General features: G+C 39.3%; 1 protein-coding gene across 1 annotated transcript; it reads left to right on the forward strand.

Annotated features, from left to right (window-relative positions):
- The first annotated feature begins 12,138 nt into the window (after window positions 1-12,138).
- On the forward strand, window positions 12,139-51,270 carry LOC105035168 (probable sodium/metabolite cotransporter BASS5, chloroplastic). The gene is made up of 9 exons (XM_010910617.3): window positions 12,139-12,361; window positions 12,438-12,485; window positions 12,571-12,671; window positions 12,989-13,119; window positions 38,942-39,135; window positions 39,218-39,470; window positions 40,052-40,305; window positions 40,383-40,465; window positions 50,956-51,270. The coding sequence occupies exons 1-9, from the start codon at window positions 12,271-12,273 to the stop codon at window positions 51,049-51,051; spliced, it is 1,251 nt and encodes a 416-aa protein (XP_010908919.1). The 5' UTR covers window positions 12,139-12,270; the 3' UTR covers window positions 51,052-51,270.
- Window positions 51,271-72,089: the final 20,819 nt, after the last annotated feature.

A 72,089-nucleotide genomic window follows, 5' to 3' on the forward strand; every position in this document is an offset into this window, starting at 1 on the left:
GGTGGCGTTGATCCCCGGAGGCGGAGGAGGCAACGACGACCGCCGCCCGAGACGCTCCGGCAAGGTCGGCATGCGTTACTTCCACCATCCCCGCAACAAGTTCTACTGCCCCACCGTCAACGCCGACCGCCTCTGGTCTCTCGGCCCCGACGGCATCAAGGATCCCGTCATGGCTTGTGACGTCTATTCTGCCCTCTTGACCGGTATCACCCCGCCTTGCTGCCCCGAGATTCGTGGACAGAATAGCTTCCCCGACGGTCTCCGTTATTAAACCCCTGTTGTTGAAGGAATTCTTCCTTGGGCTCCCTCTAGAGCGATGGAGATTCTCACCGACCGCCATTCTCCTTCTCTCCTTCCTCCAAACCCTAAGAATTCCCTCGAGGACAGCCTCCCGAGTAGATAACATGGTATAAGGGAAGGAGACAGGGACTGGGGCAAGAGGAGCGGGACTCTCAGATGAAAGAACAACGCCAGAATGAAGTTACGAAGGGGCCGAGGGGTTTAAATAGCCGATGGATCCTGGCGCAGTTATGGCGGCGGGTATTCTTGGGCCAACTGATGTGTGCCGCGTGGCGTGCTTATCCCCTTCACCGTCATCGAGGGTTGACCGCTCGCGAATCCCCGTAGAGCGACGCTTAGGATCGCGTTTCGACGGGAGCTCCGAAAAGACTTTTCAAGTCACCTTCACCGAAAAATAGATTCTGACGTGCGCACATTAAATGGGGGCGGCAGTGCGCAAGGTTCGAAGGGGCGATTCCGGCTGTGCGCATCTCTCTCTACGTACTTTCTTCGCTTGAAATTCAAACTCGGAAGTAGGGGGACTGGTGTTGGGTATAAAATACCTGCAGTCGAATTCAACAGCAGAACGGCTTCGCCCGGACTCCTACGGGAGCCGGGCTCCTCCATCAACAGCAGAACGGCTCCGCCCGGACTCCTACAGGAGCCGGGCTCCTCCATCAACAGTAGAACGGCTCCGCCCGGACTCCTACGGGAGCCGGACTCCTCCATCAACAGCAGAACGGCTCCGCCCGGACTCCTACGGGAGCCGGGCTCCTCCGTCAATAGCAGAACGGCTCCGCCCGGACTCCTACGGGAGCCGGGCTCCTCCATCAACAGCAGAACGGCTCCGCCCGGACTCCTACGGGAGCCGGGCTCCTCCATCAACAGCAGAACGGCTCCGCCCGGACTCCTACGGGAGCCGGACTCCTCCATCAACAGCAGAACGGCTCCGCCCGGACTCCTACGGGAGCCGGGCTCCTCCATCAACAGCAGAACGGCTCCGCCCGGACTCCTACGGGAGTCGGGCTCCTCCATCAACAGCAGAACGGCCCCGCCCGGACTCCAACGGGAGCCGGGCTCCTCCATCAACAGCAGAACGGCTCCGCCCGGACTCCTGCGGGAGCCGGGCTCCTCCATCAACAGCAGAACGGCTCCGCCCGAACTCCTATGGGAGCCGGACTCCACCATCGACAGCAGTTGCAGCTCCGCCCGGGCTCCGCTCTCGATACCAATTGCTGGAGGAGCCGAGCCTTAAGGGAGCCGAGCCTCATCCCTGACGTCAACGACTACAGCCGCAGGCAGACTCCTCCCGGACTCCTACAAAGGCCGAACTCCGACCACTGCCGAGCCTTGATCAACAGATCTGTGTCCCCTGGCAGATAACAATAACTGCCATGATCCTGTTCCACTTCCTGTAGCGGATTCCACGCGGCTCCACCTCCCCCTGCGAGAGATGCGGCACGATCCTCTGACAGGCTGTGTCAACGGCTATGATGCTGCTCCCTGCGGCAGGTGCTGCACGATCCCACTACTCGCTGACAACTGGCAGTAACGGACGCCGCCCCACTACCTGCAGCAGGCCCTATGTGGCGGGATATGATGATGGCCACGTGTCTGCTCCATTATCTTTCGCAATCAATTCCCCTGACCATGGGCGGCCCACTACCAGGTGGTTACAGACGTCGCCATCAGTCCGTTGCTTCCCCCGCCTATAAAAGGGGGGGGACTCAGATACGTTATTCTTTAAGCCCTTTTGCCTTATCTCAAAACTCTGCTAAACTCTTCATTCGAGCACTCCATTCTTGTTGAGGCAGAGAACTGACTTGAGCGTCGAAGGGTCTTGCCGGAGCAACCCCACCTCCGGTTTAGACTTCTCTTGCAGGTCCCGACGGCGACCGCGGCTTCCTCAACTCTAGCTTCTCCGGCGCAGGCGGAATTTTGCACCAACATTTACCAAGGTTGATAGATCCCTTCTTGGTGCGATCTGGTTCCTACAATGAATATGCTACAACCAACATACACCTCAGGATTTTGAATGGCTAGGAGACCAAGTTATGGTGTAGTCAAACTATAACACACTCAAGATGAACTATCGATATACCTCAGGTCAGAGAACTAGACACACAGCTACAGCATCGAGCTAGTCATCGATGAGAAGGTAGATTTCTTTATGACTGCTCGAGGTGGTCACACTCAGTACTCTCATTCTCAATGAATACCTGTACTCTTACTTCGATGTCTCTACATCGTAGACTCAAGACACATCTATCTTAAGGAAGCGATCATACACCAACCTTCCGGATCGATCACCATCCTCGTGATGATCCTATGGTCAGGAGCTATTTATGAGTTAGTTATGTAAATTCATGCATTAAATTTTTAACTCTTAAAAATATAAATTAACATTCCTACTAACTCAAAGGATGTATTACAGACATAATGTACACAATATGATAGTAGAATAACCCTTTTATTTATTTATAGTCAAAATTATAAATTTGTCCTTATATTTGTACTGGAATGTGTCAGCCAATCTGGCATCTAGGGCACACATCTAACACTGGCTTCTCTATCTTCTCATCCTCCGGGGACTAGATAAGTTTAGTTTAAACTTCAAGTTCTTATCCGATAAGAGTTCAAATTTAGATGAACTCTATCCAATCTCCTTGGCCAGCATCTATAAAAGGAGGGGTCCTCTTGGGCGTGAAGAATGTGTAACAACAAAATTCATTGAATCCTTTTGCGTGCCACCCCCTTCCTCCTCTACTTCCTTAATCCACATGCCCAAGCCCTGGTCGGCCACATAAAGGGAAAGAAATCAGAGAGAGAGATCAGAAAGAGAGAGAAAAGAGAAGGAGGAGTTCTCCCATTGCCTCTCTACTTCCTCCGATCCTACGCGAAAGGAGTTCGTGCGTAGATTCATCTTCGAATCCTCTTCTATTATAGTCAAAGAAGAAAATTAGATCCAAACTAGAGAAGCAAAAATTTGAAAAAGAGCTAGCACCTCAATGATCTTTGGCACTTTCGATCTGCTTTAGTCCCATGTAGATATTCGTAGAGGTCAGACGCGTGCATGACTTCAGCAAAATCTAGAGACATCCTCAGATCTAGATCTAGCTGAAGGAGTTTAACGATTCAGATAGGTGATCAGATCACCTAGTTATATTTTGTTTTTGAAATTAGATGTATGATCTTCTTATTTTCATCATATGAACTAGATCCATATGTGTAAGATTAGATCTATGCATGTGTAGATTAAAACAGTTTTAATCTGATCTTTCGCTATGTATTTTTGAAATTATTTTAAAAAATCTGTATACCTGACACCTCGAAACCCAACAATAAGATGTCATACCAAGCAATAGGATATCATATAACATTATCCAAGATGTCATGGGATTCAACAAAAAGTCATATAAGTCATTAAAAAGTAATAATAGTTTTTTTTTCTTTATTTTATGATATCCTAAATAATATATATAACTTTTTGTGTCTTCATATGACATCCTATTAGTTATTATGACTTTCTGTTATTCGTTATGACATCTATCCTATTATTCATTATGACATCCAATTGCTTTTTTATGGCATCCTATTGATTATTATCACTTGCTATTATTCTCTATGACATTCTGTTAGTTATTATGATGTCATGTTATTTTCTATTACATCTTACTAATTGTTATGATGTTCTGTTATTATCTATGATATTCAAGCCAAGCATGAACCAAATAGAGTAAAAGATGGCATTTTGAAAAGAAAGAGAATTTTTGTTAAAGAAAATTTGAAAAAAAAGTTGAGCTGCATTAAATCCCTACGATGTTGGAAACTTGTGTAGCCCCATTGTTAATTGCACTACATGGCCTAATCTGGTGAAATGGTATGTTCCACCTCAGTTTTTCTTCATGAGGGCCATGGATAAAGAATTTCTCTAAAATTAACTCTAACGAGTTATAAAAATGTTAATGCATTGCTATATATATAACACATAATATAATATAATATTATTATAATAGTGAATATTACTATACTTTAGATGGATTCCTTTTTTTGTTATTTTTATCAAAATAATGCATATTTTAAAATAAATTATCAAAATAATGTTGTTTCCAAATTATTTAGCAAAGTACTGCCCCAAACAAAATCGTCTTATCATTAGGTGGCTTTCTATGCTAACTTAGCCATCCAACGCCAGTTGAGGGGATGCATGGACCAAAAAGTCACCTTATGATAGGACGACTATATGGGTTGCCCTATCATAAGGTGACTTTATGAGTCACTTTAGTGTAGGATGACTATATAAGTCGCCTTATGGTAGGGTGATTCACTTATAGGGCCTCAGCAACTTTAAAAATCGGAGAGCATCTTTCCTCGCTCTCTTACCTCCGTAATGAGACCTCTCTCAGCTCCTCTCTCTCTGTCTCTAGGGCTCTAGCCATCGGCTCCTCTTTCTCTCTCTCATGTGGGCGATCTCTCCCTCTCTCTCTCCCTCCCTCTCCCTTTTGTGCATGTGGGCGGACGGATCCCTCAGCTCCTCTCCATCGGTTGATTAGAAGGTAAGATATTTATCTAGCTCAAATGATCCTTTATTTTGTTATTCGCTTGTTATTCTTTTTATTTCATCTTTTTTTCAGAGATACATGGGGAAAGAGAGCACTTAAGGGAGACCAAAGGGGTTTGTTCCAGTTGGGGTTTTCTCTCAAAATATTTGGTGACTGTTGGTTCCTTAAGGTTTTGAGAGCTTAATCTTGCCAGAAACATGATATAATATAGTTTTTGGGTTTGAAGATTTTTGATTGAAAGGATTCTTCTTTGTCGACAAAAATTTTCAATTTATAGGTTCTGTTCTCATGATAATATGAATGATACCAAATCCATCATGTGAGACTTGCACTACAGACTCATGTTTGAAATACTGAAGGTCAGCCTTTCAATCTTAGGACTTGCATTATAGTTTTTGGGTTGGATCTCTTCATTACTGAAGGTCTACATTTCAAACTTAGGGACTCAAGTTTGAAATGTGAGATGATGTTATGGTATAAGGAATCTATAAATAGTGCCTTCCAATTTCATATATTTATACAGTTAGTTCTCATAATATTTTTTAAAAAATGGATCCAAAACTTATCACTGTTATTTTTCATTGGGATGGGAGGATCAGTCGTGATGTTAATGGTGCATATTATGATGGTGGAAGGATCTAGATGGCCATGATGGACCGTAATGCAACATACCAAGAACTTGTGCAGATCTGCTATGCTGTCACTAGATGGAACGTCAATCAATATGGAGTTTTCTTAATATGTAGATTTTTAATTCATATGGTTGGATATATTTGACTGTACCTATTGAAGATGATCAGATTATGTATACCGTCTTGGGTATTCCATCATAGGGGGTACTTTTGATAGTTGAAATGTTTGTCGAGCCGGTAGCGGTAGGAGTTTCGATTGGTGGTCAACAGTATATGAGTGTTTTTCAGCCTATATCTGCTCCACTTGCACAATCAAACATAGGGGGATATCTACTTAATGCATCTCCAATAGCCGATGAAGCTAGGTATGAGTATGGAGGCACCCTTGCATGTACGGTTGGTGGACCAACAGCATCCATAATTGATAGTCCTTAGTACATAGTAGGGGTACAGGCTGCATATCGATATTGAAGTAATGCCATATTTGATGATATGAGGGCCAGTCCTAGTTATGTGGCAGCTACCGTGGAGCATATGGAGTATGAATCTAATGATCTTGTATCACTTAATCAGTCACATGCATGCCATGCTCGGGTTGGAGGATTGGGAACTGTAGCAATCGATACAACTTTATTCGAAAATAAAGCTACTATTAGTTATGACCCTAATCCTACTAATGATGAAGGTAAGGATGATGATATGGAGTCTGATGGTAGTGATAGTAGGCAGTCTAGTATGGAAGAGGACATCCCACCATATGAGGTGCCCCTTATTCCTAAATTTGGGCTGGTTAATGCATTCGATGATGATGAGGCCGCATCCTATGAAGCATTACCAGAATATTCATTCTTTGATGAAAATGAAGAGTTAAGAAAGGGAATGGCATTTAGATCGAAAAAATAAGTCTAACGCACAGTGAAACAGTATGCCATTCACACCCACCATCCTTTCAAAGTCATCGAGTCAGATAGGATTAAATGGAGCATCGTGTGTAAACAGTCTGATACTTGCAGTTGGCATCTCCGTGTATTCCTTCGGATCAAGATGTAGTGATGGAAGATTACAGTATATAAAAGGCCACACATTTAAAATATTTTGATTATGTAATCATGTCATGTGAATGTTTGAAAAAAATTATGAAATTATCCTATTGTTAATGTTTCTTATCATCTTTGATATTTCTTGATCGTAAGATCATCTTTTCATTTTTTGCCTCAGAGATGGTACGTTCAGACTCCAATGTGCATCTGGAGCCGACAGACCCTATCGTACCATATCTTCAGATCTGATACTATAGTGATCGTATATATTCTGGAGAGGACATGGGGCCCCTACGCTGTAGACATAGAGGCTTGATCGCCATGCGCACCTGACGGCCACATGAGAGGATCCGAAAATATCTTCATATCACTGGCTTTTATGGAGTATTTAGAGTATACGATATACAGCTAGATTGGGTCCTCATCATAGTATGGTAGAGCGATGGCGTCAGGAGACTCACACTTTCTACCTACGCATCGACGAGGCAACAATCACATTGCGGATGTTGCTGTTCTTCTCGAATTATGGGTGTATGGGCTTGTCATGTTGGAAAATATGTCCTAAAGCCAATCGTTTGACGATTGTGCTCATTATAAATGTATATGAATTGATCAATAATAAAAGTTATTTGATCTTTTTCATTACAAAGTTACATTTTTTAACGAACTTCTATGTTGTGATGAAGTCTTTAAGATTACTTGGATCGATAAAAGAGGATTTATCGCATAGTCTTTAAACTGGTTCATGACCAAACGATATACTATTATTAGGACTATAGCGATATCAAGTGTAGGTCATTGTGTGTTATATGCATTGATTGTCCTCTTAATCAAATAGTATGGAGACACTGGTATGGCATACAGATGAGATGTAGGAATATATCGTCACTGAACATGACCAACTGTGGAGTACTCTGCTGCCAAGAGTAGCTCACGAAGGGTATAAGTGTCTCTCCGACCTGAGATCACCACGATGACTTGCAAGCAACTCACTCTACTTTGATACCAGACTAACTGAGTTTTAAATTCAATGATGGAAAATTTTTGAGTGCAGTCAAGTACTTATTAAATCGATGCATGAGTCAAGATGGGATTGATCCCTCTGAATTAGGAGTTAATATATCAATGTATTTCAATTTAGCAAAATTTGGGCCCAGATAATCCATGTGATGGATTTGAAAGATTGAAATATAATACGGATGACTTATTTAGGATTGACAGTTAAATCTTGAGTCTCCTTGAGCATTAGGATTAAAAGGATGAATTATATAGTAATCATATGCCAATAGGTTCTTGAATGTTGCTTCGTCATCATTCGACTTATCTGGACGTCGAGTCACCATTGCTAGATGGTTACATCGATTGGTTTAGAAATCTATTTCTATACTATCGACTTAGGTTTGAACCTATAGGATTACACTCAAAAAAAATTTCTGCCTGATCATATGGCTGATCAACGATTAAGAATCGTTCAAGGATTTAATCGTCATTTCGATTGATGATTAATCTTATGCAAAAGTTATAATAAATTTATTCACCAAATGTTAGTAAATTAATAAAAAATTAATTAGTAATTAGATTATTGATTAGCTCAATATGATTGAGCAAAGATGATTAAATAAAATCTAATTGAATTAGATTCAATTAGGTTTGATCTGATTAGGTTATGAGATGACCTAATCGCTAAGGAAGAATTATCTCTGATTTGATCAGGACTTTAATTCAATCAATTCTTAATTTGATTAAAATTTGATTAAAAATTTATGAACCTAATTAGATTAAATTTTATCTATTTTATTTGGGCTAAACCAGATGTGATTTGATTTGGATTCAAATAAGAAAATTAAGAATCCATATTGGAATGGACTCTTCTCCCTTGCGCATCAAAACTTGGATGCCACTTTTCTCCATGCACAAAATTATTTTGCATGAGATTTTTTCATGCCAAAGAGTCCTTCACCCTCTCTTTCTCACGTCCAAATTTGGATAGGATCTGATTTTAAATGATATGTTCAAATTAGATTTAAATAGGATACCATATAGATAATGTTGGACATTATCTACGAGACTTTATGCAACTTATTTTATTCCTTTCATTTGTGTGACACTTTAAGGAAGATTTTCACCATAGGAAATCAGTTAGAGAATTGATTTACCATGGAAAAATATAGAAAGGGGTGTCCCATATTTAATTTGGTGTAAATAGATGAGAGGAGGCGACATCTTGATAGAGTCCATGATCTTTAAGACTCTTCACCCTACCTTATTACACACCAATAAAAAGGGGTTTATTCTTCTCTTTTGTGCGTGTAAGAGATTAGAAGAAGGGCTTTCACGATGAGAAGTCCTTGGGTGTGGGTTCATGACGTGAAAAAAGAAAGAGAGTCCTTTCTCTTGGGGTGTGCGCAAAAACCTAGTTTTTAGGGTTTCTTCCTACGAGTTTGGGAAGAGAGAAAAAATAAGAGAGAAATTATTTTCTTCTCCATCTTTCTTTTATCTCTTTATCTCCTCTAGAAGTTCATCTTCAATCTCTAGAAAGATTCTAGAGATTTGAAGAAAAGATCCAGATTAGTCAAGAAGAATGTCTTTGTGTGAACTAGTATTTCCGAGAAGATCGATCAGATCAGAGATTCGAGTGGACTTTCTGTAGAGGTCGGACGCATGTGCGACTGTAAGCAACCAGTAAAGATCTTCTTCACCATATCTCTAACAGCAACGATCATCGATCTGTGCTCAGATATCGAGTTTTGAACTCAGATAGGTATAGATTTGATCTACTGCTTACATCCATGCATGTAGATTTTATCATGTGATAATTTCAGATTTTATATGTAACATATCATGTTATAGATCCTAGAGTAGGTTGATTTGATAATTAGATCATATGTATGTTAGATTAATTTGATTAATCTAGTTGACTTCCACTGTGTTTTATTTCAAAAATTTTTGAAATATATGTATGAAATCACCTACGTTTTCCAACATGCCATCATCAGAACTGCGTAAATCTTCGGGTCGGATCTATGTGAGGAGTTTTGGGATTAGATTGCCAGAGTCGATGTTGTCGAGATCTTCGCTAAAATTTCACTGGCTTTGCAACACATTCCATACTTATCGGATGATGAGATCGTGCAAAGGCATGCTCGAGCATTCATTCTTTGCCTTATCGATGGCTATCTATTCACTGATAAGTTTGATTCTCATGTGCAGTTGTTGTACTTACCCCTGCTATGTGATCTCCACGCATGTAGATAGTTAAGTTGAGGTAGCGCTACTTTAGCCCTCTTATATCGCGAGCTCTACAAGGCCACCAAACCATATGCATGTGAGATAGCTAGGCCATTGGTGTTGTTGCAGCTTTGGGTATGGGAGTATTTACACATCGGATAGCTAGATAGGGTGCTGCCCAGGATAGGAGCCCACCAGCTGGTGTCGGGAGATGATGCAGTAGGACATGGCCCGTTAGATGAGGATGATGCTAGTTTTGAGAACCCATTTGGTGGGATACAGCACGACCAAGTTGATCCATTAGGATGTAGGTATGTAACCAGTAGCACTGATTCTTTATGATAAATGACTATATAAAATAACATATTAACTTTGTTTTGGACAAGTGGAGGATTCGATTAACTGGTGCTAGCAATCCGATGCCGTATACAGTCATATACTATAGGGATCAGTTTGACCAGCAGTGTAACGATCAGATGGTGTGGATGCCTTATACATCGAAGATATTGGCCGTATTGCCTTAGGTATGTCGATCAGATCAGTATGTATGGAGGATATGCGCACCTCTCATTTGCTTCGATATCATAGAGATCATTATCCAAAGCACGTGATGTGATAGTTTGGCATGCATCAGGGCGTTCCTCCACCATGAGACACTTGTGATAGCCTCCACAGTTTGATTGATGAGGATGGCATCATCATGATTGGGGTCGAGAGCATAAAGAGTATATTGACATATGGGAGCGACGAGAGGATTCGATTGTGGGTTGTTTACTTATGCTCCCTATGATGAATTATTATGATTCATATTTGGAGTGGTATAGAAGTATCACTAGGCGATTCATCTTGTCATTGATAAGTGAGCGGCCTGAGATGAGGTTCCGTCCTTCAGATAGCATGATGGATATTGTGATAAGTATATTTTACTTTTTATCTCATTTTGTTATATTGTTATTGTTATACTTATGAATAATATTTATTTTTCTTTTGATACTGACAGTTTAGAGGATCACATCACTATACCACCGGACAAGAAGCGGCTTCCATTCGATCACTGTTGGGTGCAAGGACTTAGAACTTATCGATATTATGGACGATCTTGTCGACTCTATGTGAGCCGTCTTTGAGGATAGACGACTTCACACTGTGCCATTGATGGATGATCCGAGTACCTCATCATATGCCCAACACACCTCATATCCTAGCTTCTCGGACTTCGACCTTCCTATAGATGATGCATCTATATCATAGAGGATGAGTGAGCCGAAAAATACGTCGCACTGACTTGACGAGCAGCATGTTGATCATACGCATGGGAGGGCCAGAGATAGGGGTAGATTGAGGATTTTTCGAGGTGGACGTCAGGCACATGTTGATAGGCCGAGCATGCCAGCACCTTCCTCTCCACCGGTCGATGCCATGCCTGAGCCATCACAATAGCAGCCAGAGGCGACACGCGTCGCATAAGCAAACACGGAAGAGGCTCTAGTACCTTAGTATATACGTCTTTTGATAGTTGTAATACTTGTACATAATTTTTTTGTTAGCAAATTTTATAATGATCAACTATTGGTTTATATTATTTTGAAATTAATGTTATAATTTTTTTTAATCTAAATGCATATGCTAGAATTTTTGTTGGTTGTGCAAAAAAATAATTATTGAGCTTGATACAGATTATATGGTTTGGGATTGTCTACCATTTTTGAGATATACTGCAATGTTAATTATAACTATGATTGGAAAAGTTTGAATTTGTATCTTAAAAAAGTCAAAAAGTTTTGAACAGATAAAGATGCTTAGAGATGATCAAAATTGTAAATTCATCAGATTGGAGATGCAAACAATATTTTTTGAAAGTTTCAAAAATTAAGATTGAGAGAAAATCAGTTTCGGATTTGAAGAGGCGACTCTTAGATCGTCTCCTTTTGGATGGGACATTGGCACAAACGTTTTGGGTCTGGCATGCAAAAAGAGGTGATCCATGGGATGACCCCCTGTGCCAGGGGTCGTCCCATGGATTGACCCTTGCTATACCTATAAAAACAGGCTTTTTGTGTTGGCCCATGGCATAATAGGAGTCGACTTCTGTGCCAGATCACCACTGTGCCATAGGTTAAAAGAGATATGTTAGGAGTCCAATGGTAGGGTGATCCATAGAGGTGCAATATGGTAAAGCAAGTCAAAGTATTGTCTATCTGTAGTTGATATTAATATTAATGTATCAGTATAGAAAGACGTCTTATGATAAAATAATTTTATTATTTTAAATAATATTTTAAAAAAAAATTATTTTGATCATTTCCTCTAAAACATGGGTATCATTTCGATGTATATATATTTTTTTTGTTCCCTACCGTATGTAGCATCCTGGAAAGCGCTAATGCCTGGGCCTCCCCCGTTCTCCACGAATTCCACCAGTATCTCCCTCCAAGCGCCCGCGCGATATCTCACATTTCCAGTACTGGGGGAAGTCAAAGATACTCCAAGTCGCCAATAATAGCACGATCTCTCCACAGATAGCCGGAGATGAACCCCAACGCCATCGCCTTCAAGTGGGCCCTTCCTTTCTCCGCTGCCTTCCACCGCCCTTCTGCCCTTCTCATCCACCGGCGATCAGGTCTCTCTCTTCTCTCTCTCTCTGTCCCTCTCTATCTCAGTTTCGTTCTCTCTCAAATGAGTAGTTTCGTTTCCAGGTTGCTGCTCTGTACCGTTCCACGCAGCTTCTTCAACCGTTATGTGGTGTAGGTCCTTGCTTTGGCTTTGTTTCCTTTGTTGTTGTCGTCCTTTGCCTTTGATCGCTCTCTCTGATTGCTTTGATCGAAGCAGCGAAGGGTAGTAGGGTCCTTGTGACAAGATGTATTTCGGCCAAGACGACCGATTCTTTCGAGCCTGATCGCACCAGAGAAGATGCGTTTGTTCTGGCCCAGGTCCTCATTTATCCCAAAATAGTTCGAATCATTATTTAGCCAAACAAATATGAGCATAATATTAATTGTAACTTTTAATAAATTAGGAAAAGGATCAAGGATCAATCTTTATCAGCCCCATTGTGCTCAAAAAGGAAAAAAAAATTCTTATTTTTATTCCCATGGTTTCACAAAATTGAAACAGTGGAGTTGGAGCTGATTGCTTGCTCTATGTTGTTTTTGGGAAAAGTACTCTAAATAAAACAAATGGAATGATTCTTTTTTGGTTCACTGTTGTTTTAACTTATTTTGCCTCGTTGCTGCTTGGATTGTTTCAGGAGGTTGAGAGAAAAGATATTGATGTTTTGAAGATTTTGAGGGGAGCAAATTCAATTATACCCCATGTGGTACTTGCAAGTACAGTGTTGGCTCTTGTTTACCCGCCTTCTTTTACATGGTTCACAAACAGGTTATATATCTTCTTTACTTGTTTGGGATGGTAGATAATTGATAATTATCTTTTCCTTGTGATCTATGAAAGAGACAAAAGTAATACCTGTCAAATATTTCGAGCCACAATGGCATTGTTCTGAAAGATACATGATGATATTGTGCCCCATGAAAATATAATACATATATCAAATTCTTATATGAGTTAGGTAAATGAGATAATGAGGAAAAAACTTTAAATGACAATGAAAAAATGAAATATAACTAGAAACGGTTGATTTCGAGATTAAGAGTACATTACATGCTAGATGGATTGGTTATGATTTTCAATGTGATCTAAGCAAAAGGGAGCAACTTAAAAGACATGTATGAATCCAAGTTTAGTTCTGAAGTCAAGAAATGCCCACAATATTAGTACATCAGTTTCCTTGATCCTGACTTCAGCAAAACTAGGAAGAGCATTGTTCTTTAGGAGAAAATAAAAATCAGTACAGTAAACTGATAAAATATATTGTAATCCCCTATATTTTGATATGGTAAGCACTTGCCAATGGTTTCGAAGGTTCCCTTCATGTGTGGGTTTTATTTTGATCGAGGATCTAAAAGAAGATGCAAGTTTAAGGAAACCTAGTCAGTTAATGCAAAGGATTTAAGGAAGGTTGCTATTATCATAGGTACAAACCTGATTATGGCCTTCTTCTTAATAATACGTCTTGAAATGATTACTCTATTATGTAAGAGAATATTGTCATTAGAAAATAAGATTCAAAATATAAAGGTAACTCATGTGCTTAATATAAGAATAGAAAAGATTGAGTTACATGTAGTGCTTCTTGAGAAACTAAACTATGGTCAATTGAGTCACAGGCATGCTAGATTGAGTGAATCAGTTGATGATTTTGATCTTGTCAAGAGATGGGGCTTGATTTTTGCCTCAATAAGAGGACTCTACAATCTATTATAGGATGAGAGAATACAAAGAAAAGAAGCTAAATGGAAAGAAATAACTCACAACTAGAGGAAAAAAAAAAGAAATTAATAGATCAAATAACTAAGTATAGTCAATAGTTATCCATAGTCGAATGGTTGTCATGCTAGAAAACATGGGTGCAAGAAGTTTATGAATGCTTCTATGGGGACTAGATGCAGATAAAGGGTAGTTGTTGAAGTTTTGGAGGTGTCCCTTAATCATAGCTAAGCTTGCTTTAAACTTGTCAATTGTCATAGACTAATCTATAGTAACTACCTCAAAATCATTGAAGTCCATGTTACTATCTAAATTACAATTGGTTCTTGGAATTGCTCTATTGCTTATGTAGTAAGCATCAGCCTATCATAAAAGTAAGCAAGAAATAACATCGTCAATTTAATCTATGTTACCCAGCCCTCCTAATCTTGATTTTGTAATAAAGTTTTAGAGTAGATTCGCTATCTCAGTATCGGACCCTATACTGGCATCATTTTATTACAACATCCTTAAGTGGTACAGCATGAGACAATGAGGTGTATTGAGTGTTGGTATGGTACGAGAATACATATCGGTTCGGTGTCAGTACGGTATGGTATGTCCGGTATTGTACGGTATGGTGCCGACCGGTATCGCAAATCTTGTTTCAGACACTATCTGCCATATGGCAGTAAATATGAAATTTAGGGCAAAAATATGCCTCCTTTTTTGGAGATTTCAAATGCATTAAATACTTGAAGATCATGGAAGTGTATAATGAGTTAATCTCATGATTATGTTGAAAATGGTTAAAATCTATCATAATGATAGCTGTTATGTAATAGGAATACCCTATAAGGGCCCTCGTTATTGTTCCAATCAAGGGTGGGATGGAGGGCATCTTGATTGTCCTGTCCCCTTCTTGTGGATTAGGACTCTGAAACCATATGGGGAGAGAAGAAAAAAGAAGATAGAATAAAGGAAGGAAAGATGTAGAAAGGGTGAAAGAAAGGAAAAAGTAAAAGGAAGAAAGAAAAGAATGGAGACGAAAAGAAAGAATAGAAGGAAGGAAGGAAGCAAGAAAAGAGAAAGAAGAAGAAAAAGGAAAAAGAAATAAAAGAAGGGATAAGAAAAAGAAATAAAAGAAGGAATAAGAAAAAGAAAGAGAAAGGAAAGGAAAGAAAGGAAGGTAAAAGAAAAGAAAGAAAGGAAGTAAAGAAAGAATAAAAAGAAAGAGAAAAAAAGATGAATGAGAAAGAAAGAAAAAAAGATGAACAAAAAAAAAAGGAAAGGAATGAAGAAGGGAGAGATAGAGAATATTTGTTAGGATGTTTGTCTGAGACCCAAGATTTACCATACTGGTCGGTATCATACTGTACTAGACATGTTGTACCATATCATGCATTCTACTAACCAAGGTTTGCCATACTATCCAGTATGGGATGTACCGCATCATATACCGATACGGTGTACCATACCATACCAATATTATGATAGGATGATACTAGTACAGGGTCCAGTATTGAGACGGCGAATCTTGCTACTAATACTCGTATCTTGAATCTTGCCGTACTGTACCGTATACTGACATTTTAATAGGATGATACTGATATGGAGTCCAGTATCAAAATAATGAATCTTGCTAAGACCACTACTGGGATAGGTAGGGTAGCGGGATGTCCTGTTCTATGGAAAAATTGGGATGCCCTTGTTTGCCTCAGTAGTAACCCTAGTCCCTCTATTTCCTCTACTTTTCTCTTTGCTTTCAAGTCTTTTAACCCCTTAAATTTATATTCTATTTTCCAATGTCCAAAAATATGGCTCCAAGATATGCTTTGCCATGTGATGCTTATTTGAACAGGGACATTTGCTTGTAAAGTTATTGTATTGGTGCACACATAAAGGGATTGATCCCTTCAAATGCTCCAGACACCTGCCAACTGTACAAGGAGGAAATTTTATTGTAGAAGAAAAGCTTGTGGTGAACAAATTGGGTGAAACTTGGAGCTGGCCAAATCTTTCCACTGACTAGGAAGCTTGGGTAACAAGGATGGAAAAACCTAAAGGTGATATGTGGAAGTCGCTTGGGATCCATGAGTTGTTCGACATGTTGAAATATTTTGTTGAGAACAACAACAAGATGACTGCCACGGAACTGGTCTCTGGTGCAAGTTGATAAACGCTTTCTTATTTCCTTGTGGCATGATGAGTCCAACTTTGCTAGATATATACACTCTCATCGATTTGCTTCCAATTGGAGAGCTGCTGTCAAGCCTTAAAGATGATCCCCCAAATATTCAGTATGAAGTTCCAATATTTTGGGAATACATCCATTTTTTGAAGCAGACACAAAGGAGAAAAGATGTGGTGATAGAGTTCGAACACTGCTTTTTTCTTTAGTGTGGCTATGCAAGTTTTTGTTCTATGCTTCATTCAAGATTGCAACTGTTGCTGCCAACTCTCGCGCCTGAGGTCGGATTGCTATGATGGAGTAATGAGGGGGGTGACGCCTGAGCTTCGGCTTGAGAACTTGCAAAGAAGCTTCGCCGAGGTGTTTTCTAGCGAGAATCCTCTGACACTCAAGTTAGGAGATAGAGAACAACGAGAAGGAGAGAATGAAATTCGAGAGCTTACGTTGGGGGTCTCTGCGCTTCTCTATTTATAGAGGAGGTAGAGTTGTACACGTCTTAAAGTCCGGCTGAATTTTGGATATCGTGCGCAAATTAAGCTGGCGAGAGTTATTTTCATTTGGGGCGTGATTCAATCGGAGTTATCCTTCCTTATCTAGAGGTTTTGGAGTTAAAGAGAGTGGATTCTATCAATAGAGAGGGCTACACATTTTAGCCGGAGTCGGCTCAGGCCAACCTGAAGATACCTCGATCGTGGACGAGGTAGTCACCTTAGCCAGTACTAAGGTCCAAGCTGCTGTCCATGTGCCCCTACGGACTTGCTCTAGCTTAAGGTGCGTACTTAACGTCAGGCTGGCTGGATATGGCCTTCGTACTTGATGAAGTTCGGTCTTACGTGTCTTCGATTGGTGCCGAGGATACAATTGGCCGAGACTGAGGTGAAGATCCACAACAGATGCCCCCCATTCTCAAGTCCGAGCTCACATGAGATCAATCGAAGATAGTACAAATCCGAGGTAGAGGTCGATTCTGTTGAGCTGTTGCACGGAGCTCCCTTTAATTGTTGACACGTGTCGAGGATCGGCACTATCAGCAGGTTGATCTTTCCATCGGAATCATTGATTCCCTGGATCCGCCTAAGCTTGATTGTGGCCAATTGGAAGCTGCCACTTGGCGCGCATCAATGGTGGGAGGTGTACTGCCTTCAGGTTGGAGCTATCTGAGCTCCTATAAGTAGGCGCTGTTCACTGAAGGTCACCCCATTCTTATTGTTTTACTGCTCTGAGGGAGAGGAGAGAATCGTTTGGGCAATTTCTGGCTAACTTTGGTGATCATCGCCGATGTCTGTATTCTTCGTCGACTGTAATCAAACTCCATCAGTCGACCCCGAACTCCGACCCTTGAGCTTGCTCAGCCACATCCTTTCTTTAGGTCAGTCTTCCATTCTCTTCTAAGTCTTAGGAATGAATGCGTCGAGTTCGTCTTTGTCCACTTGGACTTCAGACGATAACCTGGAAGGCACGGATCCTGCATTCGACGTTGGTTGTTCCTTAGATGAGTTCGAGGTAAGAGAAATACCGAACTTTGGCCCCTTTCGAGTGGTCTCCATCCTTATCCAAGAGGATTTAGAAATCCTATGCCTTATGTATCAGATCCCTTCAGAATTCAGACTGGAGGTCGCCGGTCCCGAGGACCGAATAGCTCTTCTGTCCTGAGGATGGATTGGGCTCTATGAAGAGTCCTTTAAGGTAGGACTTAGATTACCTCTTCATTTTATAATTGTAGAGTTTATTACCTCGTACCAAATAACCCTGTGTTGCATGGCGCCAAACTCATGGCGCTTGGTCATTGCCTTTATAGTATATTGCCTTCTCCTTGGGGTGGAACTGACAATCCGTCTCTTCAGGGCATGCTTCACTTTGAAGGACAACCCGAAAGGGGTCGGATGGTGGTATGCCTCTCCTCGAAAGGGGTGATGCTATTTTCGAGGTGCTCCTTTATCAGTACATAATTGGAAGGATCGATACTTTTTTGTCTCGATCGGGCAATCTTAGGACTTCAATATGTCATGAGGCTAACCTCAGAGGTCGGCGATTAAGACTTCGGTTCTTTTGATGCTGAGGAGGAGGCATTGAAGCTCATCTTCAGTTGCACCACTCTCTCGCTTCCTAGGCTCCTTTCTGAGGAGATTTTGCATGAAGTTGGGTTGAGCCCGACCAATCCTCTGAGTAAGTAGGTTATATTTTCAAGTATCCATCCTTTGTTTTCTCTTGGCTAACTCCTATATTTTCAGAAATGAGATCCGAGAACATCGAAGCCCTCTGTCGAACTGCAAAAAGGAAGAAGTCGTTAGCCATGGCCCCTGCTCCAAAATGGGAGCGAACTAAAGCTGTGCTTGCCTAGCCTATCATTAATGGTTCGTAGACTCCAGCTCAAGGTCCTCCGAGGAAGGAGGCCTCATCCAAGGCTTAGGTCGTCCAACCCCTCAAATTGGTTGCTCCAGGGGAGTCGGTCCCCTTGTCCTTGGCCTCATCATCACATCGAGGCTTGGCGACTCAAATCTTGGTTTACATGTCCTTGTGATGCGCCAACCTCCCCACTGAAGTATCTCCAAGGTTGCCAGATCGACGGGGGCAGGAAGTCCAGGAATAGAGGTCGGGCTTTGGGGACAATTGTATCGCCTGCGACTTTCTCCGGGCCACGATAACACCAGCTGACATTGAGATCCTTGGTGCAGAAGACCCTGACTTCTGCATCAAGGATTCTTATGGTTCCCTCCTGTGGGTTGGTGTTCTTTTTTTCCTGAGCTTCCTTCTTTCTCTTTTTTTTAACGACTTCTTGCTTTCAGCTCGTTCATTATGTGGACCATTTCGTCGGCATTCTAAAGGAAGTTCGACGAGATTCTAAAGAAGCCAAGGAGCAGGAAGCCGAAGCTGAGGCCAAGGTTTCTCAGGCTTCCAAGAGAGTAGATGAGGCTTTGGCTGCAAAGGCAGTGGTTGAGGAGGAAGTCCGCTCCTTGAAAGCCAAGGTCAAAACCTTGGAAGCCAAGGTTACGAAGGCTTGGAGTGATGCCGGGGCCCGTCTTTCGGAGGATTTGAGCATTGCGGCGGGCCAATGGGAGAAGAAGTTGGTCTCCGAGAAGGTTGCCGCGGTCGAGGCGTTCCGCTTCTTGGACAACTTTCGAGCGATCAAGCTGGAGTTTGTTTCGGAGTCCTACCTACAGGGCCTTGCAGACTACAAGGCGAAAGTCTAAAGTCGTTTCCCTGATCTTGACCTTGGATTGCTGGAGTTGGACGATGAGGTGGAGGGAAGAACTGGTCGAGCTCATCATGGAGGGGGAGGTACGAGCTGAGGACGAGGCCGGTTCGGGATGCAGCAAAGGCCAGGCTGTCGAAGATGCGGCGCCACTCATCCTCTTGCGGTGATTGGGCTTTCGGAGCCAGAAACCCCCGTCGATGTCTAAGACTTTTTTCTTCTTCTTTATACTCGAGTTCGGGTATGTCTGAGTTGTTCTAATGGTCGGCCCATTTTGCACTCTTCGGCCTTGATCGAGGTATTTTTGTGTAGGGCCGACCTGAAGATTGTATGAAGCTTTACTTTGAATGCAAGCCTATTTTTAACATCACATCCTTTCTATTTTTGCTCTCTACTTTCAATGATGAATTCAGTTTCGAAGATCGGACTTTTAAGATTGGCCAGCCGATCCTTGGTTTAAGTAGATTTTCCTCCGAGGATGAAGTAACGTCTATCGACGTCGAATTGTCTTGAGTTCTGTCTGATTGAGTTATATGAGGATGAGGACTGGAAATTGGTAGTTGCAATTATCACTCAGTTCATCCGCGGACAAAAAGCATTCGTTGGCAAGTGTCGGAGAAGTATGGGCTTCGCTCAATTCGTTCGTGGACGAGGTGCACCGTTTGGTGGATGTCGGAGTCACAAGTTATGCTCAGCTTGTCCATGGATGAGGAGCACCGCTTGGTGAATCATTGGAGTCGCGGGTTATGCTTATCTGTGGACAAGGAGCACCGCTTGGTGAATCCTCGGAATCATGGGTTATGCTCAGCTCATCCGTGGACGACAGCATAGTTTGGCGAACTTTGGAGAGACGTTGAGATTTACAAAATAAGAATTTTTATTGCTACTTAATGAAAATTACAATTCAATACGTAGGTTGTCGGCGTTTCAGGTCCGGAGAATTGAGGCTCCCTCTAGTCAGCAAAGTTGATACGCTCTTGGTCGCACCACTTCATTAATGCAGTATGGGCCTTCTCAGTTTGGCGCAAGTTTTCCTACTCTGTCGGGTGAGATACTTTAGTTTTTTGTAGGACGAGGTCTCCTGTCCAGAAGGTTTTACCCTTGACTCTTGAGTTGTAATACCACGCTACCCTCCATTGATAGTTTGCCATTCGAACTTGAGCTCGCTCCTGAATTTCTTCTATCAGGTCCAAATTCACCCTCAGTCCGATCAAGTTTCCTTCTTCGTTGAACTCGAAGTGAAGGTAGGCCAATTTCTAGGGGTATTACAGCCTCAGTTCTGAAGGCCAAATTGAAGGGTGTCTCCCCGATAGGGACCTGTTGCATTGTGCGATAGGCCCAAAGTATATTGTAAAGCTTTTCAACACAGCCTTTTAGCCTGACCTAGCCTCCCCTTCAATTCTTGCAACAGAGTCCGGTTGGTCACTTCAGCTTCATCATTACTCTGAGGATGAGCTAGCGAAGTCAAGTGGTGGGAGATTCCAAGGTCCTTACAGAATCCTGAGAACCTCGAATTGTCGAATTGATGCCCGTTATCTGTAACGATAGCTTGGGGCAGGCCGACCCGAGAAATGATGGATTTCCACGCAAAGTCATGGACTTTAGCCTTGGTGATGGTTGCTAAAGCTTTTGCTTTCACCCACTTCGTGAAGTAGTCAATTGTCATGAGCAAGAACTTTTGTGCAATTGCGACAGGAAAGGATCCGAGGATATCCATTTCCCACTAGGCAAAAGGCCAAGGTATTATGATCGGTGCTAAGGGGGTTGATGGCCGATGTTGGATGTTGAAGTTCCTTTGGCACAGGTCACACTTGCTCGCTAGGTCGGCCATGTCCTACATGCTGGGTAGAAGTAACCTTGTCGAAGCACTTTGTGGGCAAGCATCTTGCCCCCTAGGTGGTTGCCGCAAATTTCTTCATGGACCTCTCGGAGGGTGTATTCTACCTCTAAGGGGTGGAGGCACCGAAGTAGTAGCAACGAGAACGATCTTTTGTATAGCTTCCTCTCATATATCACATACCGAGAAGCGAGGTGCCTTAGCTTCTTGGCTTCTTTCCGGTCAGTAGGTAGAGCTCCATCTTGTAGAAATCAGACGATCGGATCCATCCAGCTTGGCTTGCGATTTGCTTGCATCATCGGGGCCTCAATGTTGGGGTGCTCCAAAGTCTCCATATATGAGCTTTTTTTAAGGTCGGCAATTCCAAAGGTGGCAAGCTTTGACAAGAGATCTGCTTTGATGTTCTCGGACCTCGAGATTTGTTGAACATTTAAGGTGGCAAAGTGGAGGCAAGCTCTTTTATTTTTTGTAGGTACTTCATCATATTGGGCTCCCATGATTCGTACTCTCCCTGCATCTGGCTGACAATGAGTTGGGAGTCACTATAGACCTTCAGGTGTCGAACTTCTATTTCTTTTACTATTTTGAGGCTAGTGAGTAAAGCTTCATACTTGACCTCGTTGTTTGAAGTCAAGAATCCGAAGCGCAGGGCGTACTCGACGACTAGATCATCCGGGTTGGCTAATATCAATCCGGCTCCTGAGCCTGCCATATTGGAGGAGCCATTCACGTAGAGGACCTAGCATTCCTCAGGTGCCTCAACTTCTGGTTTGTCACTCGGCCCTTCTTCTAAGATGGTGCATTCTAAAACAAAATTGGCCAACACTTGAGCTTTGATAGATGGTCTGGGGAGGTATTTTATGTCAAACTCGCGTAGCTCAACGGCCCACTTGGCCAGCTGACCTGAAGTTTTAGGTCGATACAATACTGATTTGATTGGCTGGTCGGTAAGGACGGTGATGGTATGTGCCTGAAAATATAGGCGGAGTCTCTTGGAAGATATTATGAGAGCATAAACCATCTTTTCCAGTTTCGTATATCTGACCTTGGCATCATGGATAACTTGGCTTACATATTACACAGGCTTTTGTACCTTGGCCTCTTGTTGGATGAGGACTGGGCTAATTGCTAAGGGGGAGACCACGAGGTATAGGTATAGAACCTTTTCGATTTCTGACTTGCTTAGAAGGGGCGGCGAGCCAAGGTACCTCTTCAGTTCGTCGAACGCGGTCTGACATTCCTCTATCCACAGAAAGTTCTTTGCTTGCTGGAGGGCCTTGAAAAATGAGACTTTTCACGGTCGACCTTAAGAGGAACTGGCTGAGGGCGACAATCTTTCCTGTCAGGCGCTGTACCTCTTTAATAGTCTTCGGAGGCTTCATCTCTTGAAGTGCTCGAATCTTCTCGGGCTTGGCCTCAATCCCATGTTGCGACACCATGAAGCCGAGAAACTTGCTAGATGTTACTCCAAAAGTGTATTTGCTCAGGTTGAGCTTCATATGAAAGCGTCGCAATGTTGCAAAAATCTTCTCAAGGTTGGTGATGTGCTCTGCAATCCTACTTTTAAAAAGCATGTTGTCCACGTACACTTTCATATTCCTCTTGATTTGCTCCTTGAAGATCTTGGTGACGAGTCTTTGGTAAGTTGCTCCTGCAGTTTTCAATTCGAACGGCATGACTCTATAGCAAAAAAGATCTTGGCCAATAATAAAAGCTGTTTTCTCCTCATCCTCGAGGGTCATGCGAGTTTGGTTGTAGTTAGAGAAGGCATCCATGAAGGAAAGGAGTTGATGGTCTGAGGTCGCATCCACCCATTGATCGATCCGAGGTAGAGGGTAGCTATCCTTGGGGCATGCCTTGTTGAGGTCGGTGTAGTCGATGCATGTGCGCCACTTTCCATTCGTCTTTTTGACCAGCACTACATTGACTGGCTACTCCGGGTAATAAACTTCTCGGACGAAATCGGCCTTTAGAAGCTTGTCAACCTCTTCTTGTATGCCCTTTTGCCGCTCAGGGGCGAAATTGTTTCTTCTGCCTAATTAGGTGATGCTTCGGATCTACATTCAGACAATGAACAATGACCTTCGGATCTGTCTGGCATGTCGGAGGATGATCAGGCAAACACATTTGCATTGGATCAGAGGAATGAGGCAAGGTGCCGGCAGTCTTCACGTAAGTTGGAGCCAAGCTTGACGATCTTGGTTGGATCGGTCTCATCTACCGGAATTGAAATGAGGTCCTTTATTGGCTGACCTTGTTGTTCTGTTAGCTCATCCCGAACATCGAGTTCATTTGCAGGTTGGTGCTCTTCAAGTGTTTCTCCTTGCCATGTAGCATTCCCTGATCAGTTGTTGGTTCCCTCAGAGCTCGTCGATCCCATGGGAAGTTGGAAACTTCACCATTAGATAATAGGTTGACACCACAGCTCGAAGAGAATTCAACCCAGGCCAACCTAATATAGCATTATAAGTAGATGAAAGTTTTACCATTAAGAAATTCACTTCGACGGTAGACTGCTTCGGAGCTCGTCCTGCTATCATAGGAAGAGAAATAGCTTCCTCTATAGGTACTGTGTTATCGGAGAACCCGACTAGAGGAGAGTTCATCTTGGTTAGCTGCTCGGGAGTCAAGCCCATTCGTATACAGACATCATAAAACAAGACATCTACAGAGCTTCCATTATCAATCAAAACACGGTGTACATCATAATTTGAAACATTCAAGGTCACGACAACAGGATTGTCATGCGGACATTTTATCCCTTCTGGACGGCCTTGGAGAAGACGATCTCATCTCCAACCTTTCTTTTCTTCACTCCTTTTTCTTCTGCTTAGCTTAGTTCGGGGAAGGCATGGCCGAATTCCCCCCAGAGATGGTGTGGATTTCCCTCACTATTGGTCGGTCCCTCTAGGGATCTTCGCGACGTGGTGGTTCACCTCGGGGCTCTTCTTAGTTCGGCCGGGCATTAACATAACGCCGCAGTCACCCTCGTCGAATGAGTGTCTTTATCTCCTCGAGGTGCCAACACTCCTCTGTGTCATGGCTGTGGTCCCGATGATATCTGTAATACTTGTATCCCTCACATGTGCTGGCATAGTCATCTTCTTAGGTCTCGAAAGCTTCTCCTGATATTCTATCTCCATCAATATTTGTGCTCGTGGGTATTAAGCAGAGTAAAATTGTGAAACCTTCGTGGTGGAGTCATAGGCCAGCATCATCTGGGAGGGGATCTAGTTGGGTCTCTTCGAGGTGGAGTACGAGATCGACGGGTCCCTTGCTCGGCACGACATCCTACTCATCGGCAATCTTTTCTCCTTCTCTGGTCATTCTTCGCCTGTGACTGCCTTCGAGGCTTCCTCCATGCTGGTCTCAGGCCTCTTCTGCATGGGCATACTTCTCAGCTTGCTCAAGCATCTTGATGAAGTCTTTTGGATACTTCTTTTCAAGCAAGAAGAGTAGGTCATTTTGGAGGAGTCTGGCTTTGAATGCAGTCATAACCACTGCTTGGTCTAGGTTCTGTACCTCTAAGGTTGCAATATTAAAGCGGTTAATATAGACCCGAAGAAACTCATTTTCTCACTGCTTAATGCTGACAAAAAAATCCGAATTCCGATGCTGTCGACGATTGCTGACGAAGTGAGCAATGAATATCCGACTGAGCTAATTGAAAGAGCTGACCGTTTGGCTGAAGACTCGAATACCAGTGATGGATAGCTTTCCTTAGGGTTGAAAGGAATGCTTGGCAAAGAATTGCATCGGTCGCTCTATGCAGGAGCATCAGAGCTTTAAAGTTCTCTAAGTGATCGACAGGATCGGTGGTTCGGTCGTAAGGTTCTAGTTGGGGCATCTTGAACTAAGGTGGTAGTGGCTCATCCATGATTTTCTGGGTGAATGGAGGGTCGGTGTTGAAGCCGAGCTCCATGTCTTGCTGCCGCGAGGTCTGGTTCTGCAATGCGTCGATTCAGCGTTGCATCTCCTGGAGCTTTCTTTCCATCTCGTTTTTTCGAGCAGGGCGATGACGAGGGGAAAAGTTACCCGGTGTGGAGTCCCTCCTTGAGAGTGGGTTCGGTGAATGCCTGTGCCTTCTTCAGGCTGGACTAGCTGGTCGGCTAAGGCGGCTGGCGCCCGACCTTGGATGACATGGAGGTGAAGTCCGCTTTGCTGGTCTAGCCTCGTCCTGCAGAACCTTTGGGATAGAGTGAGGCACGGTGGTCTGTTGCATCCCCTGTACAGCCACAAACAAAGTCTGTACCTATTGAATGAGACTGTTGTACTGCTTATGGGAAACCGTTGGCGCTGATGGCGGAGGAGGATTTTCTTGGATCAGCTTAGGTGCAGCATCCTCCTGTCGGATATTTTTAGTCCGCACTTCATTCGAACGACGGGATGCATTCGATGCTTCTCTTCGTGGCCTCATGGTGAATTTGGTAAACTTTTTCTCATTCTCAGATTAAAACCCCGAATCAAGTTGGGGATCCTTCCTCTAGCGCCAATTGTTGCTGCCAACTCCTGTGCCTGAGGTTGGATTGCTGTGGTGATGGAGTAATGAGGGGGGTGACTCCTGATCTCTGGCTTGAAAACCTGCAAAGAAGTCTTGCCGAAGTGTTTTCCGGTGAGGACTCTCCAACGTTCAAGTTCGGAGATGGAGAATAACGAGAAGGAGAGAATGGAATTTGAGAGCTTATCTTGAGGGTCCCCGCACTCCTCTATTTATAGAGGGGGAGTTAGAGTCGTACACACCCTGGAGTCCGGCTGGTTTTTAGATATCGTGCGCAGATTAAGCTGGCGAGAGTTATTTTCATTTGGGGCATGATTCAATTGGAGATACCCTTCTTATTTGGAGGTTCCGGAATCAACGAGGAGAGTGGATTTTGTCAATGGAGAGGGCTGCACATTTTAGCCGGAGGTTGGCTCGGGCCGACCTAAAGATACCTCGGCCTATTGAGGTCCGAGCTGCCGTCCATGTGCCCTTTTTCTGACTTGCTCTGGTTTAAGGTGCATACTTGACGTCAGGTTGGCCGGATACGGCCTTCGTACTTAATGAAGTCCGGTCTTGCATGTCTTCGGTTAGTGCCGAGGATACAATTGGCTGAAGCCAAGGTGGAGATCTGCAACAGCAACCATATATGCTAAGATTGTAGTTGTATTTGTATCCGGCCATCAATTGGATTTGGCTCCTTTTCTACTTGCTCATCTTTACTGATTATTGAAAAATCTTACCGCAGTAGCGGAGGTCCTCTCTATCTTCTTCAACTGTGGTAATATTCCTACTTCTAGAATTGAGAACTGATGATGAAGACCTTGCGATTCTTATGGGCCAATCATTTACATGTGGCCATGGGACCTTAGCTTTCAGGCTTCCATGAATTTTTATTTTCAGATTTAGACTTCAAAAGACAAGTTGAATATCTTGTCCCATTCTTGGATTTCTCTTTCAGCCTTACTGGGCTTCTGAATTTGAATGAGAATTTGGAGCAGCGATAATGAAATCGAAGAAGGGAATAGCACAGTGTGGAAATCGACACCTACCTCTTCAAAGATTGAGTGAAATGGAACTTCCTCAAGCTAGCTTATGGCTTATGATCTTCATTATGGGTGGTGTGCTATTCCCAAATGCAATTGTGGGGTTGAGTCTTATTTTCCCCAACAATTTGCGGATGGTTTGGACTTACTCAGGCGGTTCCATTGTAACAAATTTGGATGACAATATTGTTCCAACCACTTGACCATTGGAGAGGGATTTACAAGAAGTGGAGATGGCTACTGTCATGTCCATACAACTTCAGACAACGTTTCCATTTCTCACATTTCAACCTTGACCATCCTATCGTGAGAACTACATATCAGGCTGGTCCTCATATTGGACCATGAAGTTTGGCCATGTCAAGTGGCCACAGGTTGCCTTCAAACTTTCAAGGTGACTTCCACCAGTATCTAACCCACCTAGGAGGAAGTATTTGAAATCAAGAATGGAGGCCAAAGAAAAGGAACAAAAACTGCACAATCACGATGGCCGCTTGGGCAAAAGACATACCTACAACCATCGTGATTGACCCAGTTCTTAAGAGTCCTACAAATCAATGAAAAGGGAAAAGGAAAGCTGATACCCCTTCTCCACATCTTTTGATTGATGAGGAAGATGGAAACTCCTCTGGCCTTCCATTAGAGGCTTACTCGACGTTCATCTCCTCTCAAGATATCAAAGGAACTTGTCCAGCTACTTATTTCAGCTTGCGCATCCTTCCTTTTGCATTATACAAAATTTTTTACTGATATACTTCACTTGGGATGCATGAAGCAACGAACTTTCTATGATTGATCATCTGGAATGAATTTATATGAAACAAGACTGATTGACTTCTACAAGAGCCCAGAAGGTGGTACTGAAGAGACAGAAAAGGTGCGTTGTTGAGCCACCAAAACATGTACCAGTGAATGTGGATGATGATGATGATACGAGCCTAGCTTCGCTAGTTTTTAAAGTTAGGTAAATGAATCAGAGCAGTTCATTTGCCAGGTATTGGCTTTGCCAAGCCTGCTCATGGTGAGTAGCCTTGTTCACGTCGCCAAGTGGAGTATTCTGAGGTCTTGCCATCCTCGAAAGCCTCCACAGCATTGGAGTTGGTGAGTGATTCATTTCCTGATATGCCACTTATTCTCTAGTGAATATCTTCCTGTATACATAACCGGACGAAAACATGGGGTTATCAGGGAACAGAGTTACCTGATTTGAGTCTACATCATCTTTGGAACCCTTGGTTGATGAATTAGAAGACAAGCCTATATAACCAGGCTTCTGCCAGACCTCCCTGCAACATTGGTCATGTAAAACTGCCAAATCTGCATGTTTCTGAACTTTGGGTATTTCAGAGATTATAATCTTCTTTTCTTTCATGCTAGAAGCCTTACTTGCAGAATCCGTCATGTTGTTCTTTGCTCTCTTTGGTTCTTCGTTCTTGACCTTCCCTTCGATCAAGTTATGGAGGTTGTTCAGATTCATTGGGTTGTATCGATTGATGGTGCCTTAGGAAAAGGATCACTATCAATCTCGTGCACTGCTTTATCCTTCTTTGCCTCAGAGAATTTCGACAAACATCTCTGGATGGAAAGCAACACAATTATTAGTAGAATGATGGTATGAATTATTCCACTTACAATCTCTCTATCCTTCAAGTCTTATGCAGTAGGTATTCTATTGTTTTTGGGTAGGTAGATCGATTGACCATTTAAAAGATGGTTGAATATTTGATCGGCATTGGTTATATGTAATGTATAATGTCAGCCTGACCCCGACTTATGGAGGAATTTTTTTGCCTCCCATGTATTGCACTGCTGCCGAAACAAAATCAGATTGGGCTCTTGACAAAGCTTCCCAGGCATAAGGCTTCTTGCTTATTGTTTTCTCTGCAACAAACTTGATGTCATTGACCTCATAATCAGTGTCTTTATAATAAGTGTTAGATGATGCATTTCTTCTTTACATTTTTTCATGAAGTAATGCCTCATATCGGGAAGCACTAGTTGACAATCCAGTAAATCTCTGAATTCAACCCCTTGAAAATTCTTTCTTAATTTATAATTAAGTCCAGGTTGTGCAATTTGTACAGCCTCATTTTGGGCATAGTTAAATGACATCTTTGCTAGTATTTTTCTAACCTTACAATAAAGTCTTTAATAGATTCTCTCCATCGTTGATATCACGGTTTTAAATCCTATAGGATGGAGCTGTCCCGATTTTCTTATGGAATGGGATGTAACACCATCCTACTCCATCCCGACATTTGGGACAAGAGATATCCTAAGATATCTCGATCGGGATGTTGGGATACTGATGGGACGGCCCTATCTCGACATATGGGATGGTACCTTGTCCTAGTGTCCCATAGGATGTCCATTCGGGATTTGAATCCTTGGTTGATATAATTTACCTAGGAAAGCTATTTAAATATCAGGTTGACTTTGTGCATGAAATTGCGCTTCCATCTCTTGTCAAGTACAAATTGAATTTTTTTCACCTAAAAAAGTGTAAATTAAATGTTATGGTAAAGTTATATACCATTTAAAATGGGCCTTAGCCAATGAATTGGGAAATAATCTTAACTTCCTGAAATCATCACCGCTAAATTCACCACACGTTGTAGTAAATTGCACAATATGTTCAATGGTTGATTTTTTTCACCACTAGCAAACTTGGTCAAATCAATATTTTTATAGCTCCTAGGATTATGGTTTGCCAAACCAGATTGAACTGGTATGAGCCGAACCAGCACGGAATCGGGTAGGTTCGGCCTGATCCTTTTTTTTTTTTATGGTTCAGTGGGTTCTTTAAATTGATGAGTGGGACCGACTTCTCTTCCCATTCATTTTTCTTTCTGAAGACAATTCCCGCCTTCTCTATGATATAATTAAGGTGTAAAACGAGGAGAAATCATCAAATAGAGGTATGCGAGCTTATCTCCCACTTTTCTTTCTCCTCTCTCTTTTTTTTTGACAATTTCAAAAGTCATGAAAATTGAAAAAACAAAAGAAGATCATGCCAAAATTTTTGACTTTGGTATGATTTCGTTATATTGTAGATTTATAGATGATCTATACAATGACACTGAAATTATTAATTTTTGTTAACTATATAATTTTTTTAAATTAAAAATATATTTTTTAAATAAAAAATTATTAAAAATAAGATTCAAAAATTAATTATAACATTAAAATATTGTTTAGGAGCTTGCAAGTTACTCTAGATGTAAATTTGGTATTCGTTTATCAAAATTTTGATCCATCATACACATAGTAGCCTAGACCTAAATTTGAATGAAATTGAAAAATATGTAGTATTTCATGCATGTCCATTATTTTAGAAAAATATATGTAGCATCTATGATAGAATTCTATATGGATCTAAGATCAAATTAACTTTTCATAATTTTTAGATTTTATAATATTTTTTAATTTAAAAAATATTAAAAAGATATAAAATTAGTTTAGAAAATTAAAAAAATAGCACAAATGAAATTTTATTATTTTTACATAATTACTAAACTATTGTGATTGTTCAACTTTTAGAGATGGATCCATTGAAAAAGGGGTCAGAGTGATATTGATTGTGACCACAAGCAAATGCTCTCGGGTCGGCAATATTAGAAATACAACTATGCAATGAAGAGTTCAAGGATGGAGCGATAATAAGATTGAAGTAATATTTGACTAGTGGTTATCTCAATGTAGCTATGCCGAAAGTGTCCATATGAGATTTTGTTAATTGATAAAGAAGCACTTTGCTGATTTCAAAGCAGCAAAAGAAAGGATTTCGAAGAAGGCGGAAGTGGACCATCGAGTCGCACAGCTATCTTCCTATCATTCTAGGGAGTTAAAGGAAGTGTCCGCTTAACATGAGGCACAGATCCAGGTTGCCATTAATGCGAGTTGGGAAGATCAGTGATAGCTTAAATAGTTGGTCGGACATAGGGCTCAGTTTGGATCATCAGTTTATGGATCAAGGTTGGGATTTATGATCATTATAGGAGAGTCAGAGTTTAGGAGGATCTCCTCAGTTACAAAGCCTACTAATAGAGGCATGAGCTATATTGCTTTTATGTTGGGAGCTTTTTGTAGTAGAAAGAAGTCCTCTGGAGAGATTCTAGTTGGAGCCACTAGCCATGACTTAGATCCATACGCCTTCTCCAGCAAGAATTCCAAGTAACAGAAGATTGATAGTATATTGAAGAAAGATCAGAATGATGTGGCGACCTATTACATCTTGGTTTCATTTCAGCCGCATTTCAATGCATGCGGTAGGCAACACACATGGTCGCTTTACTGTTACATCTATATAGACTATTGATGCAGATGTAGATCCTTTAGGACCGAAGAACACCTATGGTGAGCTTCTTGACAGTAATGAAGAGCTATAAAAATGCATTGCATCATATCAGAATAAGTAATCAGTGTATAGATTAACGATGATGTGTGATGGTTGGATTGATCCTATTAGGTAGAGCATCATCAACTTTTTGATATGTTATAATAGAAAAATTTTTTTTTAGAAGTCCATTGATATTTTAGATGAGGTGCACGATGTCACGTATATCTTCAGATTAGAGGATGTGATCAATCAGATCGAAGAGCAAAATATCATGTAGATTATCACTGATAATGGGCCACAGTATAAGACCATAAGGAAGATCCTAATACAATGGCGACCATATATATTCTGGATACCATGTGCTGCACATTATATCAACTTGATATTGATGGATGATGAGAAGTTTCGTAGGGTGCAGAAGATAGTGGAGTCAGCACAGACTATTACTAGATTCATTTATAGTCACACATAAGTCTTATCATTGATGTGGTGGTATATAGAGGGAGATATTGAGATCAGATGTCATATGATTCACTATAAATTGTATAGCACTTGATAGCCTTATTGACAAGAAAGTATACCTATATCAGATGTTTGTTAGTCTCGAATGGTAAGAGAGTAGATATGCTAGGGTAGGCATTGAGGAAAGCAATGTCTAGAACTTAATGATGAGACAGACATTTTGGCAGCAGGTTGAGAACAGAGTGAAGGCTATCAAGTCTTTATATGAGGTATTTCAGGCCGTGGATAGCGAAAGGTACCCTCAGATGGACTTCTTGTATCACATGATGGAGAGAGCAAACAATCAGATTAAGTTGGTAGATTCGAAACATGCCATAAGTACATCTAAGTTATTGAGCATCGATGGGACTATCAGATGGATAGGGGTTTGCATCTAGCAGGTTAGCAGTAAATCAAGAATGCTTTGAAAATTTGACTGCTCTTGTATTTGTACAAATATACTTAACTAATTCTGAAATTTATCTATAGTTTACTATTTGAAGTCGAGGTCCCAGTACATGCTCTCTGGGATAGGCATGGATGACGAGCTTTTGACGTCCTTACGAAACATGATATACAAGATAGAGTTCGATCCAAAAATCGTAGCTGTATATGGAAGAAATAAATTAGGTTGACTGATTTTGTTAACTTAGCTGTATATTTAATCAGTAATTCATTATAACAAATATATTTTTTACAGATGAAAATATTTAGGGAGGGCACAAAACCTTTGCAACAGATGTGGCGATTGTAAGCAAGAAAAAGATAAATCAGGTAAATTATATATTAACGACGCTAACTCTTATTTGATATTATATAGCACTAATAAGTTTAATATGATATAATTTTATTTTTAATGTTGTTCAATCTTAATATTTTTGCAACTAAATGAGTCCATTTTGGATTGGTGGCAAAAAATCTGAAGCGACTTGCCATCTGATTCTCTCCCAGATGGTCTCCTCGAGTGGTTGTGAGTGCACTTGGTTGATCTTCACCCTTATCCACAACAAGTAGAGGAACCGTTTGACACAAATACCTCAACAATCTTGTATATGTTCATTACAATCTGAGGTTGAGGCTCAAATGCATTCAAGAGGAAGTTGAGCTAAAATATTCTGATTTGACTGTGAATGACTTTGTTAATGATAAAAAAGATCTGATGATCAGATGGTTTATAGGCCAACAGCAAGAGCTTGAGCTTGACAAGCCACGATCATCTTTATAATCAACCAGTTTCGTAACTAGCGAGGTTAGGATGGATGTTGAGCAATGGACAACTAGCAATAAGTCCATGCAAGTTTCCTGCTGATTAGCCATAACAGGCTTCCTTGTGAGGCATGATGAGAGTGCAGGTTACTGCTTAATGCAGAGACAAAGGAAAATGAAAGACAATTGCAGCCTCGATGGAGAGGGTGGAGCAGTCAGTTGACCTTGTTCACTCAGATTAAGGAATCAGGTAAAGTGGTGATGATAATTCTTTTGATGATCATGGATCTGGTAGTCAAGAGGGACTATCGTTTATGAGGTGCAGTCATAAGATAGTTTTCGATTCACTAGTGAGCCATAGTTTGCATATATGCCACATAGGATAGGGATCATGGTGTGTGAGATGGTAGAGCTCGCGAGGAACAATTGCATACAGGCAACGATCTTCTCAAGATCGTTCGGGATACTATGCAGCTGTAGATGATCTCGCACGTAAAGTTGGATCTATGGAGATATCAAGTTCTTCATCATATTCTGGATCCTTTTATCTATAGCCACAAGTAGCTTATAATCCACACGGATATAGATATGATGCATTTGAGGCATCGTTTTTTCGCGGCTACCATCTTATATAGTGTGGAGTATCTTACAGATCGGATGGGCTTCTGCACAGCTGTACTATCAGTTCGAGGACATCTCTCAAAGTCAGAGCTTCATCGAGAGATTTGGGACAAGTTATAATATAGCATGTATATCTTATTGGATGAGCACAGAGGAATACAATGTTACATGATTAAAGGGATGGATTGATGTTTCTCTAGATTATATAAATGATCCAGATACTTATGAACAATATTGACACTTAATGAGATTCTAAATCTTGATACGTCTTGATTTTTTTTTTGATTTGAGTATTTTAGAATTCAATAATATCTAATCCTTGTAAAGCTATCTTTGGGTACACGTTGAAACTTGTAATGCTGTTTTTCTTTGATATAACATCATGTTAGATTCAAATTCACATCACATGCTTAATCGTGGGTGTACCAGAGTGATATAAATGTCGAATAACATCAACAACTATCAATTTGGGCTTAAAATCATTCAAAAAATCATGAATTAGATACCTTAGAAATAAAAAAAAGAAAATTAAAAAAATTGGCGTGTCAGTTTGACCAATGCCCCGCCGTACCAAGTGTCGGTATGGTATCGTACCATACCGCTTGGCGACTCATGCATGTACCAATACCAGTTCAACCCTTCCTTGCTTAGGATACTCTTATGAGTTGGAAGTCCATTCTTCGCTTTGTTTGTCAGGAACCAAGATCATCCTGGTAGAGAGTATTCTCATGTTCATTAATTAAAGTTTCACCTTGGCTTGCTGCCTTAGAGATTTTCTTTGGCATTCTAGCCTTTTAGCTCCGATCAGGCATACCAAAAATGTTTCTTGCGAAACAAACTTAAGGCCAATTTGATCGTTGGTGTACCAAATTGAGCAGATCGATCTGTTGGTTTGGTTTATTAGGAGCCAAGGTTTGCCATTGCCTTATTAAGAGGACTTCATGGTCTCTAATAGGATGAGAAAAACATAAAGAAAGAAAGCTAAAATAAAAGTAATAACTCCTAGGTGGAGAAGCACCCTATGAAATTGATTATGATTGTAACACCCTAGACCAATCACCTAAGTCGGCTACGTGACACAGCCACACGAACCCTTAAGTGATGCCTTAAAGATCATGCACGGCTTTAAGATGAACAAAGTTTCCAAGAGCACTGAATAATTAAATCAATAGACAATAACCAAATAATCCAACTAAATAAATCCACCATAATCAAATAATCAAACTTATTCAATTATAAATTATTCAAATGTTTATTTAGTGTCAGAAAATAAACTGACTCCATTACTTGAACTCCATGCCTAACCTAATCGAGATTATACATCCTGCAACTTTGAAGAAAAAAGTAGAGAGGTGGTGTGAGCTTTATAGCCCAGTAAGAATGCCCACACACTCAAACCAATATGGATAAAGTAAATTCAAGATGAAGGTTAACCATATGAAAATACAGGCAAAAATCATAAAAGCTTGTACCGGTTATTTAGCATAGCCCAAATAAATCCATATAGTTATGTATGTCATCAAATATATATCATCAAGAAAACATATCAGATATATTGTCAATCTAAAACTTTTGTTCAATAGTGGTTTTATATACCTTATCTTCTGCTATTATCTAGATTTTTGATTAATAATTTTCTTTCCAATTTGGACTATCTAAGGTTATGCTTCGGCCCGTGATTGGCAAACCATAATATGCACACTTCGGTCCATGGTGGCAAATCGTGATATCCGCACTTCAACCCACAGTGGCAAACCAATGTGCCATTATTCAACCTGTGACAGGCAGTCCATAATACCTATGCATCGGCCCATGGTAGCAAACCAAAGTGTTATGATCCAACCTTGATTGGCATGACATAATATGGCTCGTCCAAATCCTCTTTAGACTAACAGTCATTTAATTTGGCCAAATAAAATAAAATTCAATACTATATTTATGGCCAAATCTAACAACCAACATCATATTCAAAACAACCAAAATCATCAATATTAGATACATGATTACAATAAAGAAACGTATATTCAAATCGACAATTCATCGATAATCATACTGCAAACGATGCAAAACCAAAATCATTGATGCATGTTATGAAAATATATACATGCATAGAGCTGATTATATACAAGAATTTTTACCTCTATTAGAGATAGAGTCAAGTAAAGCAAACACCGATCTACTCAATATATGAACTTGGAGGTGACATGTTTGTGTTCTGCTCAACACCTTCTCACCTAGACAATTGCTCACCTATAGAGCTAGATCTCATCATCAAAATAATCATAGTCATCCATGGATTATGGTCTATGATCATAACAAGATTGGTTTGGAACACCCTTCCTAGGGTTGCATAATGCCGACCCTGGACCTCTGGTTACACAGTATTGGCTAGGAGCCTTTGGTTGCACAATGCCAGCCCAAGATCCCTCTAAGGGTCAACCAGTCTACAAGGTGTTGGGTCCTTAGGCCCATGAAGGCATCTAGAGAGAGAAAGAGTGACAAAGAGAGAGGAGAGAGAGCAAGAGAGAGAAAAAGAAGGCAAGAGAGAGAAACCCATGGTTCTCTTCTCACAAGTGAGGAAGGAAGAGAGCTTTAGGGCCAGTCACCCCCACATTGGCGATCCTCAGTGGCCTTGATACTCGGCAGCTTGAACATGGCCACATTGGTGATGAAGGCTGGGTTGGCAGAAGAAGAAAAGAAAAAAAAAATAGGGCATCCAAATATGATAATTCTTGGATAGCAATTGGGCCGATGAAGTTGTGGATGATGGCTGAGGGACTCGAGAATACGTATAGAAGAGAGGTGGGGGTTGATTACCTTGCGCCGATGAGGTAATCGACAATGACTCACTGGGAATGCTCAACAAATCTCAAGGAGAACTCGAGGGATCTCATTGGTGGTTGATCGGGGATTAGGAACGAGGTTTGGAGGGAAGAGGGGAGGCTTTTTTTTAGGCTGAATCTAGGGCTCCAACGAGCCCTAGACTTATGAACGATGGAGTTGTGGAAGAAGACAAACTCCTTCCAAGAGTCCGCTTCTTCCATCTCACATGCAAGGCATGTGAGGTGTAATGTTTTCCCCGCCTTGCTTTGAGATTCGTGTGGGAATGTTGGGCCTGAGCAATTTTCTGGGACGGTCAATGGATTGAGCCCTTACAACAATGCATTATATATTTGAGTATAGTTCATGGTTCTTCAGGGTGGAATAATCTTCATGCCAGAGAACATGGGCACAATTGACTTCATAGTTGACTTCATACAATTAAATGAGAAATTCCATGCCAAGATTAATTTGTGCTATCCCAAATTCCCTTATCTTGGCTTCATAATTAAATCTCAGCCACTATCTTCCACATGGCTGAGAATATATGTATTTTAGGATAAACATGTAATTGCATTTAACCTTGAGAAGCTTTTTGATGTCAAGAAAATCCGCAAGCTAAAAACACAAATGTGCTGATTAATGCTGCTTGTTAGATGATATTGAAGCCTAATTTTGAGCCTGAGAATTTTCAAAACTTGAGCTAGTTTTTCATGTTGGCACTTTGTATGTTCTAATACTGAAAGATACATTACACAAGTATATGCTACTGACATGGTAAAACCTTTTTCGTTTAATGTTCAGTTTTTTTATATTTCTTTCCAGTGAGAAATAGGCATTTAGAAAGAACCCAAAATTATCTTTTAACTGTTCTAGAGAAACTTAGCATTCTAGGTGATATTACTGATGCATAGAAACTTAGCATTCTAGGCAATGTGACAAATCCATCTAATTGATAATAAAAGTTATGATGACTGAAATAACTAAAGAAATCTAGCAATATAGATGTATGCAAACCGGTGTTGTACTTAGAAACAAACAATGGCATGAATAGTACAGATTAGATTTTTAGCAATAATGTGGACATCTTGTTACTATTGTGGTGAGTTCAAAGGGCCAATGGCACTTTACACACCATGCAGGTGCTGTATTTCACTACTTGTCATCATCATAGTACTTCTGGTACAAATCAATGGTGGACAAATAAATATCTAATTCTTTCTTGGGAAGACATTGGTGGAATGAATGCAATCATCCACCAACTCTTGTGGAAGGCTATATGCCTGACGGTATATAATCTTAAGTGTAAAAGAGAAGCATCCATGTATTGTACTACATGAAGGATTGTCATTTCATACACACCTCCTTTAGTGCATGTTTGGATAACCCTGTGCAATCTGGCAGGATCATAGAACCACAGGTGGGTTGGGCCCGTATACATAGAACTCCTGAAATAGCTTCAGAGTGGGCCAGCCCAAATCTCGCAAGGAGTAAAAAAGACCTCAGCAGGTATATTTTGTCCCCAGCAGGAATGGGCTAGGAAAGGTCTGGTTAACATGGGCTATGCCAAGCCTTATATTTTGTAATACTAAAAATCCTATTCCAATCTTGGGGATCCAATAGGATTATCCAAACTGCCCCTTATTGTGTTTGTTTTCTTGGGCAGACCCTGCATGATATTGTGCTTTACAAATCAATTTTTAATCCTTGCTTGAGTAGAAATAGTTGGAGCAAATGCAAAAATCCTTCTACATTTGCAAATGACTACAATCCTTACGTCAATTCTGCACAATAATTGATGCTGCAATGGTCAAATTTACATTACGGGCCGGAAAGCCTAGTATGCCTAATTATAGAAATTAGCAAGGAAAGAGAATCATCAGAAACAGCCTTTTTCTTTTTTCACAAGATCATATATTCTTATTTTGGTAAGTTACTGGCTTTGTGAAACTTTTTCTAAAATTCCATTCTTTCATCCCTACTAATAGGTGAAATTGTGCCACCCTTGTTCCCTTGTTCACGTTCATGTAATTTTCTATTGTATATTGGATGTTTCAAATGAACAGGAAATGAAATCTTTGTTGGGCCCATTTATCGGAAGGAAAGCATGAGACCCTATATAAAATAATATTTTACTCTTTTCGTTCTAGTTATTGGTTGAAGTATTATTATTTTATGAGGACAGCATCATCAGTTGTTCCATATTTGTGTCCAGTTAGAATCTTAAATTAAGTTGAGAAAATCTGATCCCCTTCATGATTATTATATGGACCAAGATTTGATGTACCAGTCGGTACTAGTGTGTACTGACTGTATCGGTACTGAACCAGTATAAGATACAGGGGTTGAACCAGCACTTGGTATGCTGAAGCGGCTCCTGTACTGAGTTTATCGACATTGTAATAGGAGGGTACTGGTATAAAGTCTGATATTGAGGTGGTTAACCTTAATATGGACCATGAAGATCACATTCTAGCTCCTTTAATATTGCACATTTTGTGTACACTTGCATAGAAAAATTAATGAAAATTTTATATTAACAAAAGGGATACAGTTGAGACAAAACAAAATGATAATATCTAAGCTATTTGATTGCATGATGCATTTTGAATTTTCTTGCTATATCATTCTATTAATATTGATCTTTAATGGAAATCATATCAGGTACTATGCACCTGCACTGGGGTTCTTAATGTTTGCAGTTGGTGTCAATTCAAGTCCAAAGGATTTTATAGAAGCAATCAAAAGACCTGATGTAATTGCTGTTGGATATGTTGGACAGTTCATAATCAAGCCTCTTCTTGGATACATATTTGGCACTATTTCAGTTTCAACTTTTGATCTTCCTACTTCTTTAGGTGAGGAAAATTCAGTTAATATCCATATTCACAAATACTGAATCATAAATGATATTGATTTAGCCAGTACCTTTTGAAATAGGTGCTGGAATCATGTTAGTGTCATGTGTCAGTGGAGCACAGCTCTCGAACTATGCAACTTTTCTGACAGACCCACCTATGGCCCCTCTAAGCATTGTCATGACATCATTATCAACTGCCACAGCAGTTTTTGTTACACCAATGTTATCGTTGCTACTTATTGGCAAGAAGCTGCCTGTCGATGTAAAAGGAATGATGTCTAGTATTATGCAGATTGTAGTCGCTCCAATTGCTGCCGGGCTTCTTTTGAACAGGCAACTATACCTTTCCACAATTAGATTTTGGTAGATTTTAAGTTATGTTAACTCACTTTTGACAGTGGAGATTTTCAAGCTTTGATAATTGGAGGAATCATGTCACCTATTGTATTATATGACCATGCATGAGGGTATTTATGACTTATGAGTGATACCATGTGTACCATTTCCATAGTATTCTAGTTGTTATCTCTCTCTCTCTCTCTCTCTCTCTCTCTCATATTCATAATGTCTTCTAAAACAGATGTACAGATCTGTGTATATAAATAATTAGAATGTAAGGACACCTCTGCTGGGTTTCATGTTTTACTGCTTTGATTGTTCATACTGTTCGCAGAATGCGAAAGATAGGCCTTGCAGATAATTTTTTTGCTCCTTTAATTGTTCCATACTGTTTATAGTCTACTGTTTCTAATCTAACTTCCATTCCATGCGGGATCCTTCTATGATATATTAACCTTTTATCTCAGGAGCAATTGGCAGTAAATTTTTTTTCTGGATCTTATTTTATGGTACCTATGGTTTGGGTAGATTGATATTTCTTCACAAAGCACTAATATTCCATCTGCATTACACAGGTTTTTTCCAAGGTTTTGTAGTGCTATTCAGCCTTTTCTGCCTCCACTATCTGTGTTTGTGACGGCTCTCTGTGTTGGTTCTCCATTGGCAATGAATATTGGGGCCATTATTTCTCCTTTTGGAATTGCCATAGTGCTGCTTATTTTTGGATTTCATGCAGCATCCTTTATGTCTGGGTACAGTCTGACTGGAATGGTGTTCCAAAAGTCAGCTGATGTGAAAGCACTACAGAGAACCATTTCTTTTGAGACAGGTTCCACCTGTTCTTATCTACTTGCTGATACTTTATCCATAATAAAATTTGGATGTCTTATCAGCTGCCTTTTTCAGGAATGCAAAGCAGTCTTCTAGCCCTCGCGCTTGCAAATAAGTTTTTCCAGGACCCTCTTGTGGGTGTGCCTGCAGCCATCTCTGTAAGTCAATCGTTCTTTTGCTTTCCATAGTATTTATTTTCTCATGTGACCTGTGGTGCTATTGACAGACAAGCACATGCTGCTAAAAAGCTTGTGGTCAAGCTCAATAATGCACAGCAATAATAATCTTAATCTTAAACAAGAAAATAATTCTTCTGAAGAAAAATGAACATATTAATTTTGTTAACATTCTATATCTGCATCACAAGTGAATCATATCTAATGTTGGCAGTTCACTCTAAACAAAAGCTGACTAGAAATATTACTCTTGATAAGATTAGATAGTTATTAAGTTATTACAATAATAGTCATTACCCTAATTGATGGCTATGCATTCTTTTAAAATTAAATAAGTGTTGAAGAGTCTAGAGTAATTCCTTGGTAAGCTATCCGAGGAGCACGGCTAGTCAAGCTTGCTCTTCATAGTAAAAGATTTGTAGCTCGTAAGCGTGCCATGCTTCTATTGTTCTTGTATGAAAAGGTGATGATAGAAGCAAGGCTTTGCATCCCGATGGGATAGAGGTCATCTCGGCTTTCTGTCCCATTTCTATGAGAAAACGGGATTGGGACGGGATCATGATTCCGAAACCCATCCACGTGGGGAGAGAAGAAGAAAGAGGATACAAAGAAAGAAAGGAAAGATGAAGAAAAGGAAAAAGTAAAAGAAAAGAAGAAGAAGAAAAATGAAAGAAAGAAGGGAAAGGGGAAGAAAAAGAAAAGGAAGGAAAAAAGGAAGAAGATAAACAAAGAAGAAGAAAAAGGAAAAAAGAAAGGAAGGGATAATTAAAAAAAAAAAAGAAAAAGGAAAGGAAAGAAAGGAAGGCCAAAGAAAAAGAAAGAAAAGAAGGGAAGAAAGAAAGAAAGAAAGAAAGAAAAGAAAAAAGGGAGAGAGATGAGGATATCTAACAAGTCGAATGACTAGGCTGCCATTGGGATAGGACGGGATAGCGGGGCATCCCGTTCCATGAAGAAATTAGGATACTTCCATCCCACGGGATTTAAAACCTTGGATAGAAGTGTCCTATATGCTATTGTATGACCAAGAGAGATAGAAAATGTCTCAGTCAATCTACTTATTTTACTTACTGAGCCTAAAATAATGCAAAATTTTGATTGGAAATATTGTCACCTTGTTTGAGCCAGTGTTCGGGAATCATTGACCCAGCCTGATCCATTTTGATGGCTGGGTCACAGTTCACTGGTTTGACTGTGGGTCCACCATGGTTGAACCAGCCACCACCTATTTTAAAACAGAGTCCTTTCACTCTCTTATTTCTGGCTATCCATCTCATCTTGTTTCCTTCCTGTTTGAAGCCAGGATACACAGATGATTTGAATATCTGATTTTTCATGCCACATCTCCATCCCATTCCTGTCTGTTTCTAGACCCAAATTCTTTAATCCCAAATCCCTATCCCATCAACATCTGATTTCTAAGCCCCCAATATTCCCCATTTTGTTGAAGCCAACACAGAAGAAGACGAAAAAAGGAAAGGAGGAAGAAAAAACTTGTTGAGATTATTTAGGTTACTTCCTCACTACATCTATTGACACTGAAGAAGAATTGGAGAATATTACTGGTGGCTCTGAGGTTTGCTGCGATGTCCACCAACTCAAGGCTTGCCATTGGAGCTCTAGCGAGGTCTTGGGGAGACACTGCTGGAGTGACAGCAAACTCTGAAGAGAGGGGTGTGGTTAAGAGAAATCCGGAAGGTCTTTAGATTGAGATTCGAGTTTATATATATATATATATATAAGAAAATTGCCAATCCGATCAAACTATTGAAGCAGAGTGGTTTGAAAGGTTTGAATGGCTGAAGTTTCGAGTTCAATGGCTCAGAACATTTATTCAATTCAGGTATGTAACTGACCCAGCCCCTATACTGTATATGGTGATGGTTTGAATTGGTCAAGCTGTTCGACCTAAATGGGTTTCTAAAAATTGTTTTGGACCCTAGATCATCTTTTTGGTTTGGTTATATGTGGTTTCAATACTGTTCATGTTGCTATACCGTTGTCACATAAATAATTGTTGAAGAGAATCCAGCATTCATCACATACCTGTTTTCATTTTGATATAGTATCTCTTTTGATGTGCTTGTTCTTACAGAAACTGATGAATATTAGTAGAACCACTGAATGCTTAAAAAATAACTAAATTATCAAATTATTTGGTTTTTTTCCTTATAATATCTTAGCAATAAAAGGTATACTATTCTGGACATCTTTACATTTGGGTGATTTACATTGTATTTGTGAAAACCTTTTACAATAGTCTTGTTGTTGCTTCTGTTAATTGCAGAAGAAACCACTTCTTTAGAAAGGGATGTCAGTCATTTTTTTCTTGAAAAGAAGATTATGTGCTTGGAAATTGATGTGGACGTGTAAATGATCAGAGTTTACATGTGGCATAAATAACTGCACCTTTGATTCAAAAATCTGAATTATCTGAATCCATGTGGACTTTTGGGACCCATTTGCACCCTCTCCAGCTCATGGAGGGATGCTTCTATATCTAGTATCGAATCTGCTTGCCTAATCCCATCGATGTCTCGAATTCTAGCGATTGCCACCCGACTGATTTGGCTGCTAAGATGCACATGCTTGCTGCAGGAGATGTGGGTCTGCAGTCTTCCTCCCTAGGTTAGAGCGTGCTCTAGTAGGGATCTTTTTGTTTGTTACGTGATTGCAAAAAAGAAAAATTGAATAATAATTCGGACTATGGTGTAGCAAATGGATTAGGGAGTGACAATGCATGCATCTACTGATTATAGCAAAACCAACTGGGGGAGATTGACAGGGAGGAAAGTAGTGTTGCTAGTATCCTTCTTGATTAAAACCCCAAAGAAAACTATAGGATAGAGTGGTAAGGTGAAGCTAATTAGATGCAAAGTTCCACTTTAAATGATTGGCAAAAAAAAAAAAAAAAGGAGAGAGAAAGGAAGAGTCCCGTTTTGGAAATTTAAGCCTCTAATTGGATCGTGGATTCTCAGGCGGCCATTATCCACCTCATATCATCCCCAAACTTGGTCGGCGGCTCCAATTGGTGGGGGAGACCTTGAAGCTCATCATTAGCACATTTGGTTTGCCAGCAGTCCAAGGTGTCTTCACATTCTTCTGACCTTTGCTGAGCTTATCTGGAGTTGATGTTGAATTCTTGGTAGTTGGTACCCTTGTGTTAGTGGGCTATTTATAGCAGTGACTCAAGGTCCTGAGTAGAGCTATTGCACTTGAATTTCAAATGGGATCCAATAAATCTCGACTAACAAATTTAGGTTCAATTTGCAACAAAAGATTTGCTGCTAGTTTTAACAGGTGGCCATGGTCATGTTGCCAGTTTCTTTCATTCATTGCATACGTTTGCTGCAGATAGGGGGGATCGTGGAGTTGAAGTTTTTGGAAAAGGGAACCAGGAGGCCGTAGCTGGAAGGTGGTCTGTCACTAGCTCAAAATAGGTGGCAAGAAAACTGCCACTAGTTTTACTTACCCATTGCTATTTGGTGCCAAGGAATCTGCTACTAGTTTAAACAGTTGGTGAGAAACCTACTACTAGTTTTATCCAAAGCTCCAATTTCCCATAGTCTTTTTGAATGGGGTATAATGCACTATGGTGCAAATTTTAAGGGGTCCTTAGACAAATTATGCAGGTGCCATAGATTTTCACACTTGATCGCCATGAAGAAGTACCAAAAGTTGGGTGTTTATAGCGCTCCAGAGTCCAACATTGTTCCAACTGCCCTCTTGAGGAAAACCCTAGATCATGGCTAATTAAAAGAATTGATACACTTTAACATTACCTAGGTGCCTAAGCCTTCTGTTTATAAGGGCACAAATAGACTAAAACATTCCTTAAGAAGCGAACATAGCTCACAAATATGGGTAGAGATAGAACGATAAAAAAATGATTAGAGAGCTGCTGTCCTCAACACTTCTTTCTATAGGTCAGGTGCTCGCCTATGCAACACCTCAGTATACCTACCTTGCTTGGGCATCGTTGAGATGCTCAAGGTGTCTCCTTGTCTGAGCACCTTGGAGAGCGCCCGAAGTGCCTTTGAGAATTGTGATTTTATTTGATAGTTATGCCAGAAACCGATATGATTCCCTGTCATTGATTGGAGGCACATTGCATGGAAGATCATAAATGACATGTTCTGGTATTTATTAATTGTCTAATTAAGCAAAAGAAGTTTGGTGCATTTGGAGTTTATAAAGAATCAAAAAGTCATTTGTGAAACTTAATTTTACTTTTAATTTTAAGGGTTAGTCACTTAGTCTTGTGACATTTTTATTTTCATGCGATTTTTAATTTGATTCCTGAAACAATTTTATGCCTTCTGAGTTTTAAGTTCACCTAGGCATTGACTAAGCTTAACCTACAGCTCAATATCTGGTCTATATATCTTGGCTTAATCTTGGCCTAACCTAGCTGAGTTTAAATTTTTCCTGCTGGAGCCTTCCCAGCTAAACTTCTCATGCCTAGGTTAGGTCCAGCCTGATTTGATGCTTTGTTTTGCTTCCTTGCCCATTAGGGAGGTATAGGTGGTGGTGAGGCTCTCAGTAACAATGATATTTAGGCTAAGGTGGAGTTATTGGTGGCATGAGCATCACTTATGGAAAGAAAGTGAGGCATTTCGGTGGTCTTGTGTAGGTAGGATGAAGCATACCTCATTATTAAGGTGGCAATTTCACTTGAACTTAAGCTGATATGATTGTTGTTAAAATCGAAATCAAGTCATAAATCGTAGAATGGATCAAATTAAACTAGTAGTGGACCCAATTGCAACTCATAAGATTTTTCTGATTTATTTTAAAATATATAAGAATTGTGATAATTGAAATATCAGTCAATACCTAGTGGGTGAATGAAGAATAAAATTCCATACATGCAAGAAGTCTAATTTACACTAACATAAGTCCTTATATATCACGATGAATCAACAAACATTCTTTTTGGTTATTCAAGATATTTATATACTATCTGTCAATTTAATTATCATGGTAATTAGAATGTTTTAGGAAATAAGAATTTAATAATAATATATGGTCAGAAAAATGAAAATTTCTCTTATTTTTTAACTCAAAACTCTAATAACAAGCTAACTTTACTTATCAAAGGCTTATTGCTAATAAGTAAATAACATAATCAAGTCATATTTCATGATCTAGGGGACTAAATATTTCCTAATATGCATATGCATCCTAGTTTCGTAGTTGATCTTGTTCAACACATAAGATTCGGAATGTTTAGAGCTAAGATTTTAACAAGAGTGTCTCACATGATCAAACTCAAACTTGAGCCATTGAACCCAATCTATGGAGTTACTTGACTGTGGTTCATGCTTAAGACATAAGAGAGGTCCATCTAGAGGAGATGAGTAGTTCAAAATTAGTCTTACCTAGCCTCCCCGCTGTCCATTTGCTTCCTTTCCTATTTACCCCTTCCCTCCACCACCTCCTCTTCCCTATCCTCTCAACTCTCCTCCACCCTTATTCTATTCCTCCTTTTCTTTTCACTTCCTACAAACCAACCATTTTTTTGGCGATGTCACTTTTCTTAGCATTGATTCACCATCATGTTATAGTTGATAAGTGCCATCACCATGTCATGGAGTTGAGTCTCAACATTACCATGTTAATTATCAATGGTTGTCCCATTACCGATCTTTCCATTTTGTTGCCTCTTTATCATTTTCCTAAACTTATCCTGCCCTCTTCTTCTCCTTTTCTCTATCCTGCCTCTATTACCTCCCTCCCTTTTTACACTTGCTTTGGGACCAAAATGCCCCTTTAGTGCAACAATATGATGACTCAAAATCTTGCTCAAGCCTTGGGGATCTTTTTTTTTCACGTCCCACATTTACAGCTATCCTAACTAAATCTTTGCCAACATTCTCCCTTTTATCCTACTTTGTCTAACACCATTTCCCATCTTGCCACTTCTATTACCACCACCATTAGCATCACAATGGTTGTTGCAACTCCATCATCACCACCTTCACCTCCAACACCACAACCATAACTTCCATCATCACTATCAATTTCATAGCTTTATTTCTCCATCATCTCCTTTGCCACCGTCACTCCATCACCTTCATGGCTTCATCACCGTCATCTGACCATAACTGCCACCATTAGCACCATGATGATCACCATCACCGGTAACATCACTTTACCCCTCCCTTATTGTGGATCCTCACCCAAGCCGACCTAGATTAAAAATCTCTCCTGCCTGTCCCTTCCATCTATACCATCAAGGCTACCACCTCGATCACAACAATGATAACCTCCATCAACCCCTCCACCAACACCATAACCACCAATAGTGCCCCTACCTCCTTGTCCTCTTCTACCACCATCTCCATCATTGTCCTTTGATTTGTCACCATAATACTGCTTGTTCCATCTCGCAATTCTGTTTATTCTTCGCAACAGCACCCTCCTATCTCCAACTCCATGTCTTTCATTGGTGTTTCCCTCCTGTAATAGCACTACCCACCATGCCTTTTTGTTTCTTCCTTTCGTGGCCAGTGTTGTGGAGCTGAAGAGCGCCAAGTTGGGTGGTTCTAGAGCAATAGAGATGCCACAAGGTAAAGTGAATAGGAAAAGAGTGCACCTTGAAACTCTTTCGCATTCATACATTCTAAAATGCTAATATGGTCAAAAACATAAAGCATATCTAATAGGCTTTAGCAAAAAATTTTTGCTGTGGCATTATCATTACCCTAAAAATAACTTATCTTTAAGAAAATATAAAATATATGATCACATTTACAACATATCATGTACTTGTTAATATTAAGTTGGGTTGAATTGAGTAGTTGTAGTTTGGAGCATGCCTAGGCTACAATTGCATCCGCAAGTTGGTCAAGGAATGACCTTGGCCTATTGGATTGAGAAGGTCGGTCAATCCATTTCTAGATCTAGTTTTATTTGAGTTATGCATTTTCTTTCAGTGTACATGATTGTCAATTTATAGAATTGTTTAAACAATCCTAGTTTGATAATAATGGATACATGATGCATGTGATGCTTTACTTTAGAATATAAATGCTCTAGATTTCTTTGAAAGACAGGCAGGATTGTCTTGATCAGGAATGTAAATCAGTCGAGCACGAGCTGGTGGTCCTAGCTAAATATTGTCTTAGGTTACTGCATAGCCAGATAGAGCTTGGGTCAAGCTGAAGTTGAGCAAGGCCTAGCTTGTGCTTTGTTCACTTGTCAAGCAAGCTTGAGCTCAATTTGCCATAGCATCTCAAGCCCTCTTAAAATAATGGCAATCAAAACAAGTTATCTAGGAAAATTTAAGAAGAAAAAAACTCCAAAACTGTGTATATTTCAAGTTCCAATCTCCTGTCCTCTCCTGTTACCCTGGCTTAAGGTTCATCATCTACTTAAATTTCTTCCCAAGACCTTTGATCTCACACCAGGATGATACCTTTATAGAGGATTAGCTCTACCCCTAAGTAGATGACATAAAGAGAGGAAGTTGCTTCAATGCTTTACTAGATCAATACATCCATGGAGAGGATTGCCACACTCAAATTACAGAAATGGAAGGGGTATATGTTAAGATGAAGACTTGTCTCAATAAAGAGGCTAAAGAGAAAGAAAAGGGGAAGAGATGTGTGCATTAGGCTTTCACAGCAAGGATGTGGTGGTGGAACTTGGAGGTTTTGGTGGAAAGGGGATAGTGCTGCAGCTGCTATCGAGAGTAGGAGAGCATGGAGAGGCAGATGCTAGGACAACTAGGATTTGAGATGGTTCTCTTTTTAATATGAATTGTTAGTTCTTTAGCTAACAGCTGCTGTGGTTATTTTCCATTCCAAAGATTGTCACTGTTAGATTAACATCTAAAGATTGAGATATATCACTGAAACAAATTTATTAATACATAATGATAAATAATATAGAAATATTCATATATTTTTGAAAATCATGTAATAATTTAATAAAATTATATAAAAATAATATTATAATTTATGTATTAGTTATATATGTATTTCTCTATCGAGATGAACATGAGTTATTTGGGTCTAGATCCTGTTTGGCTGGTTCGCTAATTGAGTGAGCCAATAGTTAGTTTTTGATCTGAACATGAGCTGCTTGCGGACAAACAGGTGGTTTGTTTTGACAGGTTCAGTCTTGTTACTGCCATGCTTCTTCAATATATTAGTGCATAGTGTTCAAAAGAGATGAAAAGAGAGATAAGGAAAGTCCAAATGCATGTCATAAAATGGTGGCATAAAAAGGTGTGGTTTAGGAGGGTGGTGCAAAGACAATTTACTGGTAATTTTTGAAAAGTTAAAAAAAGAAAAAGAAAAAGAGGCACTTCTCCCTGATGACAAAGAATCCTGTACTCATGCAAGAGTCGAAAATTTGTATACTAGGAACATCATAAATACATGAGGATTTAGTTTAAGGTTGATATCAGTCATATATATGTAATAGGAGAAAAGAATTTATTTCAGGCTTAAAGTGAAGCCTTATGAGTTTGCTCTTCTTTCTCAACAGCATAACTTTTGTTTGAAGTTGTTACTGTGACTTCTTTAGACCCCATACATTGACCCCATTTCAGTTTGGTTGTTTGGTACCCACCACAAGTTCATGCTTTACCAACTGCTTGCTTAATTTCTGTAATATTCCATCTTTATTGAAGTTTCACATTTCAATTTCCCAAGAAAAAGCCTTTTCCTTAAGAGCCTTTAAAATGTGCCAGATTTTTATGATCCATAAAATCTGCTTCCTTGAGCAAGCTAGAATCTTCATTTCTTTTTCAGCTTTTGCTCCATAAAGCTGGAGAGATTTGCCTAAGCCATACCCTTCCATCCCCAATACCTTTTGCTGCATCAAGAGTACATAATTCCACTTGAAAAGCACGTAGAGGGGCTAAGGCACAGGCTAGGGTTGATGTTAATGTTGAATTATTTTTCTCCCTCTCCTATGAAAATGGGCGTGTACTTTAGGGGTGTAATCGAGTCGAGTCAAGTCGAGTAGTTGGAATTGAGCTTGACTTGATTCAAAATACTTGTGCTCGAAACTCGACTCGAGATCGAGCCTTAATATCCTAAGCTGGAGCTCGGCTCGAAAAAAATAGGTAAAACTCGAGATCGACTCGACTCAACTCAAATATTAATCGAGCCGTACTCGAGTTTGAGTTTGAGCTTTAGTCTACTAATAATATATATATATATTATAAATAAAAATAATATTATTAAAAGATATATATAAACTCGAATAGGCTTGTGAGCTTTCGAATCTAGTATCCTGCTACTCGAGCTTGACTCGAAAATTATTTAAGCTATTCGAGCTCCAAAAATTATGTAAGGTATTCGAGCTCACTAATAACTGAATCGAGTTGAGTTTGGACTTAAGTTGAGCTTGAGTAGCTCGCAAGCAGCTCGACTCATTTGCACCTCTTATGTGCTCTCATATCTTCTTATGAGAACCTATTAGAGAGGCATTGACATGGCCATACATTGTACCAATAAAACAAGCTTTTCAATGTTACTGCTGATCATGGCTGAAGTTTGATTTACTGGTGTTATGAAGTTTATGGCATGACAGAACTGGTAGAAGACAAACTAAGCTGTATGATATGGTTTTAAAATGTGTGCTTAATCTCTCTATGAATGATATCAAAGCCCATGATTGGCGTTTTTTGGCCTAAGCAGTGATGTCTGTAATGCACTTTTTTTATTTAAGAATAAATAGATTTTCAGGTACCATTAAAAGTCTCTTGAACCCTTTCTTTTTTTTTTTTTCTTTTCTTTTTTTTTTTTTTTAAAGTGAGATTGTGGGTTCTCCCTTTTGACGAGTGAGAATGAAACTTTCATTGGAAATTCTGTTTGGGTTGGGTGTATGCTTCTGTGTGTGGGGAGGGGGCGATCTCTACGTTTAACACCATCTATGCAAAAATCATAAGTGCAATGAGATCATGGTTACTTGTCAATTTCTTCTTCTTTGTAATTCAATTTGTCAAGTAATATTTGAATGTTCATCCACTAACTAGTTCCCTTTAATTCATCAACCCATCTTCCTCTTGCCTGACATCCATCAAATATTTCTTCACATTGTAGCAATCATATGCATTACATGTTGCATATGTTGAGTAAAATCATGGTCCCCGTCAGATACTTCCTCCTGAATTATCCATCAACTGCTTCCTTCTCTTGAATCACATTCTTCCATCGAGTACTCGTATGGAACAGTTCTTGATGGATTTTATCTCACTATTGAGGTATCAATTTATTGGTTGGTAAGATCACAGCTATCCATTCATGTGCATCTCACACCGAGTTCTGGTGATTGTTTATGAGATTTTCCTAGTTAAATGAAGGTTTTGGTATATGTTCTTTGACAGTTCTTTTTTTTTTCCTTGTGCACATAGATATGTTTTATGTTAAAATTGTAAGATGTGTGGACATGATTGAAGGTATTTTAGCACTGGATCCTCCTATGGTAGAATTCATTGTTAGTTTAATTTATTGCAGGTTGTGTTGATGTCCTTAATGGGATTTGCTCTTGTCATGATATGGTCTAAAAGGAAGCAACAAATGCATTTTCATGGGATCTCCATTAGGAACTGAAATTTCTTCATGCAGCTTTGGTTAATCAAGAATTTACTACTGCAAAACTTATACTGAACTGCAATGTATCTCATGATTTGAAGGCAGCACATCTGTGACATCCTTAATGGAGATGAAAATGTCAGGTGGTTGTATCATAGTACAATATTTTTGAATTTCATGATATTTTTCAGTCCCCATGATTCTGTGAATAAATTTTTTCTTTTTCTTGGTTGAGAATTCTCATTATCTTTTGTCAATTCAATTAACAATTTCACTGACTGACTAATTGTATAGTTTATTAACAATCAAATTCGACATATTCAACAAACTAATATTGAGTTAGCAATTTAATGGTCCTATTTATTTCTGTTGCTGGTAGAATTGCTCCTGTTCTTTATTATTCTAGCCTCTTCCAATGCTCATTTTTTTCATGATGTTTGTCCTAAAATATATACAGCAAAGTCAATTACAGCCGTGTAGCAAGCACACATGATGACCACACAATCATGTGAAGAACATGTGATCCATAACAGATGTTTGTAACTCTATTGATGTGTTACGCAACATGTGTCATATGCCAATGATGTGGAAGTGGTAGCATATTGCTCGGCCATAATTCATTCAACCATGTTAAGCAGTGGTGAACATGGTGGAGAGACTTTTGATAAAAGGTGATAAATTACACAAGTATAACTTGCTTGAGAAAATTATCCGCATCAGTACACCGGATGGCAACTATGTTGTTGACTTCTCGATCTATCCTCTCCTGAAGGATCCCTGTAAGACAACCCTCTTCTTTGCTTTGGACCTTCTGTGACCTGATCGTATTGTTGCAAAATAAATTTTTACTGTAGGGACCGAAAAGACTGATAATTAAAGCATAGGAGTATTTTAGTAATAAACATATCTCAAACTCTTTCCAAACAACATGATGGAAGAGATTCAAATCACACCAATGTCTTCTTGGATCGGGAATGCAATCACTTTGAAGGAAAGCAAACGTTTTTCACAACTGAAATGCCAAAGATCACAGAAAAATATTTTTTGGAGTATTTTTAGCTGGATTATTTTTTCTTATGTGGAAAGAATGCCACTCCCGTTTTTACTTTTAACGTTGTGGGTGGGAAGTGGGCTGTAGTTTTTCTTTTTAGTTACAAAACTTTCGGAAAGAAAGAGAAATTCTTTGTGTACTATTGGCGGTGTAGAAAATCTAATATAGAGTGTACCATTTTGCTCGATTGATCTACATAGCTATCATTTTTCAACATACATTTAATATCTGCAGTTCTGCTTTTTCATTTGAAATTTTGAATGACAAAAATATCTCTCCTCTTTAAAAAAAAATTATGACATCCCGTACATATTATGACATTCTGTGGTAAAATTATGATTTTTCGTGCACAGAAAGTCATAATTTGGTCTCAGAATGTTATAATATGAGAGGGATATTTTTGTCCAACCACTTTGCAAGGCGCATTTAATGTCTGCAGTTTCATTTTTTCATTTGAAATTTTGAATGACGAAAATATCCCTCTTTGAAAAAAAATTATGACATCTTATGGCATATTATGACATCCTACGTCAAATTATGATTTTCTGCATGTACAATATCATAATATGGCTCAGGATGTCATAATATGGGAGGGGCATTTTGTCCAACCTCTTTTTAATGTACATTTAATATTCGTAGTTCTGTTTTTTCATTTGAAAATTTTGAATGATGAAAATGTCTCTGTTCTTTGAAAAAAAATTATGACATCTTGTGGTATATTATGATATCCTGCGTCAAATCATGACGTCCTGTACGTAGAATATCATACTGTGGATGTAAGATGTCATAATTTTTTTTATAGAGCAGAAATATTTTCGTCATTCAAAATTTCAAATGAAATAGTAAAACTACAGGTATTAAATATGCATTGGAAAGCGGTGGCTATATAGATCAATCAGATAAGGCGGTGCACTCTATGTTGGATTTTCTACACTACCTGTGGTGCACAAAGAATTTTTCCAAAAAAAAAACTACCACATTCACTTGGTTTTCAGTTATTTAATGGATTTGGATTGGGTCAGTCCATCATGGGTACCCAAATCCAAATTCAATATCCAACATCTCCCGTGTTTCTATAATTTTTGTGACTTTCATACTGGTAAGTCGTGTGATCCATGAACTTATTAGCAAATAGAAAAAAAAGGGAGCTCAAACTATGCATCTATTAGGATTGACATAGTAGTTACAACTTTTTTAATAAATAAAAAAATTATAGGGACACCCTTTAATTTTAGTCTAATTTTATTTACATCTTCCGTATTTTAAAAAATATCAAACTAGCTTTTTTAGTTATCGATATGTTCTAAAGTGATCTAGCCGTCTATCTCAATTAAGAGAATAATGCCATATAACTATCATATGATACCATTATTTTATAAAATGATAAAAATATTCTTATCTTCATCTCCTCTCTCTTCCTCTCCGATCGATCCTCTCCTTCATCATCAATATCCCTTTTTCTCCCTCCTTCCTCCTCTTTCTCCTCATCTATTTTTCTTCCATGGTGGCTTCCTTTATCTCTATCCATTTCTCCATCTTTTTCTCTTCCTTTTCATCTATTTCTCTACTCTATCCTTCTCATTCAAGCCGCCTATAAACCATCCCCCTCCACCTCCGTCTCTTCTTATCGGCAACTCATCGTTCCCTTTTCCTTTCCTCCTCATCCTCTTCTCCACCTTGTCCTCCTCTTTCTCTAACTCATTCCTTGCCGGCGGCTCCTCTCCTCTTCTCTCTTTTCTCCTCATTCACTTTTGCTCCTTATCCTCTTCCTTCTCCAAGTCCATCCAGGAGCCTTACCCCTTTACGATGGCCCCTTTCACATCCACCCCTTCTCACTGGCAACCCATCCTCCACCCTTCTTTTTCTCCTCATCTATTTCTTCTCCATGGTAGCTTCCTCCACTTTCATCCATTCCTCCGCCTCCTTTCCTTCCTCATCCATTTTTTCTTCTATCCTCCTCTTCCAAGCCATCTATAAGCCACCCCCTCTATGGCAGCCCCTTTCACCTCCATCTTTTCTCGTTGATAACCTATCTTTCTCCCTACCCTTCCTCTCCACCCTCTTCTCCTTATCCTCTTTTTTATTCTCCAACCCATTCCTCATCGGTGGCCCTTCTCCCCACCTTCCCTTCTTCATTCATTTTTTCTTCTCATTTCTCTTCTTCATCCATTTTTTCTTCTCATCCTCCAAGTCCACCCATGAGCAAGGGGCATTTCTATCCATTAAGAGAAAAAGCTAACACCATTTGTTAGTAAGTGAATGGTTGGATCATATTGCAATATATAGATAACTAGAAGGGTCAGTTTGATACTTTTTAAAATACAAAGAGTGTAAGTGAAATTGAGCTAAAGTTGAGTGGATGTTGCTATAATTTTTTTAAATAAATAACATATTTTGTGATGTCTCAGACATATTCGCTTATGCTAGATTAAACACACCCAACCCTTTAAAGGTTTTGTATAATCCTCATTTACTCATTATGCATTCACAATTGCGTTATAGCTCAAATTTAGTGACACAATTGGTTGACTAATGAATACACATGATCAACAAAATTCGATTATATCTTTCTTTTCATGCTCATGCTTCTTATTTTTGAATCAATCACTTTCCAAGATATTTTCCATAAGACTAAATTATTTCATTGCCATTGGAAACAGACTAAGGTAGCAGACATTAGCTTATCACATCAAAACATGATCAAAAGTAACGTAGGGCACCAAATGAGGCTATAATAATTTCTTTGCCTAAGGGACTCACACAATGAGGATGTAGGGACTAATTTCACTCACTTTTCTATCGATCGAATAGCACACATGGTATAAAACACGTGTTACGATATAATTTCTCCTCTTAAGAGAATATATCACATACACGCACGCGCGCGCGCGCACACACACACACACATATATATATATGTACACACACAGTACAAATCTCAGATAAAACATCTAATCTGAGTACCCAAAATATATCTCGCATTTTGGGATCTCATATCTGGCTTGATTAGATTCACAAGATCATGGGATAATCATATTCAGTCATTAAAATTTGACCTCACATTGATTATCAAGGCAACATATGTAATATTAATATATATGTACACTTGCAATGCTCTGTTATTCACAAAATAAGCGTACAAGTGTCTCATTTTAGCTTGCTTTGTCAGTGCCTAAGGCAGTCGCTTGTGTGAGTAAGTCAACTAATGAACCTGATGACATATCGTTAATATGTGTTTGTGCTAATTGTATTTCACAAATATAACATGAGTCATGAAATTTTTTTTTATTGATATATAATGATCCTTTGTAAATAATGTTACATTACAATCTACGTAAGCCTAAAGACTCAACATGAATGTAGATACATCTCTTGGAATAGGCTTAGTAACTGTGTCCACAACCATTTGACGTGTGGATATATATTTAAGGATTACTTCCTTTTGTGCAATAATGTGTCAAATGAAATTATTCTTTGTATCAATATGCCAGGTTCTTTCATGATCCTTTGGATCCTTTACATAGACAATTGCTACTTAGCTATCACAATGAACTATCACTAGTTCATTGATATTCTTAACAAGTCCCAAACTTTGTAAGAATCTTTTTAGCCAAACTGTTTCTTGCACTATTATTGAGCATGCTATAAATTCAGCCTCCATTACAGATATGCAGTGCAGTTTTATTTTTTGCCACTTCATGAAATAAAGCCATTATTTAGGAAGAAAACATAACTAGAAGTGGATTTTCGCTCATCCAAATCTCCTGCCCATTCTGCATTTGAGTATCCCATCAAGTGAAAATGATTTTCTTGATAACAAAAGGAATAATCCATTATGCCTTTGAGATATCTTGAGATCCTTTTGACTGCCTTCCAATACTTCATTCTAGGATTTGATTGATGGCGGCTCACCAATCCCACAGCAAAGCAAATGTTGTTAGGATATATGTCCTAAAGCCGATCGTTTGGATGATTGTGCTCTCTTTATAATTTATATATGAATTATGAATTAATAAAAGTTATTTGATATTTTCATCATAAGGTGTACATCTTTCTTATAAGAACTCTTGTGTTGTGATGAAGTCCTTAAAACTATATGTAATTGATAAAGGAGAATTTATAGAATTGTTCTTAAACATGTTTCCGACCAAATGATACGTCATTAAGAGACGATGACGTTTATCGAGCGTAAGTCATTGTGTCTTATAAGTTGGTTATCCTTATAATCAAAGAGTGTAGAGATACTGGTACGACATATGGATGAGATGTAGGAGTACATCATCACTAAATAAGTGACTCACCTGTGGAGTGCTCTGCTATCAAGAGCAGCTCGCGAAGTGTATGGGCATAAGTATCCCTCAGATCTGAGATCACTATAGTGACTTGCAAATAACTCACTGTACTTTAGTGTCGGACTATCTGAATTTTTAATGCAGTAATAGAAGGCTACTGGGTACAGTCAAGTACTTGCGAAGTCTATACGTAGATCAAGATGGGATTGATCCCTCCAGATTACATGAGTTAATACATTACTATATTTCAATTTAGTAAAATTTAGACTTGGATAATCCATGTGATAGATGTAAAAGATTGAAATACAATATGGATGACTTATCTAGGGTTGATAGTTAGACTCTAGGTCATCCTTGAGCATTCGAGGTCAAAGGGATGAATTATGCAGTAACCATATGTGTAGGTTCTTGAATATTATCTTGTAAATATTCTGTTGAAAAATATGTCCCAAAAGCCAATCGTCAACCTGTTGACGGTTGAACAATCTTGTATTGTAATTGATTTATTAATAAATAAAATATATTTTTAGTATTTTCATCATAAGTTTTTATCTTCTAATGAATTTCGTTGTTGTGATGAAGTCCTTAGGACTATTTAGGTTCGATAAAGAGAGAATTTATCGATTAGTCCTTAAAATTGTTCATGACCAAATGATGGGCTGTTAATAAGAACGACAGCTTCTATCAAGCATTGGTCGCTGTAGGCCATATGGGTTGGTTGTCCTCTTAACCAAGGAGTGTGGAGACACTGGTATGGCATACAGGTGAGATGTAAGGGTACATCATCATTGAACGTGACCAACTCCAGAGCATTCTGCTGTCAAGAATGTCTCTGATGGGATATAGGTATAAGTGTCCCTTAGACCTAAGATCGCCTCAGTGACTTGCAAGCAACTCACTGTGCTTTAGTATTGGACTAACTGAATTTCTAATTTAGTGATAGAAGGCTTCTGGGTATAGTCAAGTACTTGTGAAGTTAGAGTGTGATCAAGATGGGATGACCACTCTAAGAGTTGGAGAAGAATGAGTCACTGTATTTCAATTTAGCAAAATCTTGGCTAGAATAATCTATCAGATGAATTTGATATTTTGAAATACAATGTGGACAACCTGATCAGAGTTGACAGTGAAACTCTGAGGTGTCCTATGAAAATTTTGATCAAGGGGATGAATTATATGAAAACTATATCCGCATGGGTTCTAAGGATGTTGTTCTACACATTCGATATATCCGACCGTCGGATACCATTGCTAGATGATCACTTCGATTGGTATAAAAATTTATTTTTGTGCTACCGACTTAGGTTCGAACCTATGAGATCACACACAATAGAGTTCACGATCCGATCAGATGGTTGATCAATGATTAAGAATCGTTTTAGGGTTAAACGATCAATACGATTGACATTTAACCTAGTGCAAGTATTGCAGGAGGATCGATTAGCAATTTGATTGCTAATTGATTTAATTTGATTAAGCCAATGGGCTGAGATTAAGTTTAATTGAATATGATTTAATTAGATTTAGTTTGGGCTTGATTGGATCTAGTCCAATTGGTTTATTGGATAAGTCAAGTGCAAGAAAAAACTAGTCCTAGTTCAATTAGGACTTAGGTCAACCTAATTTCTAATTCGATTAGAAAATTAAATCAAATTTAAATCTAGTTTAATCTGATTAAATTAGGTTCTTAATTGGATTAAGATCTATTTTAATTAGGTTGATTTGGTTTAGGTTTGATTTGGTTTGAGAAATCAAATTTGAACAAGTCATAGATTGAATCCTAGTAAGACTAAGATTCCACCTTGCGCCACCTTAGCCCCTTATGCCCACTTTCTCTTATTTTGTATGACAAAACCTTCTCTCCTAGGCCTTCATGCACGCCTAAAGCTTTTCACTCTTTTTCTCTTACATAGAATGTGGTTGTGGACCAAGTCAAAGTAGAAATTAGTTTGGATTTCAAATTCTATGAGATAGAATTTTAGGAAACCAAAACTCTTTCCTTATGGCACTGATTTTATCTAGATTTTTTTAAAGATTTTTATAACTTTTATGGCACATATTGTGTACCCTTTGCTGGTGGTCCATGGCAAAAAAAGAAGGAGGGGGTGCCCAAGAGTTGGGCATCACTTGTCTTGTTTGGATTTTTCTTGACTAGGTATTTGACCTAGACAAGAATTCTTCATATCTCATTATTTAAGATAAATTTCTTCTTGAAATTTTTATGAATTACAGAGCATTGAGAGACCTTTAGGGCATATGAAAATCAGAGAGAGAGTGTTGGGGCATGGAGATATAATAGACACAAAACTAAGTATCTAGGTTAGAGCAAAGAGAAGAAGAAGAGGGTCTTCTTCTAGGGTTGCTGTGTTCACCTCTTCCCTTTCTCCATTTGTGAGTTTTCTGAGAGTGTCTCACATCTAAAACTCCTTCTCCTATTTTTCATCTTTGAAAGAGTTCAAATCAAGAAGGAGGCATCTGATCGACCATCGAAGAAGGATCAATACAGTACTAGCATACTATGCTGATTTTCTGGATCAGGACTTCTGATCATGATTCGTGAGCTCGTGTGGATAACTCGTAGAGGTCGGATACATGTGTAGCTTGCAACATCATTCTCAAGCCTGGATTAGCAAAGTTAGAATGTCTAACTTGCAAGGTAATAGATCTGATCTATTATATTTTACATACATTAGATGTAGTATAGAAACATGTTGATATGATCAACATGTAGTTCTTGCTCTTTATATTTTAATTTTTGATTTAATACCATGTAATAATAATGTAATAAGATCTTAGATCTAAAAATTTTCTAATTTTATAAGATAAATTTTGATTTATTTTAGTCTTTCGCTGCCTGATCTTGAAAAAAATTTAAGATCTAACCCTGAAATCCTAATCTGGTTCCTTCAATTGGTATCAGAGCCTAGGTTGTTTATTACATGATTATTTATACATGCTTAGATTATTTTTTAAATTAGATCTAATTTATAATCTAATTATTAAATCTAAAATTAAAATTTTTAGATCAATCACGAACTGTAGGTTGTCCTGCTGTAAGGTTTACCCCTTATAGTGCAAAGGTTGTCCTAGTTCGTGTAGATCTATCTTTAATCATAAATTTATTAGATATGATATAGATTAAATTTATAATTTATTATATTTAAAAGATATTTAAATCTAAAATAAAATCTTTTTGTTAATAATTTCTGCGCAAAGAACCATCATATATTTGTCTAGAAAATTTGCGCAGTTTAAAGTTGAAATTATTTCAATTACATGAACCTGTTTAGATTAGATCTAAAGTAGTTTCATGCTTATTTCACTTATATTTTGATTCTGAATCAAACATACAACTTGGTTAGTAGAACCATATTATAAAAATATTTTACAGATATGAAAATTATTTTCGAAAAATCGAACCCCAACCCTCAACCCAAAACTTAATTGAGAATTAAGAAATTGTTTGATTAGGTTCTAGGATTGTGAATTAAAGAACCTAAGATACAAACCATAACATATTGGGTTAATGAGTTAGTAGAAATTAGGTCCATTAATTGGGTTAGACTTAAGGTTAGATTAAAGATGGACTTAATTAGAGAATTGACTAAATTTAATCAATTGTTGTCTTAGATCAGGTCAAGGATTCTCTAGATCAATTACAATAGTTGTAGTTGGTCAAGTCCATGTCTTTAACGAGAACCAAATGGACTTAATTCTTGGCCAAGCGGTCTAGCATGAACTATTAGGTTGATCTAATCGAAACTAATTAAACCAGTTGATGTCTAAGATAAACCAGACTGGTAGTTTTTAATTGGCAGCCCGCTTACCTGGCTATTTCTGATGGTTCTATGGCAAGCTTTGACAGACCCTCCCATCGATCGAATTTACCTGGCCTCTTGATGAAATTATATTTTGATCGGATCACTTGACTATTCGAGTTGATCCATGTTAGCTAGGTAAATCAGTGTGACTGATTTAGGTGCTCCTAGACCAGCCCTTTTAATGGTCTCCCTTAAGCTGACTTGGTGAAGCCAGTGGGAGGATCATGATAAGCTGGTTCATCTGATCTCCTCTTCTAAATCAATTAAATCTTCTAAAATTATTAGATCCTTAAAATAAAATAGTTATGGTGATAACTAGATCATAGCCTCCCATTAAGTGGATGATAATGGATCCATCAGTTGGATAATCATTGGAGGCCCAAAGACCTGGTGCTTATCAGCTGATAGAATTGTCATTCATAATATAATTTTTTGACTGCATCTTTTTAAATGGTGGTTAGGTTAGCCAACCAAAGTTGGGCCTAATCATTCATTGGCTAGATAGGCCAAGTATGGTCATGTTAATGGTTGGACCTAACCAGACATTTTCAGTGAAGGCCAAAGCTTACTGATTAGGGACTGGGACAAAATTAAAATTATTAAAAATTATTTAGAGAAATAATTGGTTATGAACTTATCCTTAGATGTACATGGATTGGCCAACCAAAGTTGGGCTTGTGTGCAGTTTAAGTGGATTCTAGTACCCACTAAAGAATTAGGATAATTCCTCGAATTGGAGGTAGAGGCTACCAATTCGAATAAAATAATGAGAGAAACCTTTTGATTAAAATTCAAATCTTTAGGTTTAATAAATCAATTACTAATTAGGTTATAATTTTTTTTTGTACAGATATGACCACTTTTCTATCGCTTCGATCATTGTTGGACAATGAAAATTTGATGGGATCCAACTTCGATAGCTGGTACTGAAAGTTGAAGATAGTCCTGGAGCATGAACGGATCCTATATGTGATAATGGATCTTACATCTGAGGAGCTAGCTACCAATGCACGTGGAACGATCAGAGACACTTACCAGAAGTGGCTCAGTAACCGGACCACGATGTGCTGCATCATACTGGCTGCCATGAGCAACGAGTTCAGTCACAGGTTTGAGACGGCTCAGCCAAAGGACATGCTTCAAGTGTTGGAGGATGCCTTTGGCACACCCGATGACGTGGAGAGGTACAAGATTAGTTGTGCCATCTTCAATGCTAAAATATGGGATGGTACCTCTATCACTGATCATGTATTGTACATGATCAAGCTGATGGAGCATTTGAGCAAGCTCGGTTTTCTCTTGCATGAGCAGCTTGGGAAAGATGCAATATTGAACTCGCTGCCCAAGTCTTATCTCCCATTCCTCACTCATTATAGAATGACAAAGTCTGGAGTAAACTACCATGAGTTTTTGGGGTTGATTCAGAACTTTGAGAAGGATCACCAACTCCACAAGGAGTCGGTGAACTTAGTGGGAGGTTCATCTTCTGGTTCTCGATCCTTTGAGAAAGGAAAGAAGAACAAGAAGAAGAAAGTGAAGAAGGTGCAAGTTCAGGCTGGGACATTAGTGCAGGGCCAGATCAGAAAGATCAAGCCCGATAAGAGTCAAGCTGAATGCTTCTTTTGCAAGAAGCGGAGGCACTGGAAGAGGAACTGTCCTCAGTACATTGCCTCCCTGGATCCGAACAGGCAGAGAAAGAAGTAAGCTGTTACTGGACAATGTATTTATATGATAACTCCTTGTAATTTTTCTATTTGTGATATAACTAACTGGGTATTGGATACCGGTAGCCCTTACCATATTTGCAATTCGTTGCAGGGGTTGTAGGTTAGTAGGAGATTCGAGCAAGACGAGAGGTTCCTGAACGTTGGAGATGGAAGACCAGTTTCAGTTCTAGCATTAGAAATCTTGAAATTTGTATTTGAGTCTCATACCGTTGCTCTTAATGATTGTCATTTCTGTCTCAATTTCTTTTTAAATGTTATTTTTGTAGGTCTTCTGGCCAAAAATGATTATGAAATTTTAATAAAGAAACAAGTTTGTAATATCATTATGAATGGAGTTACTATTTTTTGTGGACATTTGAACAATGGTGTGTATATGTTATCACAACTTGTTAACATAGTCTATTCTATAGGCAAGCATCCTAGATTAGATATTGTATCAGATATCTACTTATGACACTGTAGTCTAGGTCATATAAACAAGAATAGGATAAACAGGTTGACTCAAGAGGGAATCCTCAAAGTCAGTGATTGTGAATTACTTCTAACCTGTGAGTCCTGTCTTCTTGGTAAAATGACCAAGTCACCTTTTACTGAAAAAGGTAAGAGAGCTACTGAGCTCTTGGGCCTAGTACATACTAATGTATGCGGGCCAATGAGCACAAGTGCTAGAGGTAGATATTTCTACTTTGTCACTTTCACGGATGATCTATCTAGATATGGATATATCTATCTGATGAAACATAAGGAAGATTCATTTAAAATGTTCAAACGATTCCGAAGTGAAGTAGAAAAATAAACTGGAAAGAGTATTAAAACTCTTCGATCTAACCAAGGTGGAGAATATCTTTTTGGTGAGTTTCTCACATATCTTGGAGAGAATGAGATTCTCTCTCAATAGACTCCTCCAAGAACACCACAGCATAATGGTGTGTCTGAAAGAAGAAATCGGACTCTGTTAGACATGGTCCGATCCATGATGGATTTTGCCAGCTTGCCGATATCCTTCTGGGGATATACACTCGAATCGGCCTGTTATCTGTTAAATAGGATTTCAAGTAAGTCTGTAATTAAGACTCCATATGAGATATGGACAGGGCGTAAGCCAGCACTTTCACACCTTAGGATCTGGGGGTGCCCGGCTTATGTCAAACGGTTAGTTACAGATAAACTTGGATCTAGGTTTGACAAATGCATATTCATAGGATACCCCAAAGAGATCAAAAGATATTTTTTCTACCATGCTGATGAACAAAAGGTGTTCGTCAGCCTTAAGTGTCTGGGTTAGAGCAAAGAGAAGAAGAAGAGGGTCTTCTTCTAAGGTTACTATGTTCACCTCTTTCCTTCCTCCATTTGTGAGTTTTCTGAGAGTGTCTCACATCTAAAACTCCTTCTCCTACTTCTCATCTTTGAAAGAGTCCAAATCAAGAAGAAGGAGGCATCTGATCGACCATCGAAGAAGGATCAGCACAGTACTAGCATACTGTGCTGATTTTCTGGATCAGGACTTCTAATCATGATTCGTGGGCTTGTGCGGATGACTCCTAGAGGTTGGACGTATGTGCAGCTCGCAACATCATCCTCAAACCCGGATCAGCAAAGTTAGAACGTCTAACTTGCAAGGTAATAGATCTAATCTATTATATTTTACATACATTAGATGTAGTATAGAAACATGTTGATATGATCAACATATAATTTTTACTCTTTATATTTTAATTTTTGATTTAATGTCATATAATAATCATGTAATAGGATCTTAGATCTAGGGATTCTCTAATTTTATAAGATAAATTTTGATTTATTTTAGTCTTCCGCTGTTTGATCTTGAAAAAATTTCAAGATCTAACCCTGAAACCCTAGATCTGATTTTTTCATATTCGACGTATCCAGATATCAGAAACTATTGCTAGATGATAATTTTGATTAGTACAGAAAATTATTTCTGTGCTACCAATTTAGTGTTCGAATATATAAGTCACGCATAAAGTCAAGCAATGTAAGAAAGAATTGATCTAAATCTATAAGTTTAATTTGAAAGTACTTGACTTGATTGAACAAATAGATTAGCTTAATTAAGAATTAATTTAGAGGTTATATGAGATTAAACAAGTTGACTATGTCTAGCTAGTACTAGATATGAGGTTCAGATTTAATTCTGAGGATGATGATGATGATGATCTGATCAATGATCCAAGAGATTTATAAGAGATAAAATTTATAACTTAATTAATTTTAGATTAGATCTGATTTAATTAAAGCTTGTTTAAATTAAAAATTTAAATTAAATTTAAATTAGAATTCTAATTAGATTAGGATTGACAGGCTCATCGAATTTGATTCAAATCAGATTCGAATCGGATTCAAAAGGAGTCAAATCTGAGCCCTTTTGATCTAGAACCAAAGAGTCTCTAAAACCAGGGACTCTCTCTCATGATTGTTGACCAAAAAAAGGAGTGGAGTGCTTTTATTTCTGCCCCATTAGATGTGTACACATAATGAAAGGAGGCGCTCTTCTTTTCTTAGTCGGTCTCTTAGTTGGATTAGGTTTGAGTCCTATTTCAATTTGGTCTTTGATTAGATCATGGATGCTTCACCTATTTAAAGGAAGGGACCCTATTCACCAGTAATCTAAGATGTTTTGTGTGACAAAACCAAAAGAAAATATTGTGAGATAGAGTGGGGTGTGAAGGGCTTGTGTGACATAAGAAGAGGACTCGCCTCTTATTCCTTGGTGTGTGTTCTCTTTGTGGGAAAATTCAGTGCAGGGGTAAAATGGTAATTTTAAAACTTTTTCAAAATCACTATTTTACAGTAAAAATTATTAATTAATTTAATTAATTAATATGAATTTATCCTACACTAGGATCTAAATATGATATATAGCATGCATTCATTTAAATTTGAAATTCAAATATGAACAGTAAACACTTTACTGTAATGTGTTCAGAACACAATACCTTTATGCGGATAGTAGATCACCGCAATCTGATCACCGTCGAAAGAGTTCGATCATCATAATATAGCCACACAATATGTCTGACCTCTGTGGATCATCCACATGAAGCTCTCGATCTGATCGACTCCTCACGAGTGCTAGCTCGTTGCAGAGCCCTTTTGACGGCCGATGCTGATTGAACTCCTTCGATCGATGTCTGTCGATTCTTCAGATGCTTCAGATCATTGACAGACGTGCTTGAGAGGATGTTAAAGATCTCTCTAAGATTTTGTGGGCTCACGATACTCGTAGCTCACTTTCTCACTTCTCGAACCTCAGGCTAAAATTCTAGGGAACTCACCGAAAATCTTGCACCCACTTTTCTTTCTTTTCTTTCTTTTTCTCTTGGAAGGATATGGACTTCCTTCTCACGCACAAGACTTCTCACGTCCCAGAATTTTTCTTCAAAAATCTTCTTCTTGCACGCCCCACTCTTCTCCTCCTTTTATAACAATGTCAAACGTCTTATCCAAAAGAAAGGATAAAGATGAGTAATTGCATATTTGAATTCAAATGGACACCAACTCATCCCTTTCCACTAAATGCGTGAGGTGTGGCTTAAATTATGCATGGAGTGATTTCATGAGAAACCTTTTCTCATGTAATAAATGGGGCGTAAAAAAAGAGATAAGGTGCAAAGATTGATTGCCTATTCAAATTCAAACTTTATTTTGAATTTGAATGGCCAACCAATCATCCTTATCCATTCATATGGCACATTAATGTGGGGCGTGGAGAGGGCTTGGTGTGAGAAAATAATTCATGAGAAGTTCCTTCTCATGAATTCAAATGGGTGCAATGGAAGTGAGGTGGCGCATGGAGATTGGGTCAAGGTGGTTTCATTATTTAAACCAACCTAATTGAACCAAATAAGTTAGGTCCAATTAGACTAATTTAAACCCAACTTAATTAGGCTTAATTAGGCTCAATAAAATCTTAATCAAATCAAGAATTGACTAAGCCCAACCCCTGATCAAATCAGGGACCAAACCATCTCGACGATTAGGTCAACTCTTAACCTAATCGGATCAAACCCAACTGAATCCAATTCAATTGGACTTGATCCAAAAATAATTACTCAATCAAATTGAGTTAATTAGCGATCAAATCACTAATTAAACCTCTCATAAATACTGAGTCCAAATCCGATGGGCAATCGGACATCAGAATTCATCAATATGTAATCCTGATCGAAAAGTCCCAACCAGTGGGACTCTTGACCCCGGTACCCATAATGTGTGGAACTCATGATCAGAGAATCATGATTCTCGATCACTGAGTTCCAAACATGTAGGATTTTACACCAGCCATCAGATCAGATAGGAACCTCTAATGTGTGTGACCCCGCAGGTTCGAACCTAAGCCGGTAGCACAGGAACCAATTCCTGTACTAATCGAAGTGACTATCTAGCAATGGTACCCGATGTTCGGATAGGTCGAAGAGTCACAATCACAACACTTAGAACCTACATGAATATGGTTACAGTATAATTCATTCTTTTGACCCCTGTGTTTAGGACAACTCAGGGTTAAACTGTCAACCCTGATCAGATCATCCGAATCGTGCTCAACTCAAACAGTCCTGTGACTCCTCACAAGGACTACCTTAGCCAAGGTTTTGCTAAATTTAAACATGACTGTACACAGCTCCTAAACTGGAGTGGTCAATCCCATCTTGACATACGTACCGACAAGTCAAGTACTTGACTACACCCAGCAGCCTTCCGTCACTGAATTAGAAATTCAGGTAGTCCAGTGCCTAAGTGCAGTGAGTTGCTTGCAAGTCACCATGGCGGTCTCAGGTCAGAGGGATATTTATATCCATATTCCATCAGAGCAAATCTTGACAGTAGAAATAGCTCCGGAGTCGGTCATGTTCAGTACAGATGTACCCTTACATCTCACCTGTATGCCATACCAATGTCTCCACACTCATTGGTTAAGAGGACAACCAACCTCTATGGCACACAACGACCTATGCTTGATAAATATTGTCATCCTTGGTAACAGCGTATCATTTGATCGCGAACAGATTTAAGGACTAAACGATAAATCCTCCTTTGTCGAGTCTAAATAGTCCTAAGGACTTCACCACAACATAGGAGTTCATTAGAAGATCAAACATTTTGTGATGAATAATACCAAAATAATTTTTATTAATTCATAATTTATGTATAAATATAAAAATGAGCACAACCGTCAACAGACTGACGATTGGCTTTGGGATACTATTCCCAACAATCTCTCACTTGGCCTAAAGCCAATCGGTGCAGTATCTAATACCCATCTTCGACTTGTAGTTGTCGAACTCCTTCACTGCATTGGCTTTAGTGAATGGGTCAGCCAGGTTCTCCTTCCCGTCAATCTTCTGAAGATCGACGTCACCTCAATCCATAATTTTCCAGATGAGATGGTAGCGGCGTAGAATATGCTTCTTCCACTGGTGTGCCTTTGGTTCCTTCGTCTGAGCAATGGCTCCAGAGCTGTCACAGTAGAGCAGAACTGGACCAACAAAGGAGGGTGCTACTCTGAGCTCGGTGATGAATTTTCTCAGCCACACCACTTCTTTGGCAGCATCTGATGCGGCGACATACTCTGCCTCACAAACTGAATCAGACACTGTGTGCTGCTTGGAACTTTTTCGGCAGATAGCCCCACCATTAAAGGTAAAAATAAATCCCGACACACTTTTGCTGTCATCGTGATCAGACTGGAAACTAGAGTCTGTAAACCCTATAAGTCTCAAGTCTGATTCACCATAAACAAGCCACTGGTCCTTAGTATTTCTTAAATACTTTAGGATGGTTTTAACAACCTTCCAATGATTCTCTCCTGGATCAGATTGGTATCTACTCACTACCCCTAGTGAGTATGCCACATCTGATCATGTACATGTCATGACGTACATGATAGATCCCACTGCTGAAGCATATGGAATCCTACCCATACACTCTCTCTCTTGAGGTGTTGTCGGACAATCCCTCTTTGAGAGAGAAATTCCATGGCCTATCGGAAGATAGTCTTTCTTGAAATTCTCCATGCTGAACCTCTTCAGCATAGTATCAATGTACGTGGACTAAGATAAACCAAGCAACCTTTTAGATCTATCCCTATAGATCCTCATCCCTAGGATGTAGGAAGCTTCTCTCAGATCTTTCATGGAGAACTGTGACGACAGTCAAATCTTTATTCCCTGTAATGCAGGGACATCATTCTCGATTAAGAGAATGTCATCCACATACAATACAAGAAATACTACTACTGGATCATTAGCACACTTATAAATGCAGGGCTCTTCTCCATTCTTAACGAAGCCATACGTCTTGATCGTCTTATCAAAATGTATGTTCCAACTCCGTGATGCCTGCTTAAGTCCATAAATGGACCTCTGTAGCCTGCACACCTTAGACTCATCTGTGGATGTGAATCCTTCAGGTTGTATCATATACACCTCTTCATCCAGCTCTCCGTTTAGGAAAGCTGTCTTCACATCTATCTGCCAGATTTCATAGTCCAGATGGACAGCTATCGCAAGCATAATCTGAATGGATTTGAGCATTGCCATAGGAGAAAATATCTCGTTATAGTCTATACCATAACATTGACGATATCCCTTGGCAACCAGACGGGCTTTATAGGTTTTCACCTTTCCGTCTGCGCCTCTCTTCCTTTTGAAGACCCACTTACACCCTATGGGTTTTACTCCTTCGGGTGGGTCAACCAATGTCCACACATCATTAACCTTCATGGACTCCATTTCAGATTTCATGGCCTCCAGCCATTTCTCAGAGTCGGGTCTCTGCATTGCATCCATGTAGGTGATCGGATCCTCATCATTTTCATCAAGTTCGATAGGATCACCGTCCCGGACCAAGAAACTATAGTATCTGTCCGGTTGACGTGGTACTCTACCAGATCGCCTTAAGGGTGCTTGAACAATGGGCTCCGGATCTGATCTAACCAAATCGGGTTTAGGTTCAGCAGCTTGTGTCGATTTTTTCACCTGTCAAACTTCGTCAAGTTCGATCTTAGAGGCAACAGTCCCTTCACCAAGGAACTCCTTTTCCAAAAAGATTGCCTTAAGGCTGACAAACACTTTTTGCTCATCAGCTAGGTAGAAGTAATACCCTTTGGTCTCTTTTGAGTACCCTATAAAATTACACTTGTCAGACCTAGGTCCAAGCTTGTCCGTAATTAAACGTTTAACATAAGCCGAACACCCCCAAACTTTAAGGTGCGAGAGTACTGGCTTACGTCTTATCCATATCTCATATGGCGTTTTGGTTACAGACTTACTTAGAACTCTATTTAGAAGGTAACAAGCCGATTCGAGCGCATATCCCCAGAGGGAGATCGGCAGACCAGCAAACCCCATCATGGATCGAACATGTCCAATAAGGTTCGATTCCTCCTTTCAGATACACCATTATGTTGTGGTGTTCTAGGAGGAGTCCACTGAGAGAGAATCCCATTCTCCCCAAGATATGTCAGAAAATTATTGAAAAGGTATTCACCTCCTTGATCAGATCGAAGAGTTTTAATACACTTTTCAATTTATTTTTCTATCTCATTTTGGAATAATTTGAACATTTCAAATGACTCTGATTTATGCTTCATTAAATAGACATACCCATACCTCGATAGGTCGTCTGTGAAGGTTATGAAGTAGAAATATCCACCTCTTGCACTTAAGCTCATGGGTCCACATACATCAGAATGTACCAGTGCCAAGAGTTCACTGGCTCGCTCACCTTTTCCAGTAAAAGGTGATTTGGTCATTTACCAAGAAGATAGGACTCACAGGTTGGAAGTGATTCACAATCACCTACTTCAAGAATTTCTTCTTGAGCCAACCTGTTTATCTTGTTCTTATTGATATGACCTAGCCTACAATGCCAAAGGTAGACTTCTGACACATTATCTATTCTAGGGCATTTACCGAAGGTTTGAACCATATTAACAGGTTGTGATAGAAAGTAAATTCCATTATTAAGTTGTCCAACAAACATTGTAACACCATTCAAAATGATATTGTAAATATTTTTTTTTATTAAAAATTGATAACCATTCATGGCCAAAAGGCCTACAGAAATAATATTTAATAAAAAGCTTGGATAATAGTGACATTCACTCAGAATTATATTTCGAGAATTGATTACAAGGTTCATGATTCCTAATGCTAGAACTGAAACTTTGCTTCCATCTCCAACGTTCAGGAATCTCTCACCTTCATCAAATCTCCTATTGACCTGTAGACCCTGCATCAAATTGTAAATATGATAAGGACTTTCGGTATCCAATACCCAGACAGTAGTATCACAAATGAAAAAGTTGCAAGGTGTTATCATATAAGTACCTTGCTTCTTCTTCGGCCTGTTCGGGTCCAGTGAGGCAATGTATAGAGGACAATTCCTCTTCCAATGCCCTTGCTTCTTGCAAAAGAAGCACTCCGCCTGGCTCTGGTCGGGCTTGCACTTCTTGGTCTGACCCTATGCAGACGTCCCAGCATGTAGCTGCACCTTCTTATTCTTCTTCTTCTTGTTCTTCTTCTTCCCTTTCTTAAAGGGTCGACGACAAGAAGAAGACCCTCCCACAATATTCACCGACTCCTTATGGAGCTGGTGATCCTTCTCAAAGTTCTGCAGCAACCCTAACAAGCCGTGGTGGTTCACTGCAGGCTTTGTCATCCGAAAATAAGTAAGGAAGGGGAGGAAGGACTTGGGTAATGAATTAAGGATCACATCCTTACCAAGCTGCTCGTGTAAGGGAAAGTCCAGTTTACTTAGGCGCTCAATCATTTCGATCATGTACAGTACATGATCAGTGACTGAGGCTCCATCCCTCATCCGAGCATTGAAAATGGCACAACTAGTTTTATGCCTTTCAACGTCGTCAGGCATGCCAAAGGAGTCATTCAACATTTGAAGCATCTCCTGTGGCTGGGCGTTCTCGAACCTGTGGCTGAACTCATCATTCATTACCGCCAGCATAATGCACCGAACGATGGTGCGGTCGTTGAGCCACTTCTGATAAGTGTCTCGGACCATCCCTCTAACGTTCGGGGCTGGCTCCTCAGGTGTCAGATCCGTTACTACATAAAGGATCCGCTCATGCTCAAGGACAATTTTTAATTTTCGATACTAGCTATCGAAATTAGGTCCCATGAGCTTGTCATTATCTAATAATGATCGGAGCGACAGGGTAGTGGCCATAGCTGCATAAAGAAAAACCATACCTCTATTAGTACATAAATTATAAATACTAAAGACTTGGACTTTAGTCTAAAGTTTCTCCCAGTATTTTTACGAACTGGTAGTCTCAACTTTCAATTTGAGGAATTACTTTAATTCCTTAGTGGGTACTAGAATCCACACAGACTACACACGAGCCCAACTTTGGTTGGTCAACCCATGTGCATCTATGGGTAGGTTCATAACCAGTTGTTTCTCTAAACAACTTCTAGTAATTGATTTTGCCCCAGAACCTAATCAGTAGGCTTTGGCCTCTCCTGAAAAGATCTGGTTAGGTCCAACCATTGACATGATTTGATTTGGTGAATCGGATCAATAAATGATCAGGCCCGACTTTGGCCGGCCAACCTGACCACCATCAGAAAGACTCAAACCAAATTATCATATTATGAATGATAATTCCATTAGTCAATAAGCACCAGGCCTTTGGGCCTCCAATGATTATTAAACTAATGGACTCATTATCACTCACTTAATGGGAGGCTATGACTTAGTTATCAATATAACTTAATCATTTTTAGAGACCTAATAATTTTTGAAGATTTTATTAAAAGATAGATGAGAAGATAAATTACTAGCCAATTTCAATCCTCCCACTGACTTCACCAAGTCAGATTAAAAAGGATTTAATTAAGCCAGCATTAGGAGCACCTAAATCAGTCAAACTGATTTACCTAATGACATGGGTGAGCTCTAATCACAAAGTGATCTAATCAAAACCTAATTCACCAGGTTGGCCAGGTTAGTGAGATTAGTGGTGGGGATATGCCATTAACTCATCAGAGATCGAATCATTGCGAGAAGCTCCCGCTTAAAAATCACTGGTCAAACTGCCAAACTTACCTTAGACACCAATCGGTTCATTAGTTTTAATTTGATCAACTTAGTAAATAGGGTTCCATCGTGTAGCCATGAATTA

This window comes from Elaeis guineensis, chromosome 12 (assembly GCF_000442705.2).
Source record: "Elaeis guineensis isolate ETL-2024a chromosome 12, EG11, whole genome shotgun sequence".
In the NCBI taxonomy this organism is placed as follows: domain Eukaryota; kingdom Viridiplantae; phylum Streptophyta; class Magnoliopsida; order Arecales; family Arecaceae; genus Elaeis; species Elaeis guineensis.

What these genes read in the sequence shown, in the direction of transcription:
- LOC105035168 (XM_010910617.3), top strand. Translation starts at nt 12,271, where the DNA reads ATGAACCCCAACGCCATCGCCTTCAAGTGGGCCCTTCCTTTCTCCGCT. An exon ending in ATGCGTTTGTTCTGGCCCAG is followed by an intron (nt 12,672 to 12,988) that starts GTCCTCATTTAT and finishes GGATTGTTTCAG; the next exon opens with GAGGTTGAGAGAAAAGATAT. An exon ending in AACCATTTCTTTTGAGACAG is followed by an intron (nt 40,306 to 40,382) that starts GTTCCACCTGTT and finishes TGCCTTTTTCAG; the next exon opens with GAATGCAAAGCAGTCTTCTA.